At 35.6% G+C, this 60,948-nt stretch overlaps 3 protein-coding genes across 5 annotated transcripts in view; all 3 read left to right on the forward strand.

Moving 5' to 3' along the window:
• The window catches only part of LOC141848586 (nuclear transcription factor Y subunit C-4-like), a 25,811-nt gene extending 11,495 nt beyond the window's left edge, over positions 1 to 14,316 (forward strand). For all 3 annotated transcript variants that reach the window (XM_074736635.1, XM_074736634.1, XM_074736636.1), the window contains one exon: positions 13,159 to 14,316. In XM_074736635.1, the coding sequence (XP_074592736.1) occupies positions 13,212 to 14,027 (816 nt within the window). In that variant the 5' untranslated portion in view covers positions 13,159 to 13,211 and the 3' untranslated portion in view covers positions 14,028 to 14,316. The remainder of the gene's footprint in view (positions 1 to 13,158) is intronic.
• A 10,056-nt stretch (positions 14,317 to 24,372) lies between these two features.
• LOC141811453 (phosphatase IMPL1, chloroplastic) lies at positions 24,373 to 36,627 on the forward strand. Its single transcript, XM_074699486.1, has 10 exons — positions 24,373 to 24,631; positions 30,598 to 30,665; positions 31,344 to 31,477; positions 33,374 to 33,462; positions 33,753 to 33,810; positions 33,900 to 33,952; positions 34,984 to 35,082; positions 35,160 to 35,273; positions 35,943 to 36,044; positions 36,294 to 36,627. The coding sequence occupies exons 1-10, from the start codon at positions 24,392 to 24,394 to the stop codon at positions 36,387 to 36,389; spliced, it is 1,053 nt and encodes a 350-aa protein (XP_074555587.1). The 5' UTR covers positions 24,373 to 24,391; the 3' UTR covers positions 36,390 to 36,627.
• A 19,605-nt stretch (positions 36,628 to 56,232) lies between these two features.
• Positions 56,233 to 59,616, forward strand: LOC141811971 (putative UDP-arabinose 4-epimerase 3). Its single transcript, XM_074700051.1, has 6 exons — positions 56,233 to 56,350; positions 56,981 to 57,126; positions 57,467 to 57,591; positions 57,899 to 58,012; positions 58,119 to 58,226; positions 59,318 to 59,616. The coding sequence occupies exons 2-6, from the start codon at positions 57,048 to 57,050 to the stop codon at positions 59,378 to 59,380; spliced, it is 489 nt and encodes a 162-aa protein (XP_074556152.1). The 5' UTR covers positions 56,233 to 56,350; positions 56,981 to 57,047; the 3' UTR covers positions 59,381 to 59,616.
• Positions 59,617 to 60,948: the final 1,332 nt, after the last annotated feature.

The raw sequence follows: 60,948 nt of genomic DNA on the forward strand, positions 1-60,948 counted from the left end.
GGATCTCTTTGTATTGGATTCTTGTTGCTATCACACTATTTTTTTCAAACTTAACACTTCGTCCATATTTATACAGTTTTGAATGATATGAAAATCAACAAGATATTAAATGCATTAATTAATGAATCCATGAAGAATAATGAATCCATGAAGAGGTACTTGAGATGAATTGGACTTTGCTTTTTGTATAAGTAAAAGAGACATTTGAAATCAATTTGTAATTTGATTCTTGAATTTGGTTTAACCCAACAATGCTTTAAAAGGCAGCAATGCTCTTGCTGCTAAGAAGAGCTACTGCTCTTGGACTAATGAAGGAAAAGAGGCTACCTTGTTGCTGGTCTTGGTATTATTGCTGGACAGAGAAGGGGAAAGGCTGCTGCGGCTGAAAGAGGACACCAAGGTGCTGCTTTTGTTGCTGGGAGAGGGCAGTAACTAGGGCTGCTGCTGTTGGATAGAAAGAAGGAGAGGGGGAAAGGGTTGCTTCTGTTTAAGAAGAAGAGGGAGGAAGAAATAAGGAAGAAGAGAAGAGGAGAAGCTGGTGTGGGAAGCTCCGTGGCGAAAGAAAAGAAAAAGAGGAGAGGGAAAGTTTCCTCACAAATTCTAAATTTGTTTTAAATCGATCGAACCGGTTTAACCCATATAAGATTTGGTTTGATCATTACTTGGTTAAATCAAATCCAAATCAATCTTAATTTGAATCCACGTAATCCTTATCTGCCTACCCAATGGATTAGATCCGAACCCAATTTGACTTTGACTCAACATCCTCATTTCGCGTTCAACGATTCGGTTTGATTATTTTTGTCAATTCAAGATTTTAGCAAAATTTAATAGTTTTTTTTCTTTATAAAAATTGATACTTAGGTTCCCCAGCATGAAATGCAGATATCCATACTAGGATTTGTGTTTAGAGTTCCATTAATGAGGTTAATCATGGATCCTTTCAAAGAAGTTATGTATAAGAGTTGTATAAACTTAAGAAGCAGATGAGTCTGTCAAAATATATTTTCCACCTCTTGTTATCTGATTAATAAAGAATTCAATCTTGATTTTTGACTTGGTGTACCAAAACAAACCTAGGGTTTGTGTGGCTGACATGCAGGGTCTGAAGGATAAATTACATCTCACTTTGCAAGCAACTAAAACTCAAACCTCAACGCCTAGTTTAGAAGGAACAATTTTCTGGGCTCAAAGCTAATATGTGTTTTGGCAGATTAATTAACAATTTTTCAGCTGGATGTAAAATTGGAATTTAAAGAAGCTTACAGAGTTATTTACTACAGATAGCAATTGAGTGATTGTGTCTCCTATTTGAAGTTGTTATTCATTATGCTTGAGAGGCCAATGCAAAGTTACTGAGTCTTTTGTTTATCCTCAAAATTCAAAACCTAATGTGAATAGTTCTCTCGAAATAATATTCTTGCAACCTTGCAAGATAAAGTATACTCTAGCAGTTGAATGCAATGTTTATTGATACTTATTCCTAGTCTTTAGATTCCTGTATTCTAGCTAGCATCTTTGATCCAAATTATCTTAGTGTAGCATGTTCAAAATTTGGCTCTTCATATAAATTTTGAGTTGATTTGCCTCTTTTTGTTGCAGTTTATGATAGCATACATTGACATTTCTTTACCCTTCAGCAACTAGAGCCTTTTGCTCTAGAATTGATCTTTAATAGGATACTTTGTCTGCTAATTTTTCCTGTTTCTTGTCTTGCTTTGAAGTGGGAGTCGTGTCAGGTAATATTTTCTCTTTGATAAGGTTGTTTTCGGCATTTATGTTTGCAGCGTAACCAAGTGCGTGAAGGAATAGGAAAAATAATTAAGTGGTTATTTGATGGGGATAAGGTTGCAGGTTGCAACTACTGTTGACTTGGGCGGTTTATTGCATGCAATTATGGTTCAGGATAAATCACTAATTTCTCATCTTGCATTAACCTGAGAGAAAATGCGCTTCCTTTTCTTGAATTATTTCCTGCAAATAATTCACTTTTATTGTGTGTGAAATAATTTCTCATCTTGCATTAAAACAAAAGCTGAGACCATTATTTCAGAAGATTAATCCTGAACATGCTTCTGAGCCATTATAGACCAGTTATCCATGCTGTCTTCAAGACATGTTGATATCATGATGTTTAAGTTCATCTATGCTTATAGATTAGGAATTGGCTGATTGAGGATATGCCATGACTTAATAGTCCTATATTCTGATCTGCCAACAATCCAAGTTATGCTTATAAGGTAGTGCTCACAATAAAGTCGGTAAAAGTATTTTTCTTCACATGTAATGGCCCTTGATACCAATTGGAAATAATTTCTCATCTTGCATTAACCTGAGAGAAAATGCGCTTCCTTTTACTTGAATTATTTCCTGCAAATAATTCACTTTTATTGTGTGTGTTTTCCACCAGATATTCAGTATATGTTTTAATCCTGTTCCTCTCATTCAGTCATTCTAGTAGTTCTCCAAAGCCATGGGAATAGTTCAATTAGATCCTTAAATATATACATCAATTTCTCTCTTACTAAGTTGGATATATGGTTAATTACACAATACGCTGGAACTGTGTGTGTCATTTAACTTGTTAAATTAATCACAGTTTAGTCTTTTGTAATTTGCATTTACAGTAATAAATTTGGTGTATACAATAAGAGCTGGCGTTTCATGGAGAATCGAACCCAGTGTCAGGCAGCTGTTGCCTTATTTGAAACTTTCAATTCTGGCCCTCTTTGGGTTTTGGATAGTAATGCACAAACTTCTTTGAGAATTTGCATGTCTAGGTAAGTTGACTCTTCAGTTGTTTAGTACAAGAAACAAAATCGAAGATGATGTCTGTAAACAAGTAATCAAGAGAGATTTTATTTTTCCCATATGTTAGATCAAGAGGGTGTGTTTACACATCTCGATGGTTTCGTAGGTCAAGGAATAGAGGATTGTAAGGAGAAAACTCGTAGAAACTATTGTTGTATAATAAAAACATGTTCTTGTTTCTTATTCAATAGTGTTATTTTCAATATCCAATCGATTCATATCGATATTAATATTGAGTTACTATGAGAAGAGTGAGTAAGTGATATGACATATAGCTCCTCTTAAGCAATCTTTATGCTTCCACTCAGAGACGAAGCCACATTAGGCCCGTCCTAGGCTATAGCCCACCCTAAACTTTTTAATTATTATTATTTATATAAATTTTATTAAGCATTAGATTTTTTTACAAAATAAATAAATAAATAAACAAATTGAATCATCAAACATGAAGTGAAGATGCTAATTTAAAATCGGATTGAGGTCGAACAAAATCCATTGAGTAGGCGTGTGAAGATAAAGAATTTGTTGGTCTAAACAGGGATTGATTTGGTTTAGATTTGACCAAGTTATGACTGAACTAATTCAATCGACTAAAATAAATTAGGAATTTTTGAGAAAACCTAATCTCTCCTCTTTTTTTATTATTATTATTTTCCATGTGCACAACCTCGCTAAGTCTCCACGTGTCGGCTTCTTCTTCTTATTATCTTCCTAACAATAGCTTAGTTGTTTTTCTCTTCTTCTCCAACAACAATTCCCTTTTATTCTTTTTCTCAAGAATAACAACTCGTCTTCTTCTCTTGCTTTTGTTATTTTCCAACTGACTAATAGCAACCCTAGTCCTTCTTCCTCTCCAACAAGAGAACTCTTATTTTACCTTTTCTTGTCGTCGGAGCTAGTCAAGACTGTTGGAAAATATGGTAAGACTGTTGGGATGCAATCAAAGTCCCACATTGGAAATACATGGTAAGATATCTCCATTGGTATGGTAAGAGCGTTGGTAGTATAGGACACCCAAGAATCCACGATTCCACAAAAATGTCGGGCATCCCACAAGCTGTTGCGAAGGAGAACGGCGGAGTGTCATTTCCCTATCCGATGCTAAGCCCTCACAATTATACTGTGTGGGCAATAAAGACAGAGGCGATTCTTGATGCCCAGGGAGTCTGGGAGGCAGTGGAGCCAGCGGAAGGAGCTCAGGTAGATGCAAAGAAGGACAAAAAGGCGCGTGCATACATCTTGCAGTGTGTCCCCGAAGACATCCTTCTCCAGATCGCAAAAAAGAAGACGGCGAAGGAAGTCTGGGACAGCCTCAAGACGAGGTACCTTGGTAGTGATCGGGTGAAGAAGGCACGCGTACAAACGTTGAAGAGCGAGTTTGACGCCCTCCGGATGAAGGAGACCGAGACGATTGATGAGTTTGCTGGCAAACTCAGCGCCATGAGCAGCAAGTTCTCCACTCTTGGTGCCACGCTTGAAGATTCCTCTTTAATAAAGAAGTTGCTCGATTCTGTCCCTGATAAATTCTTCCCTATTGTTGCCGGTATTGAGCAGTTCCACGACCTTGAGACTATACCATTTGAGGAGACTATAGGGCGACTGAAGGCGTACGAGGAACGAACACTACGATTACGCGGCAACACCAACGACACTGAAGGTGAGCTCCTACTTACTCATGCCGCATGGCAAATGCGACAGAAGGGGAGCAACGTGGACACTTCGTCAGGAGGCAAGGGGCGTGGGTCCAGCAGCCCTAGTCGTGGCAAATGGCGTGGGCGTGGGCGAGGGCGCGGTCGTGGTCGTGGTACGCAGCGCCAAGACAGTGCAGGAGGCACTAGCGGCAACAACAGTGACACTCGTGACAAGAGACATATAAAGTGTTTCAATTGTGAGAAAATGGGGCATTATGCGTCCGAATGCTACAACAAGTGTCGTGATGATGAGGCTCACCTCACTTGCGCCACCGATGAAGAGCCAACACTGATGATGACCGTGTCCCACGAGGAGTCTCACACTAGGCGTGAGCGGCAGGATACCATTCTGCTCAGTGAAGAAAGGTTTCTACCGGAGATGTATCGCAGCGTTAAGAAAGGAGAAGATAAAGACGTCTGGTACCTTGACAACGGTGCCAGCAACCACATGACTGGCCATCGCGAGAAGTTTCAAGAACTAGATGAAACCATCACCGGGAGGGTGAGGTTTGGCGATGGATCAACCATTGAGATCATGGGCAAGGGGACGGTTGTGTTCGAATGCAAGAACGGCGATCAAAAGGCTCTCCACGAGGTATACTACATTCCGAAACTTTGTAGTAATATCATAAGTCTTGGTCAATTGACAGAAACTGGGAACGAGGTGCACATGGAAGGAGATACCATGAAGGTGATTGATAGGAGCGGGAAGCTCTTGATGCTGGTAAAGCGAACACAAAATCGCTTGTACAAGATAACCTTGAAGACATTCAAGCAAGTCTGTCTCCTAGCAAGCCTAGAAGACCCAACCTGGTTATGGCATGCAAGGCTCGGACATGTCAATTTCCATGACTTGAAGCTGTTGGGGGAGAAGAAATTGGCGGTTGATGTGCCACTATTGCCCCAGCCAAACAAGTTTTGCGAGGTGTGTGTGATGGCCAAGCATGCAAGGTTGCCATTCCCGTACCAAGCAAATTTTAGAGCAGAGAAGCCGTTAGAACTTCTCCATGCTGATATTTGCGGGCCAATCTCACCATGTACACTAGCCGGTAACAAGTATTTTCTTTTGATTGTTGATGATTTCACAAGGTGGATGTGGGTGTTTGTATTGGCAGCAAAGAATGATGCATTCCAAGCATTCAAGAAGTTCAAAGTCTTGACGGAGAACAAGACTGAGTACAAGATCAGAACACTCCGGACAGACCGGGGCGGCGAGTTTCTATCCACGGAGTTCACTCGGTTCTGTGAAAATGAAGGAATCGAGCGGCACCTCACGGCTCCCTACACACCCCAACAGAATGGTGTTGTGGAGCGCCGTAATCGCACCGTGATGGCCATGGCAAGATCTCTCCTCAAGGGTACACATATGCCGGCAAGGTTCTGGGGAGAGGCGGTTAGGCATGCTGTCTATCTACTAAACCGTCTCCCAACTAAGGCGCTAGGAGAGCGTACCCCATTTGAAGCTTGGATGGGGAGAAAGCCACATCTCGCCCACTTGAGAGTGTTCGGTTGTGTTGCATATGTGAAAAATACAACCCCTCACCTTAAGAAACTTGACGACAGAAGCTCACCCATGGTATACTTGGGTGTCGAGGAAGGCTGCAAAGCTCATCGTCTATTTGATCCAAGGCATGGCAAACTACAAGTAAGTAGAGATGTCATATTTCAAGAAAATTGTGAATGGACATGGAATGCAGGTGCTAACAATGAAGAAAACTTGCCGGAGTTTATTATGTTGGATGCATTCTATTCCGACGAGGCGATTGTTGCAGCAGATGCTGAGGCAGGGGTGGAAGATGTCACACCACCACCAGCAGCCGTGGTGCCCATGACAAGAGTGTCAAGTCCATCTACACCATCATCGAATGCCCATGCAGCTACCTCATCTTCGGAAACAAATACACCCGAGTCTCATGAAGGGCCAGTCCGTTTTAGGTCCATTGTCGATATCTACGCCAACACTGAGGAAGTGGTTGGTATTGATGAAGAGGTGATGATGGTGATGTCTGAAGAGCCGACATGTTACCAAGAGGCTGCAACCGAGGCTTGCTGGTACGAAGCAATGGAGGAAGAACTGAAATCTATTAAGATGAACAAGACCTGGACCCTAACTGAACTCCCATTAGGCCACAAACCTATCGGTCTAAAGTGGGTGTTCAAATTGAAGAAAGATTCAGATGGGAAAGTCATTAAGCATAAAGCAAGATTAGTGGCTAAAGGCTATGTACAAAGACAAGGCATCGACTTTGAAGAGGTGTTTGCACCTGTCGCTAGACTTGACACTGTTCGAGTCATTCTTGCGCTTGCGGCAAATCAAAGCTGGGAGGTACACCATCTAGATGTGAAGTCAGCATTTCTTAACGGAGAGTTAGAAGAAGAAATATATGTCACTCAACCGGAAGGGTTTGAGGTACAAAATCAGAAACATAAGGTGTACAGGTTGTCCAAGGCCCTCTATGGACTGCGGCAAGCTCCACGAGCTTGGAACATGCGACTGAACAGGAGTCTGGAAGAGCTTGGCTTCAAAAAATGTACTCAAGAACATGCAGTATATACAAGAGGTGAAGGAGAAGCAAGTATACTTGTTGGAGTGTATGTCGACGATCTCATCGTGACAGGAAGTAGCACAGAAAAAATCAACAAGTTCAAACAACAAATGATGACAGAATTTGAGATGAGTGATTTGGGTCTTCTCTCCTACTACTTAGGGATTGAAGTGGAGCAACAGAAGAGCCGAATTTTACTTAGACAATCAGCTTATGCCAAGAAAATTCTATCTCAGTTCAAGATGGCAGACTGCAATGCCACAAAGCATCCAATGGAACCCAAGACACAGCTGCATAAAGACTTGGAAGGGACTCCAGTTGACGCCACGGAGTATAGGCGCATCATTGGTTGTCTGAGATATTTGTTACACACACGGCCGGACCTGTCATATTCTGTCGGAATGGCGAGCAGATACATGGAGAGGCCTACAATCATGCATCACAAGGTGGTCAAACAGATTCTCAGGTATTTGAAAGGTACAATCCATTTTGGACTTGTTTACATAAAGGGACCCCAGGAAATTGGTATATTCGGCTACTCGGACAGTGATTTAGCCGGCGATCTCGATGGGAGGAAAAGCACAAGTGGAATGACTTTCTATTTTAATGAAAGTTTGGTGTCCTGGAATTCACAGAAGCAGAAGACAGTGGCGCTTTCATCTTGTGAGGCAGAGTTCATGGCAGCCACAACTGCGGCCTGCCATGCTTTGTGGTTGAGGAGCCTTGCCAGCGAATTAACCGGTGTAGAGCCAAAGCCGGTAACTTTGTTTGTTGACAACAAATCTGTCATAGCTCTCATGAAGAATCCGGTATTCCATGGTCGAAGCAAGCATATAGATACAAGGTTTCATTTTATCAGAGAATGTGTTGAGAAGGGACAGATTGTGGTTGAGTTCGTTAATATCGGAGAACAGCGAGCCGATGTATTAACTAAAGCATTGCCAGGAGTGAAGTTAGCTGTCATGCGATAACTACTCGGCGTCCGTGATTTAAAGCCATGTCAGGATTAGGAGGAGTAATGTGAGCAAATAATCCGGACATGATAAGTAGTGGTCTACGTTTTTTTTCCTTGCATTAGTGGTGATAATCTTTCCTATTTTCATGGGATTAATTAGTGGAATTAGTCTTTCCTACTTTCATGGTTTAGTAGTGTTAATCTTTTCTATTTTCATGAGTTAGTGGTGTTAGTTTGTGATGTATTTAAAGAATCGTAGTGTGTATAGAAATTGACTCGCTGTAAGTTTTTTCCAGAAGTTGACTCGTGTTAATGAGAAATTTAATTTCTAGAAAAAACTTACAGCGAGCCAACTTCTATACACACTACGACTCTTTAAATACACACAAACTAACACCACTAACCCATGAAAATAGAAAAGATTAACACCACTAAACCATGAAAGTAGAAAAGACTAATTCCACTAATTAATCCCATGAAAATAGGAAAGATTATCACCACTAATGCAAGAAAAAAAAAACGTAGCCACTACTTATCATGTCCGGATTATATGCTCACATTACCCCTCCAAATCCTGACAAGGCTTTAAATCACGGACGCCGAGTAGTTATCGCATGGCAGCTAACTTCACTCCTGGCAATGCTTTAGTTAATACATCGGCTCGTTGTTCTCCGGTATTAACGAACTCAACCACAATCTGTCCCTTCTCAACACATTCTCTAATAAAATGAAACCTTGTATCTATATGCTTGCTTCGACCATGGAATACTGGATTCTTCATGAGAGCTATGACAGATTTGTTGTCAACAAACAAAGTTACCGGCTTTGGCTCTACACCGGTTAATTCGCTGGCAAGGCTCCTCAACTGCAAAGCATGGCAGGCCGCAGTTGTGGCTGCCATGAACTCTGCCTCACAAGATGAAAGCGCCACTGTTTTCTGCTTCTGTGAATTCCAGGACACCAAACTTTCATTAAAATAGAAAGTCATTCCACTTGTGTTTTTCCTCCCATCGAGTTCGCCGGCTAAATCACTCGTCCGAGTAGCTGAATATACCAATTTCCTAGGATCCCTTTATGTAAGCAAGTCCAATATGGATTGTATCTTTCAAATACCTGAGAATCTGTTTGACCACCTTATGATGCATGATTGTAGGCCTTTCCATGTATCTGCTCGCCGTTCTGACAGAATATGACAGGTTCCGGCTGTGTGTGTAACAAATATCTCAGACAACCAATGATGCGCTTATACTCCGTGGCGTCAACTGGAATCCTTCCTTTATGCAATTGTGTCTTGGGTTTCATTGGATGCTTTGTGGCATTGCAGTCTACCATCTTGAACTGAGATAGAATTTTCTTGGCATAAGCTGATTGTCTAAGTAAAATTCGGCTCTTCTGTTGCTCCACTTCAATCCCTAAGTAGTAGGAGAGAAGATCCAAATCACTCATCTCAAATTCTGTCATCATTTGTTGTTTGAACTTGTTGATTTTTTCTGTGCTACTTCTTGTCACGATGAGATCGTCGACATACACTCCAACAAGTATACTTGCTTCTCCTTCACCTCTTGTATATACTGCATGTTGAGTACAGTTTTTAAAGTCAAGCTCTTCCAGACTCCTGTTCAATCGCATGTTCCAAGCTCGTGGAGCTTGCCGTAGTCCATAGAGGGCCTTGGACAACCTGTACACCTTATGTTTCTGATTTTATACCTCAAACCCTTCCGGTTGAGTGACATATATTTCTTCTTTTAACTCTTCGTTATGAAATGCTGACTTCACAAGATGGTGTAGAGTTGATTTGCCGCAAGCGCAAGCTTTGATTTGCCACAAGCACAAGAATGACTCGAACAGTGTCAAGTCTAGCGACAGGTGCAAACACCTCTTCAAAGTCGATGTCTTGTCTTTGTACATAGCCTTTAGCCATTAATCTTGCTTTATGCTTAACGACTTTCCCCGCTGAATCTTTCGTCAATTTGAACACCCACTTTAGATCGATAGGTTTGTGGCCTAATAGGAGCTCAGTTAGGGTCCAGGTCTTGTTCATCTTAAGAGATTTCAGTTCTTCCTCCATTGCTTTGTACCAGCAAACCTCGGTTGCAGCCTCTTGGTAACATGTCGGCTCTTCAGTCATCACCTCTTCATCAATACCAACCACTTCCTCAGTGTTGGCGTAGATATCGACAATGACCTAAACGGACTAGCCCATGAGACTCGGGTGTATTTGTTTCCGGAGGCGAGATAGTTGCATGGGCGTTCGATGATGGTGTAGATGGACTTGACAACCTTGTCATGGGCACCATGGCTGCTGGTGGTGATGGGACATCTTCCGCCCCTGCCTCAGCATCTGCTACAACAATCGCCCCGTCGGAATAGAATGCATCCAACATAATAAACTCCGGCAAGTTTTCTTCATTGTTAGCACCTGCACTCCATGTCCATTCACAATTTTCTTGAAACATTACATCTCTACTTGTAGTTTGTCATGCCTTGGATCAAATAGACGATGAGTTTTGCAGCCTTCCTCAACACCCAAGTATACCATGGGTGAGCTTCTGTCGTCAAGTTTCTTAAGGTGAGGGGTTGTATTTTTCATATATGCAACACAACCGAACACTCTCAAGTGGGCGAGATGTGGCTTTCTTCCCATCGAAGCTTCAAATGGGGTACGCTCTCCTAGCGCCTTAGTTGGGAGACGGTTTAGCAGATAGACAGCATGCTTAACGTCTCTCCCCAGAACCTTGCCGGCATATGTGTACCCTTGAGGAGAGATCTTGCCATGGCCATCACGGTGCGATTATGGCGCTCCACAACACCATTCTATTGGGGTGTGTAGGGAGTCGTGAGGTGTCGCTCGATTCCTTCATTTTCGCAGAACCGAGTGAACTCCGTGGATAAAAATTCGCCGTCCCGGTCTGTCCAGAGTGTTCTGATCTTGTACTTAGTCTTGTTCTTCGTCAAGACTTTGAACTTCTTGAATGCATCATTATTTGCTGCCAATACAAACACCCACATCCACCTTGTGAAATCATCAACAATCAAAAGAAAATACTTATTATCGGCTAGTGTACATGGTGAGATTGGCCCACAAATATCAGCATGGAGAAGTTCCAACGGCTTCTCCGCTCTAAAGTTTGCTTGGTACAGGAATGGCGACCTTGCATGCTTGACGATCACACACACCTCGCAAAGTTTGTTCGGCTGAGGCAATAGTGGCACATCAACCGCCAATTTCTTCTCCCCCAACAGCTTTAAGTCATGGAAATTGACATGTGCGAGCCTTGCATGCCATAACCAGGTTGGGTCTTCTAGGCTTGCTAGGAGATAGACTTGCTTGAATGTCTTCAAGGTTATCTTGTACAAGCGATTTTGTGTTCGCTTTACCAGCATCAAGAGCTTCCCGCTCTTATCAATTACCTTCATGGTATCTCCTTCTATGTGCACCTTGTTCTCAGTTTCTGTCAATTGACCAAGACTTATGATATTACTACAAAGTTTCGGAATGTAGTATACCTCGTGGAGAGCCTTCTGATCGCCGTTCTTGCATTCGAACACAACCGTCCCCTTGCCCATGATCTCAATGGTTTATCCATCGCCAAACCTCACCCTCCCGATTATGGTTTCATCTAGTTCTTTAAACTTCTCGCGATGGTCAGTCATGTGGTTGCTGGCACCGTTGTTAAGGTACCAAACGTCTTTATCTTCTCCTTTCTTAACGCTGCGATACATCTCCGATAGAAACCTTTCTTCACTGAGCAGAATGGTATCCTGCCGCTCACGCCTAGTGTGAGACTCCTCGTGGGACACGGTCATCATCAGTGCTGGCTCTTCATCGATGGCGCAAGTGAGGTGAGCCTCATCATCACAACGCTTGTTGTAGCATTCGGACGCATAATGCCTCCATTTTCTCACAATTGAAACACTTTATATGGCTCTTGTTACGAGTGCCACTGTTGTTGCCGCTAGTGCCTCCTGCACTAGTGGACCATGAGGAACATGGCAACCGGACCATGAGGAAAAAATGACAACCGGACCATGAGGAAAAAATGGTAGCCAGACCATGGAAAAAAAATAGTAGGAGGGCTTCCAGTAGTCCTTTGTTTGAGGGGAGGATTGTTGGGATGCAATCAAAGTCCCACATTGGAAATACATGGAAAAAATCATGGGTTTATAAGATGGAAGATATCTCCATTGGTATGAGGCCTTTTGGGGAGAGCCCAAGAACAAAACCATGAGGGCTTAGGTCCAAAGTGGACAATATCATATCATTGTGGAGATATTCTGATTCCATCGGTTTTAACAAAGACTTCCCTTCTCTTTTTGTTTCATCCTTGTAGTTGTTTTGTTAAAGAGTTTAATGTAATGTATCCTTGTATGTTTTATTATTATATAGAATATATGTATATTTTTTATAATAATATAATATTTTTTATAATAATAATAATAAAGGGAAGTCTTAGCGTGATAGTAAAATTGATGCTGTGTGATTTAAAGGTCACGAGTCAAGTCTCGAAAACTGTTTTGTGCAAAGAAGGATAAGATTGCATACAAGATCCTTCTCCGATATCCCGCATTAGAGGGAGCTTCGTATACCGAATTATTACATTGAGTTTAAAACCACCCAAACTTTAATTCATGCATCCGTCCTTGCTTCCACTAGATACGTTGTTTTTTTTTTCTTTTCTGTTAGTGGCCCTCTGTCTCCTAATGTTTTCTCATGCTGACTAAGATTGTTTATGTACGTGATATGACTTTTTTGTTCCAAAATGTTTGCCAGCAGCTTTTGGTGAATCGAAAGATTACCAGTCTTTTTCATCTCCCTCATTTGAAAGCTGAGAATCTGGCACACTATGCTTAATAAGTGATTGTTGCCATTTCTCTACCATGCCATTTTCCCTTCCTCTCCTCTCATCTTTCCACCCAAGCAATTCAGCCTTAGCATCATGCATTTGAAGAGCTTCTAGCTTTACACTATATCCTGACTTACCATTAAAATCATGCCATATCTACTCTGACATTCGGCCGTCTCCAAGACTCGACCGTTACGTTATTTTCCATTTCGCGAAATTTCTATTTCATCGATCATTTTGGGTATCATCAGTCCTTACTGTTAATTATTGTATTTACATAATTATTATCCGTTTAGTATCTTTCTTTCCAGTTATGTGCAGACCAATACTTGTAGTTGTCAAGAGTCTCTAGTGCACTAAAGCCATGGAACAATCTACTCAATCAACTCAGCCTACGCTTGGAGTTGCTTCTGGTGCTGCCCAAATAGCCCATGTTGCCCCTACGTACCAGCTGGCTGCAGTAGTTACTGGAGCTCCTCCGGCAGCTGGCACTATACCGTCCGCAGCGCAACTGACCTCTGCATACCCTACTAACCCGGCTGACCTTGCAAGCCAGCATCAACTTGCTTACCAGCAAGTCCAACAGTTTCATCATCACCAACAACAACTCCAAGCTTTTTGGGCCAACCAGATGTTAGAGATAGAACAGACCACTGATTTCAAGAATCACAGTTTACCGCTTGCTCGTATAAAGAAGATCATGAAGGCCGATGGGGATGTTCGGATGATCTCAGCTGAAGCACCAGTGGTCTTTGCCAAGGCTTGCGAAATGTTCTTACTCGAACTTACGCTCAGGTCATGGATCCATACTGAAGAGAACAAGAGGAGAACGCTGCAGAAAAATGATATCGCTGCTGCCATAACCAGAACTGACATATTCGACTTCTTGGTCGACATAGTTCCGAGGGACGAAGAGTTAAAAGACGACGGCCTTGGAATTGCAAGAGCTGATTTGCCTGCTGTGGGTGCTCCTGCAGATTCAATTCCCTATTACTATGTACCAGCAGTACAAATACCAGGCGGTGGAATGATGGTCGGAAAAGCTGACGATCAAACATCTGCAGCGGCAGCTACTTTGTATGAGATTCCGCAGTCCCACCCGGTGGCCTACATGTGGCAGCAGCCTCAGGCGCAGCTCCAACCACCACAGCATCACCGGCGGGTGTCAGATGGTAAGTAGTTTGATTGTTAGCGTGTTCGCTCGATGTAGTGATGGAAAAGGCAAAGCTTTGTTGAGCTTGCTTAATGTCTTAAGCTGCCTGTGGATTATCGTTTTTTGCTTTGACTTGTTTTGATTCTTCGGCAATTTTTTGTACTATTTACATAGTTGATTGTCTGTGCTGTGCTCTGTTGAAATCAGTGAACAGAACAGGTTAGTCCTTGCCTCCGTTGCAACCATTTCTATTTTGGAATGCGATGTGACATGTTACTTAACCTCGTTAGTAAGATTTTACTCATTTCATGTACTCAAATTTTAAATTTTAAAAAACACGTAGTGCTTTCCCTTTATATTTTTTGTTTCTTTCTAGTTTAAATTTTCATTCTATCTATACGAAGGCATTGATATATTGAAAAGGTTTGTAGATTTGAATTCAATAGAGAATAATATTTTGTCTTCGGATATAGTTGAGTTGATTACAATGGAATAGATTTATTGAAGTGGATAAGAGTTGAATCTCAGTAAAGATAATTATCTTTTTCGTTATGGTTAATTGTAATTTTTTGATTTACTTTATGAGGGGTCGACTGCCTAGAACTACTAGGATGGTGGATTTTAGAAGATGATAATATTCATTAATCAACTTTAATAATGGATTTTTAGAGTTTTTTATATGAAAAACACTTACCAATTTGATCAGATCAAATTGCTTGACTCGGCCAGACAACTCTTCAACCCTTTCTTACATGCTTGATCTCTAGGCCCACTTGATCAATTGGCTAATCAAATCAATCGATTCAACTTTACTACTTGGTCAAATTGATCAGACCGTGACTGTTTAGCTTACCAACAAAGTCGGAAAATATATTTTCTAATAAAATATTCTTTTATGTAAAAGATCTTCCTAAAATATTTTATAAAATTTACTTGTGAAAATTATTTTACACACATTACATTTTTCTGAACCAGTCGAACTCGTTAATATGTTCCTATAAATCTGAAAGGTACAGTGTGTCTAAACTGATTATACAAGCACGCTTATATAGGCGAGTAAGGATTGTGATATGAACGAAGCGGGTGCTCATTGGGCCCCATCGTCCTTCATCCTTATAACTATTCCTTCATTGCACTGCACTGCTGCATAACCAAGCTAATTTCATTCAAGCCTAAAGCAAACCAATAATTTACATAAAGAAAACAAGAAATAATTACCAGTAGTTGGGAGTACGGCGAATCTGCTTTATCTCCATGCATATCCTTTTCATGCGTTCCACCAAGTTCCAGAGATCTCTTCGATTTTGCTTTAACGGTAAATTCTTTTTCCAGTAAACAAATCAAAATTGAATAACCCTAATTTCATCCAATTTGTTTTGGACAAATAACTAACCAAACTTACTATTAAAATCGAACAAATCAAATCAATATAAATCGATTAATTCGATTAACTATTAAATTAATCAAATTTTTTTAATAGTTGACTCATCAATCGATTGCTATTGGACAGTCGGGTCAATCTCATTTATCAGTCGTTGCCTGATTCAAGTATAGGAGTTGATTTAATCGAATAAAAATTTTAAAATTTTAAAATCAAAATAATTATGTTTTTTTTAAAAAAAAATAAAAATTTTGAATTAATCGAAAATTGAATCATTTAATAACTGCCCACCACCACGCACAAAAAATCCACGGAGTGCACGTGCACTCCGTGGAGGATGCGGCCTCTCCCTATTAAAGGGAGAGGAAAGCCCTGAGAGGGAGGGAGAGGATACCTGAGCGCTGTGTGGTTGCGTCCAAGTCCAGAAGTCGGCAAGTGAAGAGGAGAGCATACGCTGCCGAAGAGAAGAAGGAAGAACACCGATCGGCAAGGATTTGGTTTGTGAAACTTGAGGAGCTTTCCGTCCTTCGTGATTGTTCCTTCGACGCGAGCAATCCCAGCCGGAAATCACGCTACAACAGGTACAAAGTTACATTGGTATCAGAGCCAAGTTTTTTTTTTACCTGTTAGTTTGCCTGCCCGTTTTCCCGTCTCTATTTTGGTCGAACGGTCCCTGTTCTCTGTTCTCTGTTCTTGGTCGAGACGCGCACACACGCTGCCCACGGCAGTGCACAGGCGCTGTCCGCGGCCAGTGACGTGTCCCCCTGATTCGGCGAGGCTGGCATGGAGCCGGCGGCTGGCGTCGGCGGGAGGCAAGAGGTCGGCGGCTTGGTGTTCCTCGGGAAGCAACGCTCGAGGCCCTGAAGCAATGGCTTCAGGCTTCGACACAGCTGATGCAATCCATGGCGCCGGTGAGGCTTGATGCGTGACGAGGCCGGCGCCGACAACGAAGGCTGGCGCAGGCGGCATGGTTTTGGGAACGAAAGAAAGATTTAAAAGGGAGTTCGGCGGCGTGTGTTTGGGCACAAAAACAAAGAAGCAACAGCGTGTTTTTAGGGCACTTTTTTGGGGAATGAAAAATGAAATCACGTGACGTGATTTCAGGGCCACAATCAAAAAAATTGGGCTGCCCAATTAAGATCAATTAAAATCCCAAAATAGTGATTTTAATTGGGCTACTGCCAATCAACCCAATTTAGATTTATAAAAATTGGGAAATGGGTGTTAATTGGGTTGGGTCGAACCCAATTATAGCCACAATTAAGCAAACCATCAAATTTAATTAATTGTTTCATTTACATATTGATCAAATTAATTGGGTTGATCTCAATTAATTGGGCTTGGGTCAGATTTCTAATTGGGCCAATTTTGGGCTTTCAATTAGAAAGACCTAATTTTGGAAGTCATGTGCCCAATTGGCCCAAACAAGTGAAATGTCAAGTGCTCTGGCACGGTGACAACACTTGAGTAGAGATAACCAAGTATAAATTAGACTTGGTTAGAGTTGACATTGGTCAACCATACTCATAATTTGAGAAGTTGTTTGAACAACTTATACTCGAGAAACAACTCAATAGGCTTAGTCAACATGGTTGAGAGATGATGAGAAAACTAAATATCATGCATGGTGCTCAGGTGCCTGGGGTGCTTGGAGCTATGTGATATTTTAGTTCTCATGGAACACTGCCATGTTGAGTCTTCAAGGTGCCGATTGACTGGTCAAAGGATCAGTTGACAAAAGCCCCTATAAATCAAGAAGATTTATTTTTCTTGATTTATTGTGTTAGTTCTATGCCTGTATAAATTGAATTAAGCTGGTATATGTGCTGGTTTGTCAGTTTTGTACTGACTTCATTAATTTCAATTTTTTCAGATGGCACGGATGATTACTACTATGACTCGACGCGATGTGATGCGTAATAAGCTGAGGGAAGCTATCCAGTGGATAGAATATGACCCAGCTTATGGAGTTAGTGGACACATGGGGAGATTGGACAGACTGTTTTGGCGCCTAGAGATGCAGGATTTTTTGATTCTGGACAACTACAGGATTTGGGCTTTGATTCGTTCATTGCCTGAAAACCTGCGTGATGTAGCACTTCAGATATGGGGGCGCTATGAGGGGCGCATTTCATATACCCAGTTGTGCACAGAGCTGCTTCACTATGCAGATTGTGAAGAGGATCCAGAAGAAGATCCAAAAGAAGACTCTGTAGAGGACACTTCTGTGGGATATTTGGGTTCGATACAGGATTCTGTATCCTGGCATCATCCAGATAGCATCCCAGCTGAAGATGTTTCTGTTCAGCCTAAAAAGATAGGCTATGTTTGGATTATTACTGCGCTAGTGTTTGTCCTAGTGGGAGTGATAGTTGCTTATCTAGTTTATTAGAGTTGTTTTCTAGTTAGTTATGAGTAGAAATGTTATAGGTAACATTTAAAGTAGAGTTCTTGTTATTTGTTAACAATGTACAACATGTTTACTTTAATGATATGTTCATTTTATGTTGTTTGCTCTACATGATGCATGATATTTATTTATTAATGTATACTCTTTGATTGGTTCATTATGAGTATAATTAATTAACTTTTAAATGATAAGTTCATTTAATGATAAATATCATGATTAATTAATGATTAAGTTCATTAAGATGGGATGTATGTAATAAAATAGATCAATGCAAATTAGATTGGAACATACAAATGATGAGTGAGAATGTAATTCTCACTTGATTTTGTAAACCAAATCAAATTTACATTGAGTCAATTTAGAGATTACATACATAAAAGACATACACTGAATATCTGAATAATTTATTTATTTATGATAGGTTATGGCAACAAAGAACATCATAGCTGAACTAAATAAGGGAGAAAAACTTAATGGGGACAACTACAAAATCTGGCACCTCAGGATACAGTATGTCCTAGAGGAACAAGAAGTTCTAGAGGCTGTAAATCAGGTCATGGTTGAACCTGTAGATGGTCCTACTGCACAAAACAGGCGAGATCTTGATGCCTATAAGGCATGGAAGAAAAAGGACTCCACTGCTAAGGGCATTTTGATTAGTTCAATGGTGGATGACCTAGCATTTGAGTATGAGTCATATTCTTCGGCTCATGCAGTCTGGGTAGCCCTTAGGGAAAGTACAGTGGAGTTAGTCTGAGCAAGCTTCGGCAGCTGACAATCAAGTTTGACAGCTATAAGAAGCGCCCGAATGTATCAATGGTTCAACATCTCAGGGAAATGTCGAACATGATTCGGGAGCTTAAAACTGCTGGTCATGAGTTGACCGATGAACAACAGGTTCAGGCAGTTATACGATCCCTTCCAGACTCTTGGGAAACCATGAAGCAGACTTTAACTCACAGTGAGAGCATTAAAACTTTCACTGATGTCTCACGCCATGTGGAATTGGAGGCGGAGAGAGTGGAATCCGCAAGGATTTCTGGACAAGTCTATGTGGCTGTCGGTTCTGCTGGATCATCTGGATCCAAGAAAAGAAAATGGTTTAAGAGAGGAAAGGGAAACAGAAAGGAAGCTGCTACTGCAGGAGTGAGACCAGACCCTATCAAGAAGAAGGGAAAGAAGACTGGGAAGAAACCTAAAAGCAAGTTGACTTGCTTTAACTGTGGTAAAAAGGGTCACTTCGCTCGGGAATGTTCTGAGCCGAAAAAGGTATTTCCTAGTTTGTCTTCTTTTTCTGAGCATTTAGTTGCTAGTTCTGTGTTGTTGGCTGATTCTTATCCTTTGTGGATTATAGATTCGGGAGCAACCAACCATGTAACTCGGGAACGAGTTACATATGTAGAGTACCGCAGGGTACCAGCTGGCAACAAATGGATTTATGTAGGAAACAATGCAAGAGTTGAAGTCAAAGGAATCGACACTTGCAAACTTAACCTTCGTGGTGGAAGTACATTGTTTCTACATGATGTTCTGTATGCTCCGGAGATTCGAAGGAATCTAGTTTCTGTAACTTGTCTTCTTGATTTAGGGTATTGTATTAACTTTTATAGCCGGTGTGTGGAACTTAAGATTGACTCAGTGTCAATCGGATATGGTTATTTAACGAATGATTTTATGGTTCTTGATGTGGAACCAAATATCAGTTGTGGAATTGATGGTTGTTTTTCAAACATTGCTCTTACTAGTGATGCGGATATAACTGATGAAGTTTGGCATGCTAGATTAGGACATATAGGACAAGAACGTATGAATCGGTTGGCTAAGGAGGGCCTCTTGGGCACTCGGGCTAAGATTAACTTGTCTATATGTGAGCATTGTCTTGCTGGAAAGACAACTAGAAAACCATTTGGAAAGGCTATTAGGGCTGAATCACCATTGCAATTAATTCATTCGGATATTTGTGGTCCAATGAATGTGAAGGCTAGACATGGAGCTTCCTATTTCATTACATTTATTGATGATTTCACTCGTTATGGTCACGTGTATTTGATTTCTCATAAATCTGAAGCATTGGATTGCTTCATTCGTTATATGAACGAAGTTGAGAATCAAATGGAACGTAAGGTTAAGGCTTTACGCACTGATCGTGGAGGTGAATATTTGTCTGATCAGTTCAAGATAATTTGTAATGATAAAGGGATTATTAGACAGCTAACGATCCCTGGAACTCCTCAGCAGAATGGAGTTGCTGAAAGAAGAAATAGAACTCTTCTTGAAATGGTTAGGTCTATGATGGCCCAAGCTAATTTGCCTATTTCCTATTGGGGAGATGCATTGTTAGCAGCGGCTTATATACTTAACAGAGTGCCTTCAAAATCAGTTCCATCTACTCCATATGAACGTTGGACCGGCAGAAAATCAGATTTAAGTAATCTGAGACCCTGGGGGTCAGCTGCCTATGTTCATGAGAGTTCTCACAGATTTGGAAAACTAGGACCTAGGGGTAAGAAATGTATCTTTATTAGATATTCTGATACCTCCAAAGGTTATGTTTTCATTGGTGAGCATCTAGATGGAACATTCTCCGAAATAGAGTCGAGAGATGTCACTTTTCTCGAAACTGAGTTCCCAACGAAAGGTGATGTTGATAAAACAACTCCTCTATTTGTAGAGGATGATACTTTATCAACAATAGAGGTGTCACAAAGGATACCTGAACCTAGTCAACCGAGTGGGAGTAATTTGTCTAGTCATGAGTTGACTTCTCAACAACCCAACTTACGAAGAAGTGTTCGTAAGATCAAACCTCGGAAAAGGTTTGATATTGAGAATGAGGCATTAATGACACTTCCTGTTGACGATGATGAACCTCGATCTGTTGAGGAAGCGTTGGGATGTAATGTTAGAGAAAAGTGAAAAATTACAATGGATGAAGAGATAGAGTCTATGAGAAAGAATCATGTATGAGATTTAGTCGATCTTCCTCCAGGCCGAAGGGCCATTGGGAATAAATGGATTCTCAAAATAAAGAGGAAAGCAGATGGATCGATTAATCGATACAAAGCTCGCTTGGTTGCAAAAGGATATACCCAACTGGAGGGTATTGATTTTGAAGAGACATTTTCTCCTGTAGTGAAGTTTGTGTCAATTCGAGTTATTTTGGCTTTTGTAGCGCATTATGACTTGGAATTACATCAAATGGATGTAAAAACTGCTTTCCTTAACGGTGAGCTTGACGAGGAAATCTATATGGTTCAGCCAGAAGGTTTCATTGCTGAAGGCCAAGAAGGAAAAGTATGTAGACTTAGAAAGTCTATATACGGGCTAAAGCAAGCGTCAAGACAATGGAACATAAAGTTTAACGAAGTCGTTTTAACTTATGGTTTCGAAATGATCAATGAGGATCATTGTGTTTTCCTGAAAAAGGAAAAAGGAAAGTATGTCATTTTATCATTATATGTTGATGATATGCTGATAGCAGGAAATGACATAAGTTTTGTGATAGAAGTCAAAGAGTGGCTTTCATCACAGTTTGACATAATGGATATGGGAGAAGCTGAATACATCTTAGGAGTAAAGATCATCAGGGATCGATCTAAACGACTTTTGGGTCTGTCTCAAGAGTCATATATAAATAAGATGTTACAACATTTCAGCATGTCTGATTGCAACGTTGAACAGACACCTATTGTGAAAGGTACTGTTCTGAGCAAGAGTATGTGTCCCAAGACTCTTAATGAAATAGCCGAAATGAAGAAAAGACCATATGCCAGTGCTATTGGTAGTTTAATGTATACTATGTTGTGTACACGTCCCGATATCAGCTATGCTGTTGGCTTAGTTAGCCGGTTCCAGTCAAACCCAGGACCGAGACACTGGAAGGCAGTGAAAAGGATTTTCAGATATCTGAAGGCGACGACAGATTATTGTCTCTGTTTTCAAGGATCAGATATGAGCCTGAAGGGCTATTCAGATGCAGATTGGGCTGGGGACCTGGATGATAGAAAATCCACATCAGGCTATGCGTTCTTGCTGAATGGTGGCGCCATCTCCTGGAACAGCAAGAAACAGGCTTGTGTAGCCTTGTCAACTATGGAAGCTGAATATGTGGCATGTTCAGCGGCTGTGCAAGAAGCAGTCTGGTTGAGAAGGTTCCTGAAGCATCTGAAGATTGCTGAAGACAGTGGGAGTCCAGTTACTGTCTATTGTGACAGTCAAGCTGCTATAGCTTTTTCAAAGGATCCCAAATATCACAGCAAGGGCAAGCATATAGCTATCAAATATAATTTTGTAAGGGATATTATTGCTAAAAAGAAGGTGATTCTTGAGTATATCCCTACAAGAGTTATGCTTGCAGATCCTTTTACTAAGCCAATGACTAGAGAGTCATTCAATGAGCATGTAAAGTCTATGGGACTTCGTAGAATGTAACATATTTTAATTAACAATCAGATATTGTAATTTGATTGCGTAAAATGTCATAATCTATTCAGTGTATGTGAAGAGTTACATTCTTGAGATAAGATCTCGGTGAGCATGTTGGCAGGTAGTGATTGGTCCTCTCACATGGACAATCATCTCTATTTGTTATGTATGAATAGAGGTAAGACCGGTGCTTATAGTTCAGCTTATGCAGCTGTTGGCTTATGTAGCTGTAAAATTGTTACATTACTATAAGCTGGGGTCGCCTTGATAAGTGAATCAAGATGAGATCATTTAAAGTTTGATGATCGAAGTAAATGATCCCACCATTTACTAAACCTGTTAGTAGCCAGATAAGAATTCATGTGTTGGATTCAGGATTAAACATTGGGAATGTCTTGATCAAAATCTGTACGATGTTGATTTGAGAAAAACATGCGTTCTTTTTCGTAAAGAAAATAACATCGTAGCATGTGATTCATACCACATGTGCTAAGACGACAATAAGGGTAGTAGGAGAATGGATCCCTGCTTCTCTACTATGTGAGCCCTATGAGATTATATGTTGATCTCAGCATTTGCCTTAAGTGACTATTTAGCTGTTTACTTGAAATTTTAATCAGGGTCTGCTACTTTAGCATGTAAACCTATGACTATGGATGATTCGGTCTATGGAACATGACTAGGAAAGCGACTGATTAAAATGAATGGATTCAAGCTAAAAAGGAAGGTTAAATATATTTACATCACTTTGAGAATATTCACTGGTCGACCCATTTCTGTTATGTATAGAAATGATTGTGAATATTGTAGATATGGAACATGCTCTTGACATGATAGTCAAACTGAGGGATTAGAGATGTTCATATTGATGTAAATAAATATTATTTAATCTGGGTAAATAGCAAGACATAATGAGTCCAGGAAAATGGTTATGTACCACCAGAAGAGTGATTTATGTATCACTGGAGAACGGCTATGTGCCACCTGGATGATGGCTGTGAGCCATCAGACAAATGACTGTGTGTCATTCAGAAAATGGTTATGTACTATTTGGGGAGCGGCTAAGTTAGGTGTAACAACTTTTCTTAGCATCGATCGCTCTATGAGCAGCTATGTAAGGTGTAATAACTTTCTTAGCAATGAATGCTCAATGTGCTTGCTGTCGCACGAACCATTTTCCTATGTATGAATTGGTTGTTCTTACAGTCTATGTGACTGTGCATTCCGGTTATATTTAGTCTACGTGGCTAGATACCTCTTAATGGTCTTTGTGACCATTTACCTTTGTGGCTTCACTTGGACGAGTGGGAGATGTTGGCAGTTTCGGTAACTGCCCACCACCACCACCACGCTCGCCACGGAGTGCACGTTGTGCACTCCGTGGAGGATGCAGCCTCTCCCTATTAAAGGGAGAGGAAAGCCCTGAGAGGGAGGAAGATCATACCTGCGTGTGTGTGTGGTTGCGTCCAAGTCCAGAAGCCGGCGAGTGAAGAAGAGAGAAGGCTGCCGGGAGAAGAGGAAGAACACCAGATCGGAGGATTTGGTTTGTGGAAACCTGAGGAGCTTTCCGTCCTTCGTGATCGTTCCTCCGACGAGTCTACGTGACTAGATATCTCTTAATGATCTTTTGTGAGCCCATTTGTCTTTGTGACTTCACTTGAACGAGTTGGAGATGTAGACAGTTAATTGTAACTGCTCATTTTATGATGCACCTCACGGAGTGCATATTGTGCACTCCGTGGAGAATGTAGCCTCTCCCTATTAAAGGGAGAGGAAAGTACAATCAAGGCATACTGCGCTGTGCGTGAGAGAAGCGAGAGCAAACTCACAACGATGTGCGTACGTGCGTCCAATTGGCGATTGTTTGACACCTCTAATAATAAGACATTTTTAAAATTATTAAAATTTTGTAGGGGTTTTAAGAATTAGTAAATTAAGATTGTTTGACACCTCTAATAATAAGACATTTTTAAAATTATTAAAATTTTGTAGAGGTTTTAAGAATTAGTAAATTAAGAAAGGGTACATCTGCAATTGTTCCCATTTGTGATTTTCCCCCTGATTTTTCCTTAATTTGGTCCGTCGATTTCCATCCCGCCACGGCATTTCTTCTTTTTCTTCTTTAACCACTGCTCCCCCCCCCCCAAACATCCTCTCTCTCTCTCTGTGGAAGCGATGGGTCGAGCTCTCCTCTCCTCTTCCGTCTTCTCGCCGAGGCTGAGGATTCCGGCGATACGCAAATCTTTCTCGCCCAATTCGACTACCAAGCACGCGCTGGGATACCGCACCCGCGCGGCTCTCTCCGTATCCCCTACTGAGAGACGATTCCCTAAAATTTCGGCGGAATCAACAGGCTCGATCCCCCCGGCTGAGCTGCTCCAGGTCGTCGAGGCCGCTGCGCAAGCCGGCGCCGAGGTTCTCATTAAATTTGATTTGCTATCTTTAGTTAATCTAAGTGCAAGTTTTTTTCTCTTTCCTTTCTCCTGTTTAGAGTTGGAGTTTCTCAATCATGATCATCTTTGTACGCTGTGAGTTACATTATTTGTAACTGGAGCTGCGTACATGGGTTAGATAAGTAACAGTTACGTCAACTGTCTAAGTTAGGGTTTTTTTTTCAATGTGGATTTTTTTATGACCTTTTCGTCTATGTTTAGCAAATCTATTTTTGTTTTCCAAGTTAGATTCATTTTGCATTTCATGTTCTATTGTCTTGTCTCTGCTGGTCTTCTTTAGAATGTGAGATGATAAAAGCAATTTCTAGCAAAACTGCAGCTGTAAATCTGTGGACATGCTTGACTTCCATGAAAATACTTGAATTTCATAAATGGTTAGGAGAGCCCTAACATCACTAAATTTCAAGGGAAAATTATATCTTGCCCCGTGATGTTTGCTGAACTTTTTCATTTTACCCCTTAAGAGTTTTGAAAATAGCATGTTACCTCTAGAGATTATTTAAGCACATTAGATCATGTCTAGTCTTAATTTTGTCTAGTTAGATGATAGTGGACATCAATTTCTCAATTATGTGAACAAGGGAGGGTATATGAGGGTGGTTTTGTCGATATTATTATCCTTGGTCAATCATGGCAGTTCTAAGGACCATTGTGCTTCCTCCTCTATGGATGTATTGATGAGCTAGTTGAACAACCTCCTAAAGATGGTGAACCTCTAAGTTGTTGCGCCCTTTGCCTCCTATTGTGCTATCACCGCTATCAAAGAGGGTGAATGGCTAACTCCTTCAACACTAAAGGCAATAATATTGACAAAAAATACTATTATATATATTTTCATGTGTTGTTCAGGTGGTTGAGAAATTAGCATAGACTGCATTTGACAAACAAAATTAAGGCATGTAGGTGTCTTGGTATGCTATTATAATCTAAGGTGGTAAAATATTATTTTTGAAGGGGAAAATTGAAATGTTCAACAAACTCTAAATTTTCTCAAATTTCAAATACTCCTTGTCCATTGTTTACAACCATATTTTAGATACAAGAACAAACCTACTTGGAAATGTTTGCAGATTTGCATGCTTGCTCTACTTGCACTTGGAGTATCATCTATTTGTTAATTGAAGAGTTATTAAAGACATCCATTATGCGAGATACCCAATGAAAAGTTGCACTAACTATTTTGTCAATGAAAAGCAAACTACTCTCCACTCAAAGCTAATAAGCTTCAATCTATTTGTAAGCATTCTTATATTTTATGATGCACAAAAAACTTTGAAGTTTTGATGCAAATTACAAACATCTATCACTGACAAAAGCACACAAGTTTGTATATGCATCACCTTTAGTCTAGTAAGATTGCCAATTGAGGTATGCGGTCCATGCTCATGTTGTGTAGTGTGTACTCAAAAGCACACAAGTTTATTCTTGTATCATTGATTCCCATGCCATTGTTGACAAAGCATGTGATCCCTGCATATGCAGCATGGTTGAAACTTATCGTTTTGATAGACTACCATAACTCGACAATACTCGCAAGATACAATGTCTCTTGTCATTATTTCAATCATGTTAATGAGCAGGTCAAAATGAATAGAGATAATTGTTTTTTTTTGTGTGTGTGTAATTTGGGTGCACAAATGATAATGTCAAAACTATACCATTTCAAATGGAACACTGTCCAAACCTAAGTTCATATCTTATCTTCTTCGGGTTTTTTTCTTCATCTCCTTTCTCCTTCCATCTACAGTTAGCCACTAGCACCATAGGTCGGAATGTTGGTAGAATACCAAAATATTGTTCTAGTCAAAGATTGAAACTCTAACACGGCTTGAGATTTTCAATCTTAATTGGTACCTTCACCAAACCTCTCAATGAGACTCGTATTTCTCTTTTTGTTGAGCATGATTAGTATTTATACACCAAGTTGAGGGAGAGCATTAGAATAAACGCTCTCGTCTTCCTTATTTGGCTATTATTTAATATGTTGGGGATTATATATGGTATAGCTATTTTGTTTCTATTTAATTTTATTGTTCTTTTTCCTCTCAATTTGGCTTGCAAAAATGGTGGTTAAAATTTAAAGCTTTTTTTTGCACAAAAAATAATTTGGGTGAACAGAAGTTCACCTATATAGATTAGTGTTAAAAAACTTACAGTGAAAAAGAACATGAGTGACTGATTGAATTTACTGAGTCAAACAAAACAGGAGAGCAAACATCTCTCGTAAATACCTAACAAAGCCAATCTGACTATCTGGCAGTTAACAACTAATGGATAACTCCTAACTAAGCCCACTGAGATAACTAGAGAAAAATAACTGTTATCAGCTGGAAGATCATTCAATTGTCTGAGACTTAAAGAGCCATGACACAATAATCATACTGCAATTTCCATCCAATCCAATAATAGTATGTTCAGAACAGAAAACCTGCAACTCTGAAAATACAGCTGAATATCTTTCATGTAGGATATAACTTGTATTTGTAATTCACCTGCCTGTTCTGATAATCATCTGTCGTGAGACTTGTGACTACTAGTTAACCATGATCGTCAATAATAATTTTAAATCCTTTTAGAAGAATTCTGAATTCAGTTTGCTCTTTTGAGGGGACTTTATAAATTAGTCATTTAGTATCCCTCTCCTAAGACGAAACATGCTGTTGGAATCATCCTTGCTGTCGAAGATGATTCCCTTCCACCCTCCGAACCTTCCAGATTAATCCTTGGCATAAAGTGTTCGTTAACTTACTTTGGCACTGATTTCTGCCCATTTTTCCACCTTCAAAAAATCTGAAAATTAACCTATCAAGTTCAATTTTGGTAAGCGAGCTGATACGAAGCCGCCCTAATCTGGGCTCTGTTACAAGCATCGAATCTATGATCTCTGTTTTCAATCTCCCTTTGACAAAGAACGCAGGCTTGATCTTCAATGATGATATCCTTTCTCTTATCTTGGTGTGATTTCTGCCCATTTTCCCAACTTAAAAAAAAAAAACTGGAAAGTAACTTATCAAGTTGAATTGCAGTAAGTGAGCAGATACGAAGCCAACTAATCTGAGCTCTGTTACAAGCATATAATAAATGATCTCTGTTTTCACTCTCCCTTTGACAACGAACACTAGTTCAACGATGATTCCCTGGTGTGAACTCTGTTAAGCAACACCAACCATGTTCAAAGCAGATTGTGTAATCACACTGCTACTGTTACATTGTAATATTTGATATGCTGAATGCACCAGAATGATTTAATTTTGTTCCATCTCCAAACAATAACATCTTCATGTTTGCTAGAATTCAAACACATTGGCATATTGGTAGCTATAATATTTGTTAGTTCCAGAAACAGATTAATAGCTATATTTCCAGGAGGATTTAAACCACAATCCCAGCAAATAAATTCAATCTGGTTCACTCAGATCTTTGTTCAAGCTCCTTTCAAACATCTGTGGCAGCTCTTCTTCAGGAATAGAATCTGCAATCTATCTTTCCAAAAACTAGTTTTTAGCAATTAGCATTGCCAAGCTCGTATCGATTTAGGTTTAAAGAAATCCTGCGCTTGTAAGAAACTCTTCCATAAGTAAATCAATTTCTGTTTGGCACTGCCTCAGCCCAGTGCAGATTTTTCAGACAACACACAGTGAAAATCTCCACGCATGAAATGGAAATATTGTGGAAATCAAGATTGATGACACCTAGTCCTCCAACTTCTTAGAGCTGGTTACCCAATCCCATCTGACTAAATTGGAGACTTTATCAGTATCCAAAGAAGCTCATAGGAATTTTCTTCTAATTTGTCAATCTCTTTAATCACTCATTTAGGAAGGATGAAAATGCTTGTTATAGTGCCATATGACCGAGTATATTACTAATTAAAATGAATCTTCTGCCAATAGATAAGAATATATGTTTCCATGCTTTAAGCTTAACTGAAACTTTCTGAATTCAGTTCTGCTGGTAACTCTTGCTCAGTTTTCTGATTCCATGTTGAAATCTCAAGCATATGTTGTGCTCCTGAGCTCCAAAAGTCTCTATCAATGCTTTCCCCTATCTTTTCCTTTGCCTATATAAGTGACCATCGATTTATCATGGTTAATTTGGAGGCCACTAAAAAAGTGTAAAGAGCCAAACTAATCTTGGTGTACAACAGCTCTTTCTCATCAGCTCTGAAAAAGATTAGTGTCATTTGCATATTGAATAAGCATGGGGTTTTTGAGAAATTGACTTACCAATTGATACATCTTGGACAAGACCAGTAGCTGAGGCTAAAGATAAAGACTCGTGCAATGCCTCAGTCAATAAGATGAATAAAAGAGATGATAATGGTTTACCCTAGCGAAGTACTCTCCTATTTATAAACCATGTACCAGCTTTCCCATTTATTACAGCAGTATGGCCAGTTGTATGATCATTTCTATCCAGTAAACTCATCTTGGTGGAAAACTTTACAGCTTCATAACTAGCAACAAACTATCTCAGCAAATCATATCAAAAGGCTTTCTCAAATTCAACTTTTTATCATAACTACCTCTCCATCATGTTTGCTAGCCCTTGGTAACAGTTAGCAAGTGATCCTTAAAAGGCGAATTGAAGAGGTGACACTAGGTGTGCCATGAATCTTTGTAATCTAATTGCCTGGACTTTTGAATGACCTTAACGATACAATTCCCCAAGGCTCTTTAGGTTCTTCTTTCTAGGGTATGAGGACCAAATCAGCATAGTTGAGTTGCTGGATCTACAGGTTCCGTTCATAAAACTGATTGAACAATTCAACAATATCAGCTTAAATTTGCCCCAAGCTGCTCCGATGAATTCATTATTATGCCATCAGGACCTGGTGTTTTAAGTTTAGATATTGCTTTCACTGTGTACCCAATTTCTTCCAATGTGAATAGCTCAGACGGAGATTGCAAGGAACTATTTAGCTCAGACGGAGATTGCAAGGAACTATTTTCAGCATAGTAGTTTCCAGGTTTATTGGCAATTTTGACAGAATCCTTGACTCCAAGTAATGATTTGAAATAGCATGTAAATTCCTTCTGAATATCTGCACAAGTTGTCAGATTTTACCAGCAATGGTAACAACTGATCTGTTGCTTCTTCTTGCAATATGATGGAAGAAAGAGTTTTTATCCCCCTCTCTAATTCACCTAGTCTCTGCTCTTTGCTTCTTCTTCTTCACAAGGATGAGGAACCCACAAATCATCATTAGCCATCTGGTATCTGTTAAACTTTTCTATGCTATTGTTTTATTTGTTTCCTTCTACATTCTTCTGGGATTCTGTTTTTTCTATTCTATAGTGTTGGATTTTGCAAATCTCAATCATGTCATCCAAATTACAAATCACTAACTTATCACTATTTCTGGATTCTGATAACATATATTCTTACTTTACAATTGGTTGTCTTTGTTTTTACTCTATCTATGCTACCCATACAAGCTAGATGTGGTTCGCTTTTCATATGTTAAATTAAGTTGATGGTCATTTATTAGAAAGAGATCAAAGCCTAGTTTTGACTATGTTATATTGATTATATCTTAATATCCTTAAGATTTGTATAAGATATTGGATATTGTTTTATTTGTTTCCTTCTACATTCTTCTGGGATTCTGTTTTTCGTATTCTATAGTGTTGGATTTTGCAAATCTCAATCATGGCATCCAAATTACAAATCACTAACTTATCGCTGTTTTTGGATTCTGAAAACATATATTCTTACTTTACAAATGGTTGTCTTTGTTTGTACTCTATCTATGCTACCCTTATAAGCTAGACTTGGTTTGCTTTTCATATGCTAAATTAAGTTGATAGTCATTTATTAGAAAGAGATCAAAACCTAGTTTTGACTATGTTATATTGCACAATTATGGTTTAACTCCTTTGTGCAATATTTCATTACTAATGTTTTCTGCTTTAAATTTTTTTGAAGGTTGTGTTGGAAGCTGTCAATAAGCCTCGCAACATTAGTTACAAAGGAATTACAGACTTAGTTACAGAGTAAGAGTAATTAGTTATACACTTTTGGCTGCTGCTCAATGATGTATGATTTTATAAAGGGGGACTGATTGTTTCTTTATTTTTTCACACTTTTGTGCCAAAATGCAAAGATACCATTGAAATATGCTAGCAATTTCACATTTTGTAGGTTGAAAATCTTAAGAGGAACAATTTTGATTTTGATGTGATATTTATGTTGTTTTTAACTTGATTAGAGCTGAGGGTGTACAGGGTAGAAGGATAGGAAAAAAAACTCCATTTGATGTAACGAGAGATCTGAAGATTACCAACGATATACCCTTACATAAATTTAGGTAATGTCTTAAATAGAGTTTGCCAACTCTCCCTTGTCTTTTTAATACCAACCTTCCCTTTTATGTTTTAACCTTCACTCTTTACTCTTGAACATGTAAGGACTACTTGGGGGGCAATTTTCTTGAAGAAAAATCTGCAATTACACTTTTTTTTTGTAATGCATTAGTGTCATTAGTATTTATTTTTTGTAATATAGACAAGGCAAGCTTAGTTATATTATCACAAATGTATTTGTTGTATGAGCTTTTCGAAATTGTTCATGGAAATCCGCATGATTTATTATTGGTATAGCACAGAATTATCCTAGTTTTGTTCCTCGAAAGCTCATGCATATCTCATTCATGCTTGTCCAATTTCCTGCAGCACTGATAAACAGAGTGAATCAGTAATCCTTGAAGTGGTGAAAAAGAATTTTAAGGATCATCTTATTCTTGGTGAAGAAGGTGGCATTATTGGAGACTCTTTGTCAGAGTACCTTTGGTGCATTGATCCCTTAGGTTGGTTTTCTAGGAATTGTTCTTTCCAAACAGTTCTTGAATTATATATCAGAGATCAGTTTAGATTTTAATCTCAATAGTATTTAACAGTTTGCACTAATTTATGTTCTATACAAGCTTTCACTGTGTGAAATATACAACTTTAATTTATACACAATAATAAAAACTCCTTATAGTTTTTATTTTCTAAAATCAAGCAACTATTTGATTATGTGAGATATACAATTTCTTTCATTTATACAAAACAATACTGACTTCATGTAGTTTTTATTTTCTAAAATCAAAGTACTTTTTGGTTTGACTGTTGCTAGTTACATAACTTTGTATGCATATCAATCGTGATATAGAGGAATAAAATCTATATAGGTGACATCAAATAGTTGGGACAAACACAACATGATGATAATGATGATGAGATACAATGAAAAAGCTATATGCGGTCAGTGATACAACTTCGCATGTCATATAAATGAAACAGCCAAGATCTGCAAATTTCTTATAGTATGGAAAATGAAAAAACCAGATTAATAAATTAAGACGGCGATATTTAAACAAGAAATTCTTGTTATGGCAAATAACACATAAAATTTGAGCCATATCAAAGTTTGAGTTTATAATCCGAACGATATGGTTTCGATATCGTATCGTACCGATACAGTTTCAGTATCGTATCTTACCAATACGGTTTCGATATTTTTTTAAATATAAAATATATTAATTAAAAAATATTATTATAATATTTGATTATTATAAATACTTACTATTAGGTTAAACTAATATTTAAAAGATTAGAATTGAGTAAAAATTAATTTAGAATTAACTAAAGTCTAAACATAATGATTAGTATCAAGTATGTTTAAATTTAATTTAATTTAATTTAGGAGGTAATTTTTTCCTATGTATTTAAGGAGAAAAGGAATAAAAAAATTAAAAAGGAATTTTTTTCATGTATTTAAAGATAAAAGAAATAAAAAAAGAAATTAAAATATGGGGAAGAAGAAGAAAGAATTAATAGGGGAAACAATTAATCATTAAAAAATATATAAAAAATTAATCGTTAAAAAAAATTTTAAAAAGTGCCTAAAAAGAATTAATGGTTAAAGAAAATAAAATTAAATTGAAAAAAAACTGCAGCCTCTCGCAAGGCATCCACAGGGCTTGCGCGAGGCCTCCCACAAGGCCGCAAGGCAACGGGACCTCCATAGGGCTCGCGTGAGGCCTCTGCGCGGCCACAAGGTCTCACGCTAGGTGTGCTGGTGTCACCGTTGTGTCGGTCGGTGTAACAAGATGTTTCGCTCGTGCCACTCGGTACGACACAAGATTTTAAACCATCGTTACAATTACCAAGTTATTTTCGTATTAATTCATAAAAGATCACCATGTTTATTGTGGCACCATGCTCACAGATCTCATTCCTATATTGGGAGATTTGTATTGGTCAAGAATAGTTTCTAAGTGTGAGCTGTGCTATTTGAGTGCATGCTATGTGGTAGACATAGGTATACTTTTTAGTTTACGTTTTTAAAACAAAAAGAAGTATGGATAATATATATGGTAGCAATAATATTAATAGATCTAACAAATCATGACTTTGGTCAAATTGCTAAACTTGACTATTTTAGTTAATTTCAGGTCAAATTGCATATCATGTGTACCTATTACCAACTAAATTGCTTAAAACCTTGTTGACTTGGTGACATCTAGAGTTGATTGGGTCAGTTTTTTAACCATAATAACTAGGTAAGGGATAAATTTTATATAACTACTGGACTGGTATGAGAAACAGAGTGTTTCAGATTTCTGCCTTCTAACTGTCTCGATATTATGCCATTTCTTCCTTATCGATTTAACTCTTCAAGTTGGATTTGTATTGAGATGTTTGTACCTGATATGTAGATGGCACTACAAACTTTGCTCATGGATATCCAAGCTTTGCTGTATCAGTTGGGGTACTGTTCCGTGGAAAGCCAGCTGCTGCATCTGTGGTACTTGTTTTACTTGCATTAAAACATATTATTATCTGAAAAAGTTTTCTGGGTGGCAATGGATTGATGTTCAAACAACTGTTCTAAGACTAGTAGTAGCTCCTCAACAAGTTCTGATGAGATGGAAGTCAATATCTTGCATAATTATGATCAGGCATCTTGCCTAAATGACATACATAGTACCTATGTTTCTTTCTACTTTCATTAGTTTCCTGCATTTCCATCAAAATGATGGCATTGCGACATTCTTATTTCCTTTCTATCTAATAGAACTTTTTTAATTTTCTTAGGTTGAGTTTGTTGGTGGGCCAATGTGTTGGAACACTCGCATATTTTCTGCAACTTCAGGTAACAATCTAAAAATGAATAGCAAGGATGCTTATCTTTCAAGATAGTTTGGATTATTTAGGAAAAAAAATATTTTTTTTCTTTAAAAGGTGGTGGAGCCTTCTGTAATGGACAAAAGATTCATGCTAGTCAGACTGATCAGGTAAATGGTCCTCTTCATACATTACTCCCTTTTGCTATAGCTGTTGGATTTCTACAACCAGAGTTGTTTATAGTCCTTGAAATTCATTGTCTAGAAGATGTAGTTCAAAATATTTTTAGCATTTCTAACCAGTTCGATTTTTTCTTCCATTTCTGCTATCCACTGCCTTGACAGTACCTGGATATGATCTTCCATAAAAGGATATACGTGCTGCCCTATCTGACACTGAAGGCCACCATGCCAATGCATGATTTTTATGATTTAATAGGGGAAAGAAAAATTAAGAAAAAAATTAGAACCAGAACTAAGATAAGGAGAAGGGTAACCTTGAGAAAAGAAAGCCTAACAGGAAAGGATGGAAGAAATGAGAGGGTGTGTCCTCTTGATTTGCTTCAATGAAATTGTTGATCCTGGATTTTCCCTGCCTTCTGTTCCATCCATATTCTTCACTTGGAGGTTCCTATTCGTTACCCAGTAGCAGTCTACTCCTGAATCAACTAGGAGAGCACCCAAGAGGAAGCAACAGAAAAAATCATTTATTGTGACTTCAGGATCCAGATTAGGTAAATGGGTCATTTTCCCATTCTAAGACATGTAGGCCCACCTATATCAAAATCATCTAAGATATAAATAGACTTTTATAAGGTCATACTGGTTGCTGCTGTTTTAGGCACTGTTAATTTTGTTTGTTTTGCTTTTTTGCTGTACCCGTAAAGCATACTTAGAAACCTAATCCCCATAATTATACCTAAGTTCAAGATTCAATTTTAATTTGCTAATCTATGTTGCCTGTTGGATAAACTATTAAATTTTGATTCTTGATAAAATTTCAGGAATTGATTAGTTTTTAGTTATGATATGTATAGTTAAACACTCTATTTTTTGCTAATGCTTAGTGGATATAGTATATAACATAACAAAAACCACAAATTATGAAGGAGAGGGTAATTTTGTGCCTGAATGTCTAAAGAAGATAGACATGCTATCTTTTCAACTCTTATCTTCAGCTGACATTTATTTTTGTTCTCTAGGTGGAGCGTTCTCTCCTGGTAACAGGATTTGGGTATGAGCATGAGGATCCCTGGGCAACCAACATGAACTTATTCAAAGAGTTTACTGATGTTAGCAGGGTGTGTTTTCATTTAATTATATCCTCCAAGTTATGTTTTATTTGATTTACCATCATTGTTGCACTTATAATGTATAGGGTGTAAGGAGACTAGGTGCTGCTTCTGTTGACATGTGCCATGTTGCCCTCGGCATTGTGGAAGCCTATTGGGAATATCGTCTCAAGCCATGGGACATGGCCGCTGGTGTCCTGGTAATCTTGTTTGTCTAAGTGATGCATTAACTATGCAAATTAAGGGCAATGCAAATATCTTTCACTTTTTACATTATTTGCATCATATTTTACCACAATCCAGATATTCAATTAATGGAATTATGGTTTAGGATGGTCTAGGATGGTCTCGACAATTAGCACTAGGGAAAATTGTCAGCTTCCTACATGATATTTCTCAAGGTTTTCAAGCATTTACAGGAGTGGGTTCATGAGTATCTTGAATTCCATCGAGTTGATATTATCTTTCCTATACTGTATAATATGTTCCCTACAGAACTATTGTTGAATCACCAAATAGTTGGGACTATGACTTATTTTATGTCCAGGCAGGTCCAAAATGTCTTTCCGGATAATGACTTGTGCCCTTATCTTTTGTATTTTATTCCTTTCTTTTTCTTAATTTCTAATCTCCTTCACGAAAACACTCTTGTTGTATGTGATTGGTTTAAATGCAATATATTTTATATTTCATATATTTTGGGCAGGCCATTTCTCTCCTTTCCACTAAAAAATATATTGACTAGGAATCCGCTTAACTTAGAGGTTACATTGAACTGGCCACTTTGTCCTGTCTAATTTGATTTATGATGCAAACTTTTTAGCTTGTTAACATCCTCTTATGTATTCGCTTAGAAGATTCTACTGCAGATGGTTGAAGAAGCTGGAGGAGCGGTCACACGAATGGATGGAGGAAAGTTCACAGTCTTTGATCGTTCGGTGCTGGTATCCAATGGTGTTGTTCACGAACAGGTTCATTCTACCTAATTCATCCTCATCCATTTCTGCGAATTTCTTACTGAAACGCTGTGTTTCACTGTACTTGTGTTGGATATAATGGGGAAGTTTATCTGCTTGTGTTCAAGAACAATACTTGCAGTTAGGATCTTCACAAGTTTCGTTTTCCATCTGCGTAGATTTTGCTTTAGTTTTTCTTTCATTTCCGAGTAAAAAAATTGATGGTAGTTCACTTGCTCACTGAACTGAATGCTTTAACTGCAGCTCCTGGAGAGGATTGGCCCTGCGACCGAAGAGCTAAAGAAGAAAGGCATCGATTTCTCGCTGTGGTTTAAACCAGAAAACTACATTACTGACTGAACTGTTGCAGTTAAAGCAAAATTTTCTTTCATCACAGATCAAAAGTTGGCCATTTCACCAATTTCTCCCGCAAAGGTATTTGATTGGTTTTGATCGGTAAGAAATGGAAGTACTTACATACTATTGCAATAAGCTCCTTCAATATATCTTACATTTGTGTAGTAAAAAAAACTATCTTAGATTATTTTTTTTGTTTGAATATATTCTCTTGTTAAAAAATTGAGGGATTTTATGTTTCTATGCTCGCTCACAACAAATAATTCATTTGCATATTTCATAGATTCATGTGCTTTGTGTATCCTCAAGTTAAAGTGGGAAAAATAAGACCTGTAACAAATTGTAATATATCAGAGATTCATTAGACCCGAACCTGAACTTATTCAATAATATTTTAGTAATATTAATGAAGTGATTCAATAGTAATTAACTTATTCTATTTTTCTATTTAAGTTAATTTTTTTGCTTTGAATTTTGATGTGAGATTATTCAATTTTTTTATTTAAATTCTTTTTTTAAATTTATTTATGTTGAATTTTTTGATGTGGGATTATTTTATTTTTTATTAAAATTAATTTTACAATTTATTTATCTTAAATTATTTTATTTAAAATTATTCTACTTTTAACTTATTAAATTTATTAATCTTATTTAACTCTCTTAATTACTCAATGATTTTATTTTATTCATTTAATATTAAATTTATAAAAATTATCCATAACTTGTATGATAAAAATTATTTAATTTGGATAATAATTTGTATGAAAAAGAAATATAATTTATTTAATAATAAAATTATATATATAATAAAAATTATAATTGAATATATAAAATTAATTAAAAGATATAATTTATACTATATATATATATATACCTAGATTACTTGTAACTAGGTCAACAAATCAATTTCGATCGTTGATTTTTTTATAAATGTATAATTTTTAAAAAAAATCATAATATTCTTGAATAGTGAATCGTACACATATTGGATGGTTAAAGTTAAGAGTTGGCATTCTTAAGAACCGTGTATTTTCAAGCTAAATTAAAAAAAATAAGAGTTGAAACCCCTCAAGAACAATCAAACTATCACAAGAATTAATTAGCTGAGGCGTTCGTCATCTTGTTTTTTCTAAATTTATTTGGTGTATAGAATATAAAGCTATAATGTACATCTAAGAATTAATTAACTCATAAGAGAGAGAGAGAGAGAGAGAGAGAGGTAGATACAAAAGTTATCAAAAACAATCAAACTATCACAAGAGATGACGACTCATGGAGGGAGCAGCATGGTTGAGGCACTCAACTTTTGACAAAGGCGAGACAGACATTTGATGTTGTCTTTTATGGATGACTAGAAATTGCCTACTTTTTTATATCGGGCAGCTAGACATAGATGACATTACGGAATTGACAAAATGTTCAGGTTTAGGTTTAGTGTGTTTGGTTCTCATTTTGTTTTTTCTATTGGAAGTTTTTAGTGTTATCACATTCAACCTGCAGGAAATGTTGAGTTTTTTTTATTATTATTTGCCAAAATAAATGTTCAAATTACTGCTGCACTTTTAAGCAAAGTATTTTTCTTTTAAATATGTGTGTAAGTTATATATTTATACTAGTGAAGAGATCTAAACTCTTAAACCATAATTGTGAGACCATCATCCTCTAAACAAGACACAATCATGTCTTGGCTAAAACATAATTATGTGTGCCAAAACAGAGTTAGAATCGGATCAAATGTGTAGCTCGATCTTGAAGTTCCAAGATCGAGCTAAGTCGCACATTATGGTTTAATTTGAGACCAACAATATCTTGATTGAAGGTTTTAAATCGAGTCACTAGGTTGCCTACTCGTATTTCAGCTAAACGCATTATTCTTGATCATATTATTCGATAGCAGCACAAGCCTTAAAATAAATTATATTGCACTCACATAATCTTTTTACGCTCTCATGTGTCTAAGTCGTCATTGATCAACGTATGGCTTTTTAATTTGTCCTAGAGTCCACTTCATCAAGCTTCTAGTTCATCGAATGTACCGAACTTCCTATGTTCGATCTACGTCATTTGGTCCATCTCTTTCCAAGCTACTTAGGAGTCCACTTCGTGTTAGGCCGATGCACAAAACTTCTTGACCTTATTTTATGCCAATGTTCCATGCCTTGGTTATCATCTTTAAGTGTTAGGCCCCCTACTTTTGACTTGTGATTAGTTTATTTATTTATTTATATTTCAGATAGAACTTGGTCGTCATATAATTAAGTGTTATAGAGAAGTTAAATTAGCACCATTAGCTATAAGGTACAATGATTTAGGATTTAGGTTTTAGATGGTGATCAAATTTTATAATGCGATAATAAGAGGTGGGACTTATTCCCTAGATAACAAGGATTCAAATTTCATCCCAAGTATATTATACATTTGAAGAATTTGAAAAACTTATAATATTAGATCGTCCATTATAACTCATCTGTAATTTTCAATTTACTTTGATGGTCAGTAGAAAATTTTCATGAGATTGAATCGATTATTTTTAAGATTAGTTGGATCTTAAGAGTTGAATATTTGAATTATAAAAAATAATTATTATTATATATATAGAATTTTATTACCTTATATATCCATCCGTGAGCACCTAGTTTAAAATTTCACGTCCTTTTAACTTAAACATTAAATCATAAATTCTAAAAAAAATTATATAAAATATATAATATATATATATATATAAAAATTATGTAAATATATATATATATATATAGGGTAAAGATATCTTGCACATCTTTTCGTGTGTAAATCTGTCCACGATTGAGTGCACAAAGCGTCTAAATCACTTTTAAACATCCTGATTCATCTCAAAGAGAACTCAGTCGCGGATGTTATACGCACCATGCTAAATCAATACAGCTCAACACCTTTCTTTTTCTTTTCTCTCCTGCTTTATAGGACCACAGTTTGATACAACAAGGTCACCTACTCCCCTACTCCAACAATAATAATAATAATAAAACTCTTAGTTTGGTGGTGATGAATGAAGATCATGATTTTGATGGATCAAATTTAGTTTTTACTTAGTCCTAATCAACTATGACAATTGTCCTAAATTGATGATCTTATTTGGTTCAATTTTTTCCATGTTATACATGGTTGGATATGACCATAACTAAGGTTAGTTGGCCCTCGCACCGACTTAAGCCCGCGGGTGTCATGCCTACATTGGCTCGGAGTAATAAAAAATTTATTAAAATTAGGTTTGAGGTAAAGCTAAATCTCATATTAAGTCAGCCAAATCTCATATTAAGGAAAGATGGTCTATCTCATTTTCTCCTCCATCTTATTCGCAATATTAAAAATTATTTCTAAAAGGATATATTTTATTGGAAATAATTTGTTTGGGAAAACGAAAGTTTAAAACGTAGACCAATAACAATAATAAAATAATTACTGGTTGTTGCACATCAATTTTCTTTTCCGTTTCCATAATTAATCGTGGCACGTGACAACGATGCTGGCAGCAGTTTGATGTTCAACGTTGATGGCGCCATCCATAAAATACTATCACGTGATGTGGATAGGCGAAGTCATTATTATTATTTTATCAAAACAATTGATGTCATTCCATCTATATATTATTTTTATTATTATCTTCCATTTAAATCTTTCTAAATCTATCAAGCATATATTATAATAATTATAAAATCATAATTATTTTATATATTATAGTAGTTATGATTTCGTAGTTGTTATAATATATATTTAACTTATTTAATTAAGATTTTATAGTTGTTAGGATAAAGATTCAATTTTATTTATATATTATTTATATTATAGTAATTACGAATTTATAATTACTATAATACGAATTCAATTATATTTATATAATAGATATTTAATCAATGCTTCCTCTTAATTTGGAAAATCAATTGGATTTAGGATCACAAATGCAAAGGTATATTTAGGGGAGAAAAAATCCATTAATTAATGTTAACATTTAAATTATAGAGTCCATAATAAAATTAGGTTGAGAATCACAGTACGAAATATACATTATAATTGACTAAAATGAATCTAAAATTATATATAAATTGTTAAGAATTTATTTAATTGATTAAAAAAGAACAATTTCAGTTTACTTAAGAAAATCTTTCTAATGAATACCAATGATTTAAATATGAATATTCTCATATTCCTTTATTAGAATTAGGATATCTTTTTATCTAAATAAATATTTGCAAATATTTTTACTAGAATAAGTATAATTTTATAAAAGATAATCAATTGCTAATCATTTGATAATGAAAACAAAGGTATCATTTAGACCATGACGAAGCAGATGGCTAAATTTCACAATCTTTAAAGCGAGAGAAGAATAAAAAATTATAAAAATTATCCCTTCTTCCACCTATGGAATCTGCCACCTCAATAATCTCATACAATCAGCTCCACAACTATCTATGAGAAGGTAAATCGAAAAATTACAGTTAACTACTACGGAGAAAAACATTATCTCGATTTCGTTGAGATCCAACTAAAAAAAATACCCATAAGACAAGGTGCAATGGTAAATTTAAGACAGGATAATCATGTAATGAGGATTCAATTCTCAACCTGGCTAAGCTCGTCGGGGTCGAGCTAGACCTGGCCGAGCTCATCGGTGTTGAGGTTTGTCTAGCTGAGCTCGCCGGGGTCAAACTTGACCTGGCTGAGCTCGTCGATGTCTGTTCAGACCTGACCAAGCTTGTCGACGTCGAGCTCAACTTAATTAGCCAAGCTCATTGGCATCTGTGCAGGCCTAGTCGAATTCGACGGCGTTGGGCCAGGCCTGGCCAAGCTTGCCGTGGTCGGACTTGGCCTAACCGAGCTCGTCCGACCTTTTTTCTTCGTGTCATTTGTGCTTGTTGGATAGGATTGTTAGGTTTAGGATTTTTAAGACGTAGTGTACTTGTGTTAATTTGTTTTAATATGCAACTCCTTTTCCTGCAATTGTCCGAGAGATGTCGTTCCACATACTTCGAGCTTGTTCTTTTATTTATATTGTAAGTGATATTTTTTTCTGCCATTTATATTATATATCACTTTGTTATTTGTATTGACATTAGATGTTTTTTTTTGTCATTTGTATTGACACTAGATGATTGTAATGATGTTATAGAATTTTTTATTAAATTTGAATTATATGATTAATGTATGATTCACGATACCACAGCAGAACTTATGTTTAGAATAACTCATCGACCACGAGCTCGGCCACCCCATACAACCAGATCAATCCTTTCATCATTAAATTTTATAGAATAGTAGAACCCTTCCATTATTGTAATGCAACCAATATTATAATAAGTATTATTTGTTGGACTTACAAATTTATTGAAACTTACAAATTTATAAGACTTACAAATTTAAAAAGGTTAATATTAACTATTATTAGTAGATTTACAAATTTAACACAAATAGGGTAACATTAACCTTATCGAAAATAAAAATACATCATGTAGGTTCTAGTGATTTAATTAAACTTTAAATAGCTTGGCCGCATAGTAGCTTGGTCGACCGCGATCTCATACTTTTTTCGTTGTTTGGCCACAATATTAAGATTTAAACTAAAATTGAATGTTTAGTTTAAGTTTAAATGTTATTGATAGTAATAAGTCGAAGTGCTTAAGAATTTGTTTAAACTATCTGCAGGTTTAGTTTAATATATTATTTCTATTCAATGGAAATTTATTGTTGCACAAGGTTACAATATATATGAATAAAGCTTGGATGTACAATAGATTAGAAAATGAATTTATCCGAGCAGAATATTATGCTGGAGTTGAAGAGTTTATGAACTTTGCTAAAAGTTATCCAAAATGTATGAATGGTGTAGAGTTATGTTATCCATGTAATCATTGCAAATATAAAAATAAAATTTTCTGTGATGAGGATACCGTGAAAGTACATATATATAGAAATAATTTTGTTTCAAATTACTATAATTAGTACTATCACGAGGAGCCTTATATATTTGATCCAATTGGAACTTCGATTCCTTCTTCATCTGATACAACTGCTTTAGAAGAATCAACATCTAATGAGAATGTGATGCAATCAATGGTTTATGATGCGATAAATGCAATTGATCTATCAAATGTAAATGAAATACCAACACATGCAGTTCAATAACTATATGACATATTAAAGGCTAGTGAAAGAGAAGTGTGAGAAGGTATTCCATCTAGTCATTCCCAACTATCAACTATTGCAAGATTATTGAACATCAAGGTAGATCATCATTTCTCAGAATGATGTTACGATGATATTTATCAATTAATGTCAAAGTTGCTCTCTGTTGATTATCAAATAACTAATAGTTTCTACAGTACAAAGAAATTGGTGAGAGATTTATGTTTGCTCGTAGAGAAGATTGATTATTGTATAAACAATTGCATGATATATTAGAATGAAGAAAGAGAGTTGATTGAATGCAGAATCTTTACTCACCCTCTTTATAAGCATCATAGTCGCATACTAGGGAGAAAAAGAAAAATATTACACGAAAGGTTATGTATTACTTTCCATTAACTGCTAGATTTCAACACTTGTATGCATCTGTCATGACAGTTAGCCACATGAGGTGGCATCGTGAGCATGTGTATGAAGAAGATATAATGTGTCATCTTTGAAACTCTTCTGCATAGAAATAACTTGATATAATATTTTTCACCTTTGCGATGAAACCACATAATGTGAGATTAAGACTATTTACAGATGGATTTCAACCATTTGGTCAGTTAGGACAATGATATTCATCTTAGACAGTTATATTAACACCCTATAATTTACCACTATAGATGTGCATGAAAGATGAATTTATATTTGACTGTGCTTATTCCAGATCCAATGAATCCGAAAGAGAAGATAGATATTTTCTTGCAACCTCTGATTGCCAAGTTGAATGAATTATGGAATGTAGGATCAGAGACTTATGATGTTGCAAGTAAAATCAATTTTACCATGCATGCTGTCTTATTATGGACAATTAGTGATTTTCCAGCATACTCAATGTTGTCATGATGGAGCACAACTGGTAAGTTAGCATATCCACATTGCATGATAGAGTTTAATGCATTTTCATTATCATGCAGTGGGAAGGTATCTTGGTTTGATAATCATCATAAATTTTTACCAGTTGAACACCCTTTCAGGAGAAATAAGAGAAATTTCCTAAAGAATGTTATAGTCAGAAAACTACTGCCAACAACGAAGTCAGGTGCAAAAATCATTGACCAAATAGACAGTTATGGATTCCTACCAGTATATGATCCTAATTCTGATGAGATAAATAAATACATTGTTAGGATGTACAAATGTGGTTGGAAGAAAAGAATATATTTTCTAGGAGTTGTCATATTGAAAGTATTTATTGATTCGACATAATTTAGATGTGATGCATGTTGAGAAATTTTTTTTCGATAATATCTTCAATACAGTGATGAATGTTCTTGGAAGAACTAAAGACATTGTAAAATCACAGAGGAATTAAAAGGATTGATTAACAGACTTGAATTACATCAGAATGAAGCAACAAATCAATTTTCAAAGGCTTGTTATACATTAGACAGAGAAGGTAAGCAAGCTTTATGTAGTTGGTTGAAACAAATAAAATTCCCTGATGGGTATGCTTCCAATATGGCCCGATGCGTGGATATGAATAAGTTAAAAATGTTTGGAATGAAGAGTCATGACTGTCATGTGTTCATGCAAAGACTTATTCCAATAGCTTTTCATGACCTGCTACCTAATAATGTTTGACAAACACTTACAGAACTGAATTTATTTTTCAGAGATTTATCTGTCAGGTGTATTATGATGGTCGATATGCTCAAGCTAGAAACTGATATTGTTGTCATACTATGTAAGCTTGAGCGCATATTTCCACTAAATTTTTTTGATTCAATGGAACATCTACCCGTTCACCTACCTTGCGAGACACAACTAGCTGGTCTTGTTCAGTATAGATAGATGTATCCATTTGAATAATTTTTGAGGAAATTAAAGAATAATATTCGTAACAAAGCAAGAGTCGAGGGGTCAATATGTAATGTTTATTTGGTTGAAGAAGCAACTTCTTTCTGCTTATATTATTTTGCTGATAATGTCAAAATCAGACATCATAAGAATCCTAGAAATTCTGATGATACTAAGCCAATTGACCCAACGATGCTTTCTATTTTCAAGTTTTCTGGTAAGCCAATTGGTGCTTCTATTTCAAGATAGTTAAATCAACAAGAATATCATACTGCAAGAACATACATACTCCTGAATTGTGAGGAGGTCAAACCATATATAAGGTAAGTTGATTGATATAATCAATTACTAATCCCTTTTTATTTATGTTGAATATTCCAATTATCTTAAATTTACCTTTCATCCATTACAACCTTTACGAACAACAACTTTAGTATCAAAATTCATCAATCAGTGCAAGTAAAGTTGAGGAAAAGTTAGAGACGAAATTTGTATTGTGGTTTTAAATATATATATAAGTTAAAGAATAAATAATTTTTCATACATCAATATCAAATTTTGACCTAATTTATATCATACTTACTATTGTAGGTCAAAATTTTGACCTAATTTTGACCCAATTGTCTTAAATCAAACAATAATATTCGTAGCAAAGCATGAGTCGATGGATCAATATGTAATGCTTATTTGGTTGAAGAAGTAACTTCTTTCTTCTTATATTATTTTGTTAATAATGTCAAAATCAGATATCACAAGAATCCTAGAAATTCTGATGACACTTAACCAATTAACCCAATGATCTTTCTATTTTCAAGTTTTCTGATAAGCTAATTGATGCTTCTATTTCAAGAGGGTTAAATCAACAAGAATATCATACTGTAAAAACATACATACTTCTGAATTATGAGAAGGTCAAACCGTACATAAGGTAAGTTGATTGATATAATCAACTACTAATCCCTTTTTATTTATGTTTAGTATTTCAATTGTCTTAAATTTACCTTTCATCCATTACAACCTTTATGAACACCAACTTTAGTATCAAAATCCATTAATCAGTGCAAGTGAAGTTGAGGAAAAGTTAGAAACGGAATTTATGTTGTGGTTTCAAATCTATGTAAGTTAAAGAATAAATAATTTTTCATACATCAGTATCAAATTTTGACTTAATTTATATCATACTTACTATTGTAGGTGAACGATCATAGAATATCAAATGTGAAAGATGGAATGATAATCAATCTTGCATCTGGACCCCTCTGTAAGATACAAGTGTATTCTGGTTACTATGTTAATGGCTTTAAATTCCACGTATTACAATGGATTCACAAAGACTAACCTTTAATTCTGGTGTTTACATAAAAGGATCTATCAACAACAATAATTCAGAGTTTGATTATTACGGGAGACTTGAAGAAATCATTGAGGTTGAATATCCTGCCTTACCCATAAAAAGATGTGTGTTATTCAAATATTCTTAGTATTATCCGACTCCTAGAATAGGAACCAGAATACACTCAAACTATAATTTAGTTGAGGTTAATGCAAACAAAAGGTTCAACAAGTTTGAACCTTTTATTTTTGCTGTCCAAGCTGGTCATGTTTTCTATCTTAAATATCTGACGAAAGCAAGAAGAGTTAGTAAATGGTTAGCAGTTTATCGTACGAAGTCTCGCTTGACCATAGAAATACCAAACTCCATCACGACCCAACACCATGATGCATTTTAAAATGAAGAAGTGGAGATACATTTAGTAGATTTTCAGATTCAATCAGCATATGTCTTACTTCTAGATGTTAATGTACCTTATCAAGAGATAGATAGTGCAAAGATGTCCAGTAGTGAGGAGCTTATTGAACTAACTAAGTCTACCAAGGAGAATTCTGAAAATGTTAATGTTGATGATTTAGATCATAATGATAATTGAATATTAGCATTATTGTGAATTAATTCAGAATAAGTTAAAAATATTTGTTTTGATATGTATGTGTTATAATGTTATTATTTCGAATATGTATGTGTTATAATGTTATTGTGCATATATAGATATGTTACAACAAGTAGCAGCACCCGATGGTCAAACTATCTTGCGAGTTGTTCGGGGTTGGTAAGTATTGGTGTTATTAATAATTTTCAATTCATATATTTTTTATAACATATGTCTAATATTTATATATTTTATAATGTAGTTTTACTCCAGATGGCCATCGAGTTGTAGCATACATATCTATTAAATTTAAAGAGAGAATGTGTCTTTCTGGTACTACATGAAGGCAAGTAGACGAGGGCATACGAGATTCTTACTACCAGGAATTTTTAATAAGTTATTTTTATTATCTGAAATTATATTTGTTTATACTAATTTATAATTTTTTTATAGAAAAAATATACTTGGGAGCTAGAGCACGAGGAGGCATTTAAAAAAATATGGAATAATGTTTATGTCAAACTTTACAAGGATCTACTATATAAATGCAGAAGAAAAGGTGTAAGACCATCTTTTATCCTAGTTGATATTTGGGATGCATGGCAAGTCATTTAGGATGCAGAAAGATGGCAGTCAAATTCAGTCATAGCTCGAGCCAACAGAAACACCGAGCTAGTTGGCCCTAGCACCGGATCCACAAAGCAAACAGTCGGATCTCATTCCATCATTGAGCATGCCATGGACTTGATGAGTTTACAATTAATATATTTATATTAAAATTATTTAATTATCAATGATTTTATTTTGATTTAATTGTATTATTTAATATTCAGGAGCATGAGCTACAACAATCTTCTGCTTGTTGGGAGATTTTTACTAAGACACGCAAGTCTAAGAATGACATATCAGTCGATACTCGATCGTAGGCATTAGACGTAAAATTTTAAATTTATTTAACTATTAAAAATGATGAGCTTTTCTAATTTTATATCTTATATGGATTTATTTTTAAATTGGCTGAAATAACTACCATAGTCACACAAGCGTCTCAACCTAATAGAGAGGGAGGTGAGATGCAGACTCTCTCCACCGATTAGGTAAATGAGATATATTATATTGTGGTCAGTAGAAGAAAGAAGAGCTCCACCTTCTATGGTCTTGGATCCTAGGCGAGACTCGTTTATGACCGTGTGATGGCCCCTAGGGCCAGGGATTATCTTAGTGAATCGTCTACTAGGGTAGAAGCCCTAGAGCAAGAAAACACCGCATTGAAGAATCGACTCTCCATATTAGAATAAGAATTTCAAGAGTCTCGCTAAGCCCAATTGAGATACGAGGAAATTGGATGGGAAATACGGGAATTCATGGCTCGCATGAGTCAAACGCCGCAGTCGCCACATGGCTTTGACTCGTAGGAGACTCAGGACCCTCATGACCTCAGGACCCTGATCAATAGTTGCAAGAGAGTTATATTAACATTTTTAATTTTTCTTTTTTATTTAATTATCACTCGTGAACATGCAAATTAAATTTATTAATTTTCATAATAGATATATATTTTTGTTTTATTAATAACTTATCTTGTTATATGTTTTACAGGATTCGATACTGCTACTTGGATATTTTAGATATTTCATAGGTTGTGATTGTATTAGACATTTTTGTATTTAGATATTTAGACATTTGATATGTTATAATTGTATTAGACATTTGATATGTTATTGTTATTGGATTGATTTAACTTGTATCATGATTGGATTTGTTTAAGATATTGAATTTGTTAAGTTGTTGGATTGATTAACTTATTGTATCTTGGTAGTTAATACATTGTTAGGTTTGTGATTATATTACTGTTTATTTAATTGTAATTGTATTGTTGTGAAATATATGTAATTGTATTGTTGTTAATTATATCATAATTGATAGTGAAGTAAATGTATTGTCAAAATCATCATTTGTGATGATTTATGATTATAGTTGTTAATGTAAATAGGGAATATATGAAAACAGACAGATTCTATGAAAATGTTCAGTAATTAGCGATGGAATATTTAATATTGCATCGCTAATTAGTAACGAAAATTTAATTTTCGTGTCTAACTTTAGAAACGAAATTAAACATCCATCGTTAGATTAGTGATGGAACAGTGCATTCCATTTACGGTCTTAGCGATAAAATTAAATTTTCGTCACTAATTAGCGACAGAATTAAAGTTCTGTTGCTGTTATATGTAGCAGCAGCTGATTGTTAGTTTCTATAAAAATTATCATTATTTTATATTAATTTTGTTTATTAGAGAGTGATAACTTGAATAAAATAATATTTCAACAAGCAAAATAAATTAAAGAGACTCCATGACACTTATTATTTTTCAAATGAATAAGTCATGATCGACTATGTAGAATCTAACACGTAGTTGCTACAACATGTAACAATTGGTTGTTAATTTTCACAACAGTATCATTATCTTATATTCATTTTACATATTAGGGAGTGATAATCTAGTTTAAATAATATTTCAATGAGCAAATAACCTAAGAAGATTCCATGACACACACTACATTTCAAATAAATATTTTCGTATCACGATCGACTATGTAAAAGTCAACAATCATGTTGCTATACGTTGTAATAACTAGTTGCTAGTTTCTACAATAGTATTATTACCTTATGTTAATTTCACTTATAGGAGATTATTAATCTAGTTAAAATAGTATTTCATTGAATAAATAAATTAAGAGAACTTTATGACATCTATTACATTTCAAATGAATAATGTATAATCGTTATATATCTATTTAGCTACTACAACCTAAATTTTAAAATTTGATAAGAGATATTTTGGGTACTTCACTTTAAGTAGGACGTCTATTTCATTTTTTTTATTTTTTTAAAAGATGCTCTCATATGATATTTGATGGAAGTCATTTTAATTTCTGTGCTATAATATTCATGTATATATATATTCACACAAAAACAATTAAATCAGCAGTGAACGGCGTCGGATTCATGGCGTCCTAGAATAACATGTAAACATAAAAACATATGGATAATTTATATATATATATATATATATATATATATATAATAACATAATGTAAGGATATGCTATGATCGATCAAATACCAAATAGGTAATTTTCTTATGGGCCTAGCTAGAAAAAGATAAATTTACTTATAGAATAATATTTTGAAGAAAGCAAACAAATGCTCCAATATAGAGTAAAAGATATAAGTGGTATGAAAGATGATAGTCTTTTTGATGGATGAACGAGTAAGTGCGTTTTATATAGGAAAATATTGAAGTTAGTCAATAGAGATCTTTTAGAAAAAAAAATATTATTTTGCAGCAACCTCTGCCGCTTAGAAGACAGGCGGTAGGAGAAAGTGATATTTAAAAAAAAAAAGAAAAAAAGGTTACCGATCGACTTAATAATTTTAAAAGGTGTATTAGTATTTTAAAAAAAATTATGGGCGTGATTTAATAAATTACTTTATATTTATCAAAGTTGTTATTAATTTAGACGGTAAACAAGCCAAGTTAAATTAAGTTTTATTGTGTTCAAATTTATTTGATAAGATAATTAATCATGTTAAAGTTAAATCAAGTCGAACCGAGTTTAAAATTAATTAATTCATTGAAATTATTATTCAAGATTGATTTGATTATTTTTTTATGAGTTTGAATTTGATTCGAGCTTGATTTAAGCTTGTTTTGTTTAGATGTTGTCAAGACTATTTGAAATTTTTACATATTAAGCTTGTTTATTTAAAATTTGATAAGAATTTTATTAATGAATATGATTTAAAAATATTATTCCTGAACGTTGTTCACTAACATTAATGAAGCTTATTTGTTTAGTTTAATGATTTGTTCAAACTTATTTATTTAATTGATATTATATATATTGAACGAACATAAATAAGTTCTTACTAAATCGAACATTAAATTTGTTCATGAATGTTTGATTTATTTACAGTCCTATTGTGATTAGTGTCGTGCAAGTTTTTAAAGTTATGGTTAGTGAAAAAATTTTATAGGATAAGATCGCTTACGTTTCAGATTAATCAGATAATAAGAATTAAATACTTGAATAAAAAAACAAAAATGTTAAAGTTGTGATTCCCTCCTTTTGCAATAGAGCTGGAAAGAAGTCGCGTAGCTATCACAAAAAAAAAAAAAAAAAAAAATGAAAGAAAAGCATTTGTCTTTAGGAAGCATTATGGAAGGCACGGTGGTTGAAACTTAGAATAGTTGGATACAGACTAATTCTTTTGTTTTTTTAATAGAAAATATAAATATTAATTACTAAAATAAAAGATATATACATTTATAACATTATAGTATTTTATTCTAATATATTTTGATCTTCACCACATACTCCATATATCTTTTACATCCCTCTCAATTGGTTTTTTTATTATCAATTATTAACTATTTATCATTCATACAAAAGTTGAATTTATAAATAAATCGTAATATTATTTTATATACCTGTATTTAGATTTCAGAATTTAAAATTTAGTTAAAACTATTAGTGTATCAATTTTGCTTGCTTTGCTTGTGTAAAATAGCTAAAACAGATAGTTGCATGATAGTATTTGTTGATATTATCAATATGAAAAAAGTTGTTTTTTAATACGTGTATTTTACTATGTCAAAAATTATATCAATACATGAAATGAACAAATTACTAATAAAGAAATGACTAATAATCTCTTATTTTGATTGATAAATATGAATTATTGATAAAAAAAATTATCTGACATTAATTAGCTAGCTAGTAATCCATGTTCAATACATATCATTTATGATAAAAAATTAATATTTTTTAAAAACTGTTGGCAAAAACTAACGGATATATAATTTATTAAAAATTACAATCTAAATCCAAATGTATTTTGTTCAATAATAAGAGTTTTATTTGTTCATACTAATTTTAAAACTTTTTTTGCAAAAAAAATATACCTAGGAGCTAGGGTTAAAGAAATATGGAATAATGTCTGTGCCAAATTGTACAAAGATCTGCTATACAAATGCATACAAAAGGGCATAAAATTATTTGTTATCCCAGTTGATGTTTGGGATGCATGATAATCCATCTGGGCTACGGAAAGATGCAGTTAAATTCAACGACAACTCAAGCCAACAAAAACACTGAGCTGGTTGGCCCTAGCATCGGATCCACAAAGCATACAACTGGATCTTGTTCCATCGTCGAGCATGTCGTGAACTTGGTAGGTTTATAATTAATATATTTATATTAAAATTATTTAATTAGCAATAATTTTATTTTGATTTAATTATATTATTTAATATTTAGGAGCATATATAAGTTATAGCGACTTTCTATTTGTTGGATGGTTTTTACCAAGATATACAAGTCTAAGGATAACACATTTGTCAATCCTCGATCACAGACATTACACGTAAGAATTTAAAATTTAAACTTATTTAACTATTAACAATGATTAATTTTTTAAATTTTATATCTTACATAAATTTATTTTTAAATAAGATGAAATGGTTGCCAGAGTTGCATAGGTAATAGCCTGATAGAGAGGAATGTGAGATGCAGATTCTCTCCACCGACCAGGTAAATGAGATCTATTATGATGTGGTCGGTGGAAGCTACACCATCTAGTCCTATATGAGAGCTCTTAGGGCCAAGGGTCGTCTCAACGGATCATCTACAAGGGTAGAAGCCCTAGAGCAAGAAAATCAAGAATTGAAGAATCGATTCTCCACATTAAAGGTGACATTTCAAGAGTCTTGCCAAGTCCAATTGAGATACGAAGAAATTGCATGGAAAATGTGGGAATTCATGACTAGCATGAGTCAAACGTCGCAGCCGCCGCATGGCTTTGACTTGCAGGAGACTCAGGACCCTCACGACCATCAAGACCCTGATCAACAGCTTCATGAGAGGTATGTTTACATTTTTTAACTTTTTTTATTTAATTATCACTCGTGGACATGCAAATTAAATTTATTAATTTTCATAATAGATATATATCCTTGTTTTATTAATAACCTATCTTGTTATATTTTTTTGCAGAATTCGATACTGATAGTTGGATATTTTAGATATGTTATAGATTGTGATTGTATTAGACATTTAATATGTTATGATTGTATTCCGATATTTGATATTGCACTTATTATATTAAGATATTTGATATTGCACTTATTATATTAAGATATTTGATATTTGTATTTATATTTAGATATTATATTGAGATGTTTGATATTCACTTATTGTATTGAGATATTGAATTGGTTAAGTTGTTGGATTTGTTAACTTATTATATCGTAGTAGTTAATACATTGTTAGATTTGTGATTGTATTGTTGTTTATTTAAATGTAATTGTATTATTTTGAATTGTATCATAATTGTATTATTGTTAATGGTATCATAATTAGTTGTGAAGAATATGTATTGTTAAAACCATCGTTTGTAATGGTTTATGATTATAGTTGTTAATGTAAATAGGGTATATAAGAAAACAGAAAGATTCTGTAAAAATATTGGGATATTAGCGATAAAATTTTTAAAATTCCGTCGCTAATTAATGATAAAATATTAATATCTGTCATTAATTTTAGAGACAAAATTAATCGTCCGTCGTTAGATTAGGGATGAAACAGTATATTTCATTTATGATTTAGTGATGAAATTAAATTTCCGTCGCTAAGTAGCGACGAAAAATTAAAATTTTCATCATTAAAGTTAGCGACGGAATTTAATTCCATCACTAATAATAACAACGGCTATTTAATAATCGATGGCTAAAATTAACGATGAAAATTTAATTCTGTCACTAACTTTAGCTAGCGATCAAAAATTTAGAAACGTGAAATTTTCATCACTAATCGGTCATTAACCTCGTTTAACGATCCAATAGTAATGAAAAATTTATCTCTAATGTCGATTATTTATGTAGTGATGCTAGAATATTAGCATTAACATGCATGGTATATTAATTGTGTCAAGTATGTAATTAAGCAACATTCAATATTTCTTCAACCACGATGATTCATAAAATTTACACACGTATATAAAATAATATTTGTGATTTATCCATGATGCTGCTAAAATGTATATATGTCATCAAAATATAAAAAAGTCAAAGATAATTATTGATGTCTGATGATGAAGCACCAGTGTTATCGACGGTACGCTAGATCAAGAACGTCCAGATCTAATTTAATTGACAGCAATATGGTAGAAGCAAGATCCTATATCGTGATCGACTGGTTCAATTCAGTGTCTAACCCCATAATTAACTCGGCTTGAGATCCTCACACTTTAAGCTTGAGCTCTCCCTTCTAGCTCAGTGATCGATCTCCGACTCGACCTTCTAGTTAACCGCTCGAGCTCTCTACTCTAGCCCAGTGGCCGAGTGGCGGCTTGGCTCCTTGGTCAACCGTCCGAGCTCTCCACTCTAGTCTAATGGTCGAGTGGCACGGCTTGACTGCCTGGTCAACCGCCCAAGTTCTCCCTTCTAGCTCAGTTGCAAATCTCCGACTCGACCTCCTGGTCAACCGTGTGAGCTCTCCACTCTAGTCTAGTGCCCGAGTGACGGCTTGGTTCCCTGATCAACCGACTCTATGACCTACTTAGCGCCCTACTCGGTGCTTCACTAACTTTTCTCCCGAATAAATTTGTAGTCTCTTAGGTAGAGGTTGACCCCCTCTATCAGTTCAGCCTATTCGAGTTCACGCTTCTATCCAAACCGTCGTTAGAAGGACAAGTGCAATGATATAATATTTGATGGTAGCTCACCTACCTCATTAGTACAGTATGATTAATATAGCATGGTCTTGAACCATATTGAGTATGGCCGATGAGACCCTTAATTACCGCGGCAACGGAATATTCTCTTTACTGACGATGGGATATATCCCCAATGACTCCATATAATGGTCCTGCTCCTTGCAGGCCAGGCAGAGGTACACACACAACTAGCATTCTCCTTTTTTAAAATTTCTGGTTCTTCTTCTTTTCCATCTTCGGTTCGCGATCTGACTCGAGCGTCGGAGCGATAAAGCCAGAGCACCCCTGGCTTCCGTTCTCACCCTCATTCTCTTTGCAGTCTGATAGGAGCTTCATCGTTTATGGTGATTTCACCATCATCAACCGATGACTTATCCGTAGATGTTCTCAAGCAAGAAATTTGAATAGTTTTAAGATTCGATATACATGTATTTATATTTTCTTAAATATCATCTTCACGTTAAAATATATTCCTTACCTTCTATATATACACGATGGATCATCATCCATGAATAAGAAGTCGAATCTCCATCAACCTATTGGTGTCACGACAGAGTCATTTCACATGAACAATAGGGTCAAAGTTTCGAGATCAAGTTAATTCTGTGATGTTATCTATGTACGTATCAGCAATTAATGTTTATATTTTTTTTAAGAAAATAAAAATATTATTTTTAAATTTTAACTTAAAATAAATATTTTTTAATTATGTGAGATAGGATTGTGTAATCAATCACATCGTGCTATTGTTTACTGACTTAACTTTATTCCTGTTATTATTATTATTATTGAGCTTTCTTGTTTAAGAGAGAAAAACAAAAGCAATTAATATATTTTAATGTAGCAATTAATATGTTTTAATGTATAAATCCTTTGAAGGAGAACTCTAAATCTAAATAATATGAAAAAAAATTAAAGTAAACTAGAGAAATTGATATTCATATATTGCATAAGAGACTTTTAAATTATTCTTATATTTCTCTTTCAACCCAAATAAATTTTTTTTTGATAAACTTCACAAAAGAATTTATATCCTAGATTCAAAATTCTTCATTAATATAAAATTTAAGACATTTTTTAAAAGCATAATTAATATATAATTAGCATATATTATTTATTTATTTTTTATAATTTAGGTATTCTATTCTTTGAATCGATGAAAAATGACTGATTTATTTCCACAAAAATTTTCAATCGAACATCAAAATAAAATTAAAAATATAAAAATAATCTGACACTTGCAATCAGATTTTCTAAAAATAAATAAATATCCTTATAAAAAATTGATCTCAAATGCTCTAAGTTATGTTATTCATATTTTGCCACTTGAGCTGTGCCCTGAGGTAACTTCTTTTGTGTTAATTGTCCATGAGAATTGATTGATAGATGAAATAAACCAAATAATTAATATTGGAATTATTGATTTTGTCTTTGAATTTCTCATGAGATGGGATTTTAACATTAAATTTTTATCAAACTTTAATTCGTCATTAATAATGCCTTAATTTTTGTTACTAATTTTGCATGCACAATGTTGATAAGTATTTAAACGTACAGTCATTGTCCCCGGGGCAATGATGCAACGGTAAGACATCCGGATTGTGACTCAGGGACCCACGTTCAACTATAAACTTAACTAGTATGAGTTCCCCTAGCTACGGCGTATTTTCAAGAATTGTTTGCGCTTCCCGATTTACCTTGATGGTCGGTGGGAAACTTCCGTAGGACCGGGTCGGCCATTCCAGGGATTGAGTCCATGAGATTGACTGGAATTTATCTTTTTTTGTACGTACAGTCAAAAATAATATATAAGATTTTTCTATGTAATTAAGAATATTATTAGTAAAGTGGAGTGAGAATGTTATAACTTATATGCAAATATAGAAACAAAGTTTAATTAAATTATAATTATGTTACATAAACAGCATGCGAAACGCCCGGCGGAAAAACAAAAAAGCAAAAATCTAGGGGCCCAATTTAGAAAATTTTCAGAGGACTTTGATAGAAAAAATGAAAAAATGTAGACTTTTTTGACAACTGGCCAACTACTGCCATAATTTAAACATATTCTCATTTTTATTTTCTTTCTCTATTTTCTTTCCTCTCCTCCTTCCTGGCTCTCTCCAACAGAACGAGCGACGAGTCAACTCGGACTCGGTCCAAACTCTCTATAAAAATAGCTGCCTCTCTTTTCGTCGCCGCTGCCTCCTCTGCCCTGCTCTTCCGCTGCCAGGTACTGCTATACTCGCCAAGGTTCGATTTTGATCGCCTTTGTTGTTCCTTGACCGGTTTCTTATCGTGATGGCTCTTGCTTTTTTTGCTTCCATGGTTTCCATTTGGGGCTTTGCACTGCGTTTCTTGCTCTCGCTAGTGTTTCATGTGCTTTTTGTTCGTTGCCGTTGATGATCTATTTTTTTCTGTGGTTCTTTGAGTACCATGTTTAAAGGCGGCAATTTGATTTGGTGTTGGCTTCGTTCGCCGCCTTTCGATGGCGGATGGATTCATTTGATTTTTTAAGCTCGTCTTGTGGATCTGAGGTAAATTTCTTCTTCTTCGTTTTGTTTCTCTCGTTGTTCTTCCAAATGCACTATGTAATTAAAGGAGATGGTTTCGGTTCCTTCAATCAATTATTAGGTTGGATTTCTTAGTTCGCCCTATTTGCCATTTTTTAAGAATTTTATGGAGACAAGATGTAATTCTTATTAGTTCAGGTTGGAAATCTATCTCGGAATGATTTATCGACTTGCTTGGCGACTCTCTCTTTGTTTTCTTTACTCAACCTTATGTGGTTTAGGATATGAATATGAAGAATTTTTCTGTCGGTCTTCTTACCAAGATGAATTTGGGTCTGTTTATTGAACTTTATGTTTGCCTCTGCTACAGCTGCCTTGATCTGGTCGGCAGTCGGAGGTTGTGTTTGTTGAGGAGCAGGAAACCCTTGAATTTTACTATGAAGGAAACTTCTCCCATGCTGCCTAGCAACAGGAACAGAAATCAGCCTAGAGCTGTCAGACCTTGGCCCCTTTCAGGTTCATAATATTGCTAATTGGAGATCTAATGTTTTCTTCATTGGTTTCATGGTCATGCCTCCTTTTCTTTCTTCTTTTTTTTTTCTGAACAAATGAACTCTATAGCGTGTCATATTGTTATGGCTTTATATTGTGTTATGGAGTAAAGTTCATTGAAGATTATGACTTTATCGTAATGTTGAATTTTATATATCAAGCTAATCGTTATCTGCAGTTCTGTAAATGATTATGTCTGCACTTATCTTTCTCTTACATTGTAAAAGTATATAGTATATATATGTGTGTGTTATATGAGTTGTGTGTATAATGCTTTATCTTTATCTTTATTTACATTTTGCAGGAATGGATTACCCAGATACAAGACGCAAGCCTCATATTATTGGGAAACTGCTTATGGCGGTTATACTGACAGCCTTCTGCATACTGATTCTTAAGCAATCACCGGGTTTCATGGGCACTAGTGTGGTAGGCTTTGATCACATTCCAACTAGAAGTTCGAAAAAGATCAACCATGTCAATTATGTTTTATGTTGTATAAAACAATCAAATTTTCTTCCATCTGGCCTGTACATAAGGAATTATAAATATGGTACATCTGTAGATTTGAGAAACCTTGTCTCATTATACTTGTGGACAGTGCAACAACTCACTACAATTAACCTTATATGCCTTCCTTTAGATTCTTATTTGTTGATTTTATTAGTTTGCAAATTACTTTCTTCTTGTATTTTGTGTCCTTCATCGTGAATCGGAATATTTATTATCATTGCAGTTTTCACAGCATGAACCTGGAGTGACTCATGTCTTAGTAACTGGCGGCGCTGGCTATATTGGTTCACATGCTGCACGTCGACTCTTAAAGGACTCATACCGTGTTACAATAGTGGTAATATGGATTTCCTAAGAAAAAACAGGGTTGAATGGCATTATCCTTTATTTCCACTAATAAAATCATCTTCACTATAATTAATCTTTCTGGTTGATTTCTATAGGATAACCTTTCTAGAGGAAACCTTGGAGCTATTAAGGTTCTCCAGCAACTGTTTCCAGAGCCCGGAAAACTTCAATTTATTTATGCAGATTTAGGAGATGCAACAGCTGTATCCTGATCTTGTGAATTTCTTTTGTTTAAAATATACTTTTTGGTGATTTTTTTTTTGACACAATGGAGTCTGCAATTGAGAATCACAATCAACAGGAAAATAGAACAAGATAATACCTAGGGAAAAACATCTTATCCCCTATTACCATTTTGTAGATGAGGAATATCAAGCAATAAGAAATGATATTCTTTTGACTAATAAGAAATGAACATAATTGAAAAGTGCAAAGAAATAAAGCCTATATAATGTTATGCATAATGATTATTGACCGAAATAAGATAATGGATGGTTGATTAAGTTCATGCCTCATTATTCCCTTCCACTTTGGAAGAACTCCTTCGAGTTTGTCACCTTTGTTAATTGCTAGAGTTTGGCTTGATGTCACTTATCACCAACTTAGTATTTGAGATCAATTTCATCCATCTTTTGCTTTATGTCTCCTCGCATGGGTATCCAATTATGTTATTTCCTTTTCTCCTCCTCAATTAGCACCTATAGAAAGTAGCATATCAAGTTCAAAGCTACGACAAAGGGAAAATACACAGTCTTTGATCCAACCAATATTGTTGGATGATTCTACATTGATACTCCAAGTGCTCTTACAATTTCCTTGGATATTATATTGGAACAACTCTTATCAATTACTGAATTATAAAATTCGGCCTCATATTATACTCCGTGTTTTCAAGAGGTTGTTATGATTCCTTTTACTTTGGCGATGTTAAAATCCTTTGAAAATTTATGAGTATTGTTCTTCAGCCCTCTAATGGACAAAGATGCTCTTCTTCACCTTGGTAGGTATCATCTGATCCTTCATAACAATCATCCATATCTATTTATCTTCCATACGGACACACTTGTGAATTGTGACCTATCTTTTCACTTCAGTAACACTTTAGAATTATTGGATATTCGACTTGACACATGGATTTTGTCTTGTGCTTTGATATGCATATGCTGAAGTACTCTTAGAGGGTACTATCATCTCCAAGGGTTGTCTCTTGTTGATGGTTGCAGCAGATTGATATGCTTTATTTTTATCTATTCCAAATAAAAAGTTTCTCCAGATGACTCTAAATAATTTTCAGAAATTCAAGCTTTTCATTTGTTCTGCTGTTGCTGGTGCAGTTTGGGTCCAATCCATGCTATAGTTAACAACCAATGTGATCCTGAGTATATGTCGTTAAATTATTCAAATATTGAGAAAGTCAGAAACCATTTACTTTTCTGACTCCATAGATAGTTTTGTGCATAGACCTTAAAGAACTCTGCCACTTTAGTTTGAAATTACCAATTTCACTTGGTTTCACTTAGGTATGTTCAAATTGTCCAAAGTCTTTTCCATTTCTGTCGTACAAGTTTTTTTTTCTCTTTAGGTATGCAATTGAAGAAATTTTTAATGTTCAAATTGTTGCGATAAATAGGAAATTTCTACTTGCTAGTGAAATTTGTGTTTTTGAAGGGTATATTGTTCGGCATTGAGTTTTTAACCTCAATATATTCGTCTTCTCAATCTCAGTCCACCTTATAAGTTGGATGCTGATATGGCAGTGATGAGATCCTGTGAGCTTGAAATCATTGTTCATGAGAACCTTCTCTGCCACTGACCTTGTATTGCTGCATATATTCATGAGTAGATCACTAGCATCTGCTCCAACACGTTCTGTGATTGTCATCTTGATGTTGGCTGCCTTGGATTTGCCTTGAAAAGCATGTTCATGTGATTTCTTGGTTTTGTTGGTTTAGCTTGTCCGTTCGTTGGTCTTGAGCTGCAAAGCACTCAAAAATGATTTGTGTGGCATCCTGATGACCATCTTCAGGATGTTACACGCCATCAAATCAAGATAGCTCACACTTTGGATGCCTACTAATGACGCGAAGCTAAAGTAAAAGACAATCACAATTACCAATATAATGCAATAAGAATGGTATTATTCTTCAATTTTTTTTCCAAAATAGAATGATATAATCGTAAGAAATATCAGTGTTTCCCCTGTTGCATTCTTTTAAGGTAGAAAAGTTCTTGCAGGTAGAAACAATGAAATAAATAAATGGTGGTATGCTTAAAAGATACAGCATAACTGAAACATGGAAAGAATATAGCCTATGATGATAAGTACAATTAGCTTGAAATGGAGGAATCATTCCAAATACCGATAGGAACCACATGCAAAACAGAGTGTAACTTGTCCATTTTGAATTCATTATATATATAAACTTTTTTATGCTGTGAATCTATTAATTAACTTCTATTAACTTACAAATGTATAAATTAGTGTCTTCCAAAGCAGCACAGAACTTTTAATGAGTGACTAGTTAATCAACTTTTTTCAGTAGTCCATATGTTAATTTTTGCATGATAAAATTATTATCTCATTACCAGTCAAGTGAGATATACAGGTCTTCAAACTGTGTTGCATGTTCACCAACTTTATGCTTGCAACTTGTGTTTTTATTTCCTTCTCTTATTTTTAGCCATACAGATCTTTAAATTTCCTCGTTGTATATTTTTCCTTGCACATCAAAATGCTTTTCTTGATGTTTTGACATGACGAAGTTTATACCTTTTGGTGGAGCAGACAGGGAAATATTATGAGCGGTTATCAAAAAAATTCAATGTTCGATGACGACCTTCATCCAGTTTGGAATTTCTTCACTACGAAGAAGAAAAAGAATATTTCAATGGAATTTACAAAGGCAATTCAAAAAACCCCGACTT

Source organism: Curcuma longa, chromosome 17 (assembly GCF_044706935.1).
Source record: "Curcuma longa cultivar G26 ecotype Majalengka, Jawa Barat chromosome 17, ITB_CL_G26_1.1, whole genome shotgun sequence".
Taxonomy (NCBI): domain Eukaryota; kingdom Viridiplantae; phylum Streptophyta; class Magnoliopsida; order Zingiberales; family Zingiberaceae; genus Curcuma; species Curcuma longa.

Bases quoted from the DNA above. Each gene is read 5' to 3' on its own strand.
- LOC141811971 (XM_074700051.1), top strand. From the start codon at position 57,048: ATGAAGGAAACTTCTCCCATGCTGCCTAGCAACAGGAACAGAAATCAG. The intron at 57,127-57,466 runs GTTCATAATATT...TACATTTTGCAG, and splicing joins CAGACCTTGGCCCCTTTCAG to GAATGGATTACCCAGATACA. The intron at 58,013-58,118 runs GTAATATGGATT...TGATTTCTATAG, and splicing joins CATACCGTGTTACAATAGTG to GATAACCTTTCTAGAGGAAA.
- LOC141811453 (XM_074699486.1), top strand. From the start codon at position 24,392: ATGGGTCGAGCTCTCCTCTCCTCTTCCGTCTTCTCGCCGAGGCTGAGG. The intron at 24,632-30,597 runs GTTCTCATTAAA...ATTTTTTTGAAG, and splicing joins CTGCGCAAGCCGGCGCCGAG to GTTGTGTTGGAAGCTGTCAA. The intron at 31,478-33,373 runs GTTGGTTTTCTA...CCTGATATGTAG, and splicing joins TTGGTGCATTGATCCCTTAG to ATGGCACTACAAACTTTGCT.